General features: G+C 43.8%; 1 protein-coding gene and 1 long non-coding RNA gene across 7 annotated transcripts; one reads left to right on the top strand and one right to left on the bottom strand.

Moving 5' to 3' along the window:
* Positions 1-32,541: 32,541 nt before the first annotated feature.
* Positions 32,542-40,456, bottom strand: LOC311309906. 6 transcript variants are annotated; one of them, XR_014630477.1, is made up of 14 exons: positions 40,414-40,456; positions 40,250-40,316; positions 38,631-39,549; positions 38,302-38,423; positions 36,851-37,643; positions 36,337-36,707; positions 35,941-36,164; positions 34,962-35,034; positions 34,630-34,767; positions 34,212-34,324; positions 33,687-33,788; positions 33,455-33,567; positions 33,257-33,327; positions 32,542-32,726 (listed from the first exon to the last, which is right to left on the bottom strand). It is a non-coding gene; the product is annotated as an uncharacterized lncRNA (long non-coding RNA). The 6 variants fall into 6 exon arrangements; XR_014630474.1 differs by lacking the exon at positions 34,962-35,034 and adding an exon at positions 35,114-35,185 and having other exon boundaries at positions 35,941-36,707; XR_014630475.1 differs by having other exon boundaries at positions 35,941-36,707.
* Positions 40,457-45,619: 5,163 nt separating this feature from the next.
* LOC311310138 (uncharacterized protein) lies at positions 45,620-52,344 on the top strand. The gene is made up of 6 exons (XM_084439561.1): positions 45,620-45,807; positions 47,101-47,186; positions 47,668-47,799; positions 47,942-48,020; positions 50,465-50,562; positions 51,459-52,344. Exons 1-4 carry the CDS (start codon positions 45,702-45,704, stop codon positions 47,948-47,950), a joined length of 333 nt encoding a protein of 110 aa, XP_084295687.1. The 5' UTR covers positions 45,620-45,701; the 3' UTR covers positions 47,951-48,020; positions 50,465-50,562; positions 51,459-52,344.
* The last annotated feature ends 19,745 nt before the right edge of the window (positions 52,345-72,089 follow it).

Raw genomic sequence — 72,089 nt, 5'->3', positions numbered from 1 at the left:
AAGCGGGGAGAATAATAATAACTAGAAAGTACATTTCCTGGAGAAAATGTGAGGTGGGCTAGCTGCTGTAGTTGTATGTAACAGCTACTGCTAGAACTACTACGGACCAGGCAATCTCCATGCACCCACCGGCGAAGACCCTGCGTCTCTAGCCCAATCAGGGGCTGAGTTGTGGGGTCTGTGGTGTGGACAGTGGCATGGTGGTGAGACTCCGCCCCCTCAGGTCAGATCTGGTCGAGGACAGTGTACCCCTCTCCGGGCCACATACCCGCCCGCACCGGTGAAGACCATGTGTCTCTAGCCCAATCAGGGGCTGAGTTGTGGGGCCCGTGGCGTGGTGGTGAGACTCCGCCCCCTCAGGTCAGAGCTGGTCGAGGACAGTGTACCCCTCTCCGGGCCACCTATCCGCCCGCACCGGTGAAGACCATGTGTCTCTAGCCCACTCGGGCTGAGTTGTGGGGCCGTGGCGTGGATAGTGGTGTGGGGGTGAGACTCCGCCCCCTCAGGTCAGAGCCAGTCAGGGACAGTGTAGCCCTCTCCGGGCCACCTACCTGACTCAACCGGTGCAGACCGTGTGTCTCTAGCCCACTCAGGGGCTGAGTTGTGGGGCCCGTGGCGTGGATAGTGGCGTGCTGGTTAGGCCCCGCCCCCTTGGGTCACAGCTAGTCGCGGACAGTACAGTGACCTCTGGGCAATTTCAATGCATCCACCAATGAAGACTGTGTCTCTAGCCCACTCAAGAGTTGAGTTGTGGGGCCCGTGGCGTGGATAGTGGCGTGGTGATGAGACTCCACCCCCTCAGGTCAGAGCCAGTCGGGGACAGTGTACCCCTCTCCGGGCCACCTACCTGACTCCACCATGAAGACCTCCGGGCAGTCTCCTTGCACCCACTGGTGAAGACTGTGTGTCTCTAGCTCAATCAGGGGCTGAGTTGTGGGGACTGTGGCGTGGTGGCGAGACCACCACGCCACCATGAAGAGAAAGAAAGAAAGAAAGAAAGAAAGAAAGAAAGAAAGAAAGAAAGAAAGAAAGAAGGAAGGATGGAAGGAAGGATGGAAGGAAGGAAGAAAGGATGGAAGGAAGGAAGGAAGGATGGAAGGAAGGATGGATGGATGGAAGGATGGATGGAAGGAAGGATGGAAGCAAGGATGGAAGGAAGCAAGGATGGAAGGAAGGATGGAAGGATGGAAGGAAGGATGCAAGGAAGGAAGGAAGGATGGATGGATGAAAGAAAGATACAAAGTAAGAAAGATGGATGGATGGATGGATGAAAGAAAGAAAGAAAGATGGATGGATGGATGGATGGATGAAAGAAAGAAAGAAAGAAAGAAAGAAAGAAAGAAAGAAAGAAAGAAAGAAAGAAAGAAAGAGAAAGAAAGATAGAAAGAAGGATGGATGGATGGATGGATGAAAGAAAGAAAGAAAAAGAAGGAAGGAAGGAAGGAAGGAAGGAAGGAAGGAAAGAAGGAAGGATGGAAGGAAGGAAGGAAGGAAAGAAAGGAAGGATGGAAGGAAGGAAGGAAAGGAAGGAAGGATGGATGGATGGATGGAAGGAAGGATGGAAGGAAGGAAAGAAGGAAGGATGGAAGGATGGATGGAAAGGAAGGAAGGAAGGAAGGAAGGAAGGAAGGAAGGAAGGAAGGAAGGAAGGAAGGAAGGAAGGAAGGAAGGAAAGAAGGAAGGAAGGAAGGAAGGAAGGAAGGATGGAAGGAAGGATGGAAGGAAGGAAGGAAGGAAGGAAGGGAAGAAAGGAAGGATGGATGGAGGGAAGGAAGGAAAGAAGGATAGAAGGAAGGAAGTGAATGAATGAATATGAATGCTACCACAATAGTCATAAAAGGGTGCCTGTACAGAGAGCCTGCACGTGTCCCCAAATTCAAATCCCAACTGACACTGTGAGCATCCTCTCATTCACTTCAATGGAAAGGCATGTCCGATTCAGACAGCTCTCTCTCAAAAAGTATAAATGTCACAGCCTAGATATTGACACCGTAGGAATCCTGAGAAAATGCTGAACATTTTAGGATAAGATATGTCCGTGTAGCTTAAAAACTGTAGGCATGGCGACGAGTTAGAAAAAGGGTAAAAATGCAAAATTAGCAGCTCAAAAGGTAGTGTGTGGGCCCATACGTTTCAATGGAGAGCGCAGTTGCCGAACAAATCGTCATACAGCGAAAATTATAAGTCACACGGCTTAGATACTTACATTGTACGAATCAGCACAGTTATGGGAACGTTTCGATATATAATATGTGTATGAGCTGTTAAAACTGTAGGCATAGCGACAAGTTAGAAAAAGAGTAAAAATGCAAAATTAGCAGCTCAAAAGCTAGAGTGCGTTGCCATACGTTTCAATGAGGAGCGCAGTTGCCGAACAAATCGTCATACAGCGAAAACTATAAGTCACACTGCTTAGATACTTACATTGTACGAATCAGCACAGTTGTGTGAATGTTTTGATGTATAATATGTGTGTGAGCTTTCAAAACTGTAGGAGTGCCAGCAGTTTACAAAATGTGTGAATATTTTCAAAGCAACTGCTGCCACCACTCTAAAAACATAAAATTTCTGAACATTCCAAAAGCATTTCAAGCAGTTTCAATAGGACAAAAAAATGTTTTAAAAGTTAAATTTCTTAAAAACTATAAAAAATATCAAAAATCTGAATGGATCCGTTCAAGAGCTGAACGTCATGAACATTTTAAAGTTTGAATGAAGTTTCTAGCACAAAGTATGAAGAACTAGTTAACGTCCAAAAAAGCGGGGAGAATAATAAAGAAAGAAATAGTGGGAATATCACAAGTTGGGCTAGCTTCTGCAAGCTAGCCCACCTAATAAAGAAAGAAAGAAAGAAAGAAATAGTGGGAATATCACAAGTTGGGCTAGCTTCTGCAAGCTAGCCCACCTAATAACTAGAAAATTGCATTTCCTGCAGAAAATGCGTGTGAATGCTGAGCAGCTGAACGGAATAGCAAAAGCATTGCTGAAAATGCATGGATGTGAAAAATCTGAAATGTCAAATGCATCACACCTGAATGGTTGAAAATCCTGGAAGCTGAAAAGCCTGGAAGCTGAAAAACCTTGAAGCTTAGCTGAACTGTGAAACTGGCAGAATTGGAAGCTGAAGTGCATTACATAAAGAAGCTAAGAACTTAAATACATTGCTACAAAAGCTGGAAGATAAACTGTTACACTGTAATGATGGAATGTATTGCTAAAAAGATTGGAAGCTGAAAAACCTGGAAGCTGAAATGTGAAACTGGCAGAATTGGAAGCTGAATTGCATTGCCTAAAGAAGCTAAAAACTTAAATACATTGCTATAAAAGCTGGAAGATAAACGGTAATACTGTCAAAGCTGGAACATGGAATAAATGATGGAATATATTGCTAAAAAGCTTGTAGGTTGGAAAACCTGGAAGCTTAGCTGAAATGTGAAACTGGCAGAATTGGAACTGCATAACCTAAAGAAGCTAAGAACTTAAATACTTTTACACTTTTCAACCTGAGTAGTTTAAGCCTTGAACTGAGCCTTTAGCTTGAAAGATGAGCAATAGAGTAATACTGTCAAATCTGAAAGATGGAATAAATGATGGGATGTATAGCTTAAGAGCTTGGAAGCCTGTCGGTGACAGTACAGTGATCTCTGGGCAATCTCTATGCACCAGATGGTGAAGGCCGTGTGTCTCTAGCCCACATGGGCTGAGTTCTGTGGTCCATGGCGTGGATAGTGGCGTGGTGGAAAGACTCCGCCGCCTTGGTCACCGTTGGTCAGGGGCAGTGCTTTGACCTCCGGGCAATCTCCTTAGTGAAGGACGTGTGTCTCCAGCTCACTCAGGGGCCGAGTTGTGGGGTCTGTGGTGTAGATAGTGGCGTGGTGGCGAGACTCCCCCTCCTTGGGTCACAACATGTCGGGGACAGTACAGTGACCTCTTGGCAATCTCCATGCACCCACCCGTGAAGACCATGTGTCTCTAACCCGGTCTGAGTTGTGTTGTCCGTGGCATGTTCAGTGGTGTGGTGAAGAGACTCCGCCCCCTCGGGTCAGAGCCGGTAATGGCCAGTGTAGGCCGTGCCGACCTGTCTTCACCAGTGAAGACCGTGTGTCTCTAGCCACCTCAGAGGCTGTGTTGTGAGGTCCGTGGCGTGGTAGTGGCATGGTGGTGAGACTCCGCCCCCTTGGGTCAGAGCTGGTCATGGACAGTATAGGCCACACTGGGCTATCGACCTGCCTTCACCAGTGAAGACCGTGTGTCTCTAGCCACCTCAGAGGCTGTGTTGTGAGGTCCGAGGCGTGGTAGTGGCGTGGTGGCGAGACTCCGCCCCCTCGGGTCAGAGCCAGTCGTGGACAGTGTAGACCGCACCGGGTTACCCACCTGCCTTCACCAGTGAAGACCGTGTGTCTCTAGCTGCCTCAGAGGCTGTGTTGTGAGGTGCGTGGCGTATTAGTGGCATGATGGCGAGACTCTGCCCCCTTGTGTCCGAGCCGGTCTTGGACAGTGTACGCTGCTCTGGGCCTCCAACCTGCCCCCACCGGCAATGACCCTGTGTCCTTAGCCCACTCAGGGTCTGAGTTGTGGGGTGCGTGGCGTGGATAGTGGTGTGGTGGCGAGACTCCGCCCCCTTGGGTCAGAGCTGGTCGTGGACAGTGTAGGCCGTGCCGGGCTACCCACCTGCCTTCACCAGTGAGGACCGTGTGTCTCTATCCACCTCAGAGGCTGTGTTGTGAGGTCCGTGGCATGGATAGTGGCGTGATGGCGAGACTCCGCCCCCTCTGGTCAGAGCAGGTCGGGGGCAATGCACTGACATCCGGGGAATTGCCATGCACCCAACAGTGAAGCCGTGTCTGTAGCTCACTCAGGGGCTGAGATGTGGGGACAGTGGCGTGGATAGTGGCGTGGAGACGAGACTCCGCCCCCTCAGGTCAGAGCTGGTCGAGGAGAGTGTACTGCTCCCCGGGCCACCCACATGCACCCAACCGTGAAAACTGCATCTTTAGCCAACTCAGGGTCTGAGATGTTGGGACGGTGGCGTGGATAGTGGCGTGGTGGCAAGACTCCGCCCCCTCAGGTCAGAGGTTGTGGGGGGCAGGTCAGTGATTGCCAGGCCATCCCCATGCACCCCTCATCCCACCATGTGTCTATAGCCCACTCCGGGGCCGAGCAGTAGATGTGGAGGTGTTGTATGGAAGTTGAGGTTAGAAGCAGTAGTAGTGACAAGCAGTAGGTGTTTGTTATAAGTACTGCTAGTACTACACTCAAAAATCGATTAGACCACTCATCATAACTCATAGTTTTATTGAGTTCAATAGCTGAAAGAGGAGAAAATATATTAATATGAGTTTACAGCCTGAAAAAGTGTCATTCTGAATATTTCTTTGAATATAAGTAAGGAAGGAAGGAAGGAAGGAAAGAAGGATGGATGAAAGGAAGGAAGGATGGAAGGAAGGAAGGATGGAAGGATGGAAGAAAGGAATATGAATGCTGCCACAATAGTCATAAAAGGGTGCCTGTACAGAGAGCCTGCGCGTGTCCCCAAATTCAAATCTCAACTGACACTGTGAGCATCCTCTCATTCACTTCAATGGAAAGGCATGCCGGCTTCAGACAGCTCTCCCTCAAAAAGTATGAAGGTCACAGCCTAGATATTGACACCCTAGGAATCCTGAGAAAATGCTGAAGATTTAAGGCTATGATATGTCCATGTAGCTTAAAAACTGTAGGCATGGCGACGAGTTAGAAAAAGTGTAAAAATGCAAAATTAGCAGCTCAAAAGTTAGAGGGTGGGCCCATACGTTTCAATGGAGAGCGCAGTTGCCGAACAAATCGTCATACAGCCAAAACTATAAGTCACACGGCTTAGAGACTTACATTGTACGAATCAGCACAGTTGTGTGAATGTTTTAATGTAGAAAATGTGTATGAGCTGTTAAAACTGTAGGAGCAACAGCAGTTTACAAAACGTGCAGATGTTTTCAAAATACGAGCTGCTACACTGTAAAAACTGAACATTCCACACATCCACTTCAATGTTAAAAAGGGTCCCAAACAAACTTAAATTACATAAAAACTATAAGGAATTTCAAAAATCTGAATGGTTAGTTTACTCACATAAAGGTCCTGAACATTTTAAACTTTGACGGAGGTTTCTAGCACAAAAAATGAAGGAGGAGATAGGTTTCAAAGCTGATGAGGGGTTTCAAGGTCTGCCCATAGACTTCCATTATAAAAAAATGTTGAAAAAAGCTGAATATTTTAAAAATTATGAAAGTTATTAAAAATCAGAAATATATCCCATAAAGACCTTAACAAGCTGAACATTTTGATAGTTGAATGGTTTCTGTAGCTCAAAGTATGAAGGAGTTGAAGGCTGAAGAAGATTTCAAAACTCCCCCATTGACTTCCATTCAAAAAAATTGTTGAATAAGTTGAATATTTTAAAAAGTATAAAAGGTATAAAAAATCTGAAAGGATTCCGATAATGTCCTTAACAAGCTGAACATTTTGATACTTGAATGGTTTAAATAGCTCAAAGTATGAAGGAGCTACAGAGAGCCAAAAAACGTACGGAAGAAGAAGTAAGAATAACTAGAAAATTGCATTTCCTGCAGAAAATGCGTGTGAATGCTGAGCAGCTGAACGGAATAGCAAAAGCATTGCTGAAAATGCATGAATGTGAAAAATCTGAAATGTCAAATGCATCACACCTGAATGGTTGAAAATCCTGGAAGCTGAAAAGCCTGGAAGCTGAAAAACCTTGAAGCTTAGGTGAACTGTGAAACTGGCAGAATTGGAAGCTTAAGTGCATTACATAAAGAAGCTAAGAACTTAAATACATTGCTACAAAAGCTGGAAGATAAACTGTAATACTGTCAAAGCTGGAACATGGAATAAATGATGGAATATATTGCTAAAAAGCTTGTAGGCTGGAAAACCTGGAAGCTTAGCTGAAATGTGAAACTGGCAGCATTGGAACTGCATTACCTAAAGAAGCTAAGAACTTAAATACTTTTAAACTTTTCAACCTGAGTAGTTTAAGCCTTGAACTGAGCCTTTAGCTTGAAAGATGAGCAATAGAGTAATACTGTCAAAGCTGAAAGATGGAATAAATGATGGAATGTATAGCTTAAAAGCTTGGAAGCCTGTCGGGGACAGTACAGTGATCTCTGGGCAATCTCTATGCACCAGATGGTGTGTCTCTAGCCCACATGGGCTGAGTTCTGTGGTCCATGGCGTGGATAGTGGCGTGGTGGAAAGACTCCGCCCCCTCGAGTAAGAGCCGGTCGGGGGCAGTGCATTGACCTCTGGGAAATCTCCTTGCACCCACTGGTGAAGCCTGTTTGTCTCTAGCTCACTCAGGGGCTGAGTTGTGGGGTCTGTGGCGTGGTAGTGGCGAGGTGGCAAGACTCCGCCTCCTTGGGTCACAACCCATCGGGGACAGTACAGTGACCTCTTGGCAATCTCCATGCACCCTCCAGTGAAGACCGTGTGTCTCTAGCCACCTCAGAGGCTGTGTTGTGAGGTCCGTGGCGTGGTAGTGGCGTGGTGGCAAGACTCCGCCCCCTTGGGTCAGAGCCGGTCATGGACAGTATAGGCCGCACCGGGCTACCCACTTGCCTTCACCAGTGAAGACCGTGTGTCTCTAGCCACCTCAGAGGCTGTGTTGTGAGGTCCACGGCGTGGATAGTGGCGTGATGGCGAGACTCCACCCCCTCCAGTGAGAGCAGGTCGGGGGCAGTGCACTGACATCCGGGCAATCTCCATGCACCCAACAGTGAAGACCGTGTGTCTGTAGCTCACTCAGGGGCTGAGATGTGGGGACAGTGGCGTGGATAGTGGCGTGGTGGCGAAACTCCGCCCCCTTGGGTCATAGCCGGTCTTGGACAGTGAAGGCTGTGCTGGGCTACCCACCTGCCTTCACCAGTGAAGACCGTGTGTCTCTAGTCACCTCAGAGGCTGTATTGTGAGGTCCGCGGCGTGGATAGTGGCGTGATGGCGAGACTCCACCCCCTCCGGTGAGAGCAGGTCGGGGGCAGTGCACTGACATCCGGGCAATCTCCATGCACCCAACAGTGAAGACCGTGTGTCTGTAGCTCACTCAGGGGCTGAGATGTGGGGACAGTGGCGTGGATAGTGGCGCGGTGACGAGACTCCGCCCCATCGGGTCAGAGCCGGTCGAGGATAGTCTACTGCTCTCCGGGCCACCCACATGCACCCAACCGTGAAAACTGCATCTTTAGGCAACTCAGGGTCTGAGATGTGGGGACGGTGGCGTGGATAGTGGCGTGGTGGTGAGACTCCGCCCCCTCAGGTCAGAGGTTATGGGGGGCAGGTCAGTGATTGCCAGGCCATCCCAATGCACCCCTCATTGGAGACCATGTGTCTATAGCCCACTCCGGGGCCGAGCAGTAGCTGTAGAGGTGTTGTATGGAAGTCGAGGTTAGAAGAAGTAGCAGTGAAAAGCAGTAGGTGTTTGTTATAAGTACTGCTAGTATTACACTCAAAAATAGATTAGACCACTCATCATAACTGATAGTTTTATTGAGTTCAATAGCTGAAAGAGGAGAAAAGATATTAATATGAGTTTGCAGCCTGAAAAAGAGTGTCATTCTGAATATTTCTTTGAATAAGGAAGGAAGGAAGGATGGATGGATGGATGGATGGATGGATGGAAGAAAGGAAGGATGGAAGGAAGGAAGGAAGGAAGGAAGGAAGGAAGGAAGGAAGGAATATGAATGCTACCACAGTAGTCATAAAAGGGTGCCTGTACAGAGAGCCTGCGCGTGTCCCCAAATTCAAATCTTAACTGACACTGTGAGCATCCTCTCATTCACTTCAATGGAAAGGCATGCCGGCTTCAGACAGCTCTCTCTCAAAAAGTATAAAGGCTGCAGCTTAGCTATTGACACCGTAGGAATCCTGAGAATTTGCTGAACATTTCTATGTATAATTGTCCGTGTAGCTTAAAAACTGTAGGCATGGCGACGAGTTAGAAAAAGGGTAAAATTGCAAAATGAGCAGCTCAAAAGTCAGAGTGTGGGCCCATACGTTTCAATGGAGAGCGCAGTTGCCAAACAAATCGTCATACAGCGAAAACTATAAGTCACACGGCTCAGATACTTACATTGTACGAATCAGAACAGTTGTGTGAACGTTTTAATGTAGAATATGTGTATGAGCTGTTAAAACTGTAGGTGCGACAGCAGTTTACAAAACGTGTAGATGTTTTCAACACACAGGCTGCCACACTCTAAATACTGAACATTCCACACATCCACTTCAATGTTAAAAAAGGTCCAAAACAAACTTAAATTACATAAAAACTATAAGGAATTTCAAAAATCTGAATAGATCCTTTACTCAGCTAAAGGTCCTGAACATTTTAAACTTTGAAGGAGGTTTCTAGCACAAAAAATGAAGGAGGAGATAGGTTTCAAAGCTGACAAGGGGTTTCAAGGTCTGCCATAGACTTCCATTGTAATTTTTTTTTGAGAAAAGCTGAATATTTTGAAAAGTATAAAAGATATTAAAAATCTGAAAGATATCCCATAAAGACCTTAACAAGCTGGACATTTTGATAGTTGAATGGTTTCTGTAGCTCAAAGTATGAAGGAGTTGAAGGCTGAAGAAGGTTTCAAAACTCCCCCATAGACTTCCATTCAAAAAAATTGTTTAAAAAGTTGAATATTTTAAAAAGTATAAAAGGTATAAAACATCTGAAAGGATTCCGCGTATGTCCTTAACAAGCTGAACATTTTGATACTTGAATGGTTTAAGTGGCTCAAAGTATGAAGGAGCTACAGAGAGCCAAAAAACGTACGGAAGAAGAAGTAAAAAAAAATAAAAAAAAAATAAAGAACTGGATAACAATAGTGTGAATGCTTGCAGCATTCACACTAACAAGCTGAACATTTTGATACTTGAATGGTTTAAATAGCTCAAAGTATGAAGGAGCTACAGAGAGCCAAAAAACGTACGGAAGAAGAAGTAAGAATAATAATAATAACTAGAAAATTGTTATTATTATTATTATTCTATTATTCATTGTTATTAATTATATTCCTATAATTGAGGATATAACTCAACCCTTATTAGTTAAGGAGAGCCAAAGTATGTACGGAAGGAAAAAAGAGAGGTGTCAATTCTAATACTAGAAAATTGCATTTCCTGCAGAAAATGCGTGTGAATGCTGAGCAGCTGAACGGAATAGCAAAAGCATTGCTGAAAATGCATGAATGTGAGAAATCTGAAATGTCAAATGCATCACACCTGAATGGTTGAAAATCCTGGAAGCTGAAAAGCCTGGAAGCTGAAAAACCTTGAAGCTTAGCTGAACTGTGAAACTGGCAGAATTGGAAGCTGAATTGCATTACATAAAGAAGCTAAGAACTTATACACATTGCTACAAAAGCTGGAAGATAAACTGTTACACTGTAATGATGGAATGTATTGCTAAAAAGATTGGAAGCTGAAAAACCTGGAAGCTGAAATGTGAAACTGGCAGAATTGGAGGCTGAAAAAAAGCATTGCCTAAAAAAGCTAAAAACTTAAATACATTGCTACAAAAGCTGGAAGATAAACTGTAATACTGTCAAAGCTGGAACATGGAATAAATGATGGAATATATTGCTAAAAAGCTTGTACACTGGAAAACCTGGAAGCTTAGCTGAAATGTGAAACTGGCTGAATTGGAACTGCATTACCTAAAGAAGCTAAGAACTTAAATACTTTTAAACTTTTCAACCTGAGTAGTTTAAGCCTTGAACTGAGCCTTTAACTTGAAAGATGAGCAATAGAGTAATACTGTCAAAGCTGAAAGATGGAATAAATTATGGAATGTATAGCTTAAACGATTGGAAGCCTGTCGGGGACAGTACAGTGATCTCTGGGCAATCTCTATGCACCAGATATTGAAGAACGTGTCTCTAGCTCACTCAGGGACTGAGTTGTGGGGTCTGTGGCGTGGATAGTGGCGAGGTGGCAAGACTCCTTGGGTCAAAACCCGTCGGGGACAGTACAGTGACCTCTTGGCAAATTCCATGCACCCTCCAGCGAAGACCATGTGTCTCTAGCCGCCTCAGAGGCTGTGTTGTGAGGACCGTGGCGTGATAGTGGTGTGGTGGCGAAACTCCGCCCCCTTGGGTCAGAGCCAATCGTGAACAGTGTAGGCCGTGCCGGGCTACCCACCTGCCTTCACCAGTGAAGACCGTGTGTCTCTAGCCACCTCAGAGGCTGTGTTGTGAGGTCCGTGGCGTGGTAGTGGCATGGTGGTGAGACTCCGCCCCCTTGGGTCAGAGCTGGTCATGGACAGTATAGGCCGCACTAGGCTACCCACCTGCCTTCACCAGTGAAGACCGTGTGTCTCTAGCCACCTCAGAGGCTGTGTTGTGAGGTCCGTGGCGTGGATAGTGGCGTGATTGCGAGACTCCGCCCCCTCGGGTCAGAGCCGGTTGTGGACAGTGTAGGCCGCACCGGACTACCCACCTGCCTTCACCAGTGACGACCGTGTGTCTCTAGCCACCTCAGAGGCTGTGTTGTGAGGTCCGAGGCGTGGTAGTGGCGTGGTGGCGAGACTCCGCCCCCTCGGGTCAGAGCCGGTTGTGGACAGTGTAGGCCGCACCGGACTACCCACCTGCCTTCACCAGTGAAGACCATGTGTCTCTAGCCACCTCAGAGGCTGTTTTGTGAGGTGCGTGGCATATTAGTGGCATGATGGCGAGACTCCGCCCCCTTGGGTCCGAGCCGGTCTTGGACAGTGTACCCTGCTCTGGGCCTCCCACCTGCCCCCACCGGCAATGACCCTGTGTCCTTAGCCCACTCAGGGTCTGAGTTGTGGGGTGCGTGGCGTGGATAGTGGCGTGGTGGCGAGACTCCGCCCCCTTGGGTCAGAGCTGGTCGTGGACAGTGTAGGCCGTGCCGGGCTACCCACCTGCCTTCACCAGTGAGGACCGTGTGTCTCTATCGACCTCAGAGGCTGTGTTGTGAGGTCCGTGGCGTGGATAGTGGCGTGATGGCGAGACACGCCCCCTCTGGTCAGAGGTTGTGGGGGGAGGTCAGTGATTGCCAGGCCATCCCCATGCACCCCTCATTGGAGACCATGTGTATATAGCCCACTCCGGGGCCGAGCAGTAGCTGTGGAGGTGTTGTATTTAAGTTGAGGTTAGAAGCAGTAGCAGTGAAAAGCAGTACGTGTTTGTTATAAGTACTGCTAGTACTAAACTCAAAAATAGATTAGACCACTCATCATAACTCATAGTTTTATTGAGTTCAATAGCTGAAAGTGGAGAAAAGATATTAATATGAGTTTGCAGCCTGAAAAAGAGTGTCATTCTAAATATTTCTTTGAATATAAGGAAGGATGGATGGATGGAAGAAAGGAAGGAAGGAAGGAAGGAAGGAAGGAAGGAAGGAAGGAAGGAAGGAAGGAAAGAAGGAAGGAAGGAAGGAAGGAATATGAATGCTACCACAGTAGTCATAAAAGGGTGCCTGTACAGAGAGCCTGCGCGTGTCCCCAAATTCAAATCTCAACTGACACTGAGCATCCTCTCATTCACTTCAATGGAAAGGCATGCCGGCTTCAGACAGCTCTCTCTCAAAAAGTATAAAGGCTGCAGCTTAGCTATTGACACCGTGGGAATCCTGAGAACTTGCTGAACATTTCTATGTATAATTGTCCGTGTAGGTTAAAAACTGTAGGCATGGCGACGAGTTAGAAAAAGTGTAAAAATGCAAAATGAGCAGCTCAAAAGTCAGAGTGTGGGCCAATACGTTTCAATGAAGAGCGCAGTTGCCGAACGAAACGTCATAGAGCGAAAACTATAAGTCACGCGGCTTATAGACTTAGATTGTACGAATCAGCACAGTTGTGTGAACGTTTAAATGTAGAATATGTGTATAAGCTGTTAAAACTGTAGGAGCGACAGCAGTTTACAAAACATGTAGATGTTTTCAAAATACGAGCTGCTACACTCTAGAAACTGAACATTCCACACATCCACTTCAATGTTAAAAAGGGTCCCAAACAAACTTAAATTACATAAAAACTATAAGGAATTTCAAAAATCTGAATGGTTAGTTTACTCACCTAAAGGTCCTGAACATTTTAAACTTTGAAGGAGGTTTCTAGCACAAAAAATGAAGGAGGAGATAGGTTTCAAAGCTGATGAGGGGTTTCAAGGTCTGCCATAGACTTCCATTGTAATTTTTTTTTGAGAAAAGCTGAATATTTTGAAAAGTATAAAATATATTAAAAATCTGAAATATATCCCATAAAGACCTTAACAAGCTGAACATTTTGATAGTTGAATGGTTTCTGTAGCTCAAAGTATGAAGGAGTTGAAGGCTGAAGAAGGTTTCAAAACGCCCCCATAGACTTCCATTCAAAAAAATTGTTGAAAAAGTTGAATATTTTAAAAAGTATAAAAGGTATAAAAAATCTGAAAGGATTCCGCGCATGTCCTTAACAAGCTGAACATTTTGATACTTGAATGGTTTAAGTGGCTCAAAGTATGAAGGAGCTACAGAGAGCCAAAAAACGTACGGAAGAAGAAGTAAGAATAACTAGAAAATTGCATTTCCTGCAGAAAATGCGTGTGAATGCTGAGCAGCTGAACGGAATAGCAAAAGCATTGCTGAAAATGCATGAATGTGAAAAATCTGAAATGTTAAATGCATCACACCTGAACGGCTGAAAATCCTGAAAGCTGAAAAGCCTGGAAGCTGAAAAACCTTGAAGCTTATTTGAACTGTGAAACTGCCAGAATTGGTAGCCGAAGTGCATTACATGAAGCCGCTAAGAACTTAAATACATAGCTACAAAAGCTGGAAGATACACTTTCATGATGGAATGTATAGCTAAAAAGATTGGAAGCTGAAGAACCTGGAAGCTTAGCTGAAATATGAAACTGGGAGAGTTGGAATCTGAAGTGCATTGCCTAAATAAGCTAAAAGCTTAAATACATTGCTACAAAAGCTGGAAGATAAACTGTAATACTGTCAAAGCTGAAACATGGAATAAATGATGGAATTTATTGATAAAAAGCTTGTAGGCTGGAAAACCTGGAAGCCTAGCTGAAATGTGAAACTGGCAGAATTAGAACTGCATTACCTAAAGAAGCTAAGAACTTAAATACTTTCAAACTTTTCAACCTGAGTAGTTTAAGCCTTGAACTGAGCCTTTAGCTTGAAAGATGAGCAATAGAGTAATACTGTCAAAGCTGAAAGATGGAATAAATGATGGAATGTATAGCTTAAAAGCTTGGAAGCCTGTCGGGACATTACAGTGACCACTGGGCAATCTCTATGCACCAGACGGTGAAGAGCGTGTGTCTCTAGACCACATGGGCTGAGTTCTGTGGTCCATGGCGTGGATAGTGGCGTAGTGGAGAGACTCCGCCCCCTTGGGTCACAACTCATCGGGGACAGTACAGTGACCTCTTGGCAATCTCCATGCACCCACCCGTGAAGATCATGTGTCTCTAGCCCACTCAAGGGCTGAGTTGTGGTGTCCGTGGCTTGGTGGCGTGACTCGCCCCCTCGAGTCAGAGCCAGTCGGGGACACTGTAGGCCGTGCCGGGCTACCCACCTGCCTTCACCAGTGAAGATTGTGTGTCTCTAGCCACCTCAGAGGCTGTGTTGTGAGGTCCGTGGCGTGGTAGTGGCGTGATGGCGAGACTCCGCCCCCTCGGGGCAGAGCAGGTCGCGGGCAGTGCAGTGACGTCCGGGCAATCTCCCTGTACCCACCAGTGAAGACCGTGTGTCTGTAGCTGACTCAGGGTCTTAGTTGTGGTGTCTTTGGCGTGGAAAGTGGCGTGGTGGCGAGACTCCGCCCCCTTGGGTCATAGCCGGTCTTGGACAGTGTAGGCTGTGCCGGGCTACCCACCTGCCTTCACCAGTGAAGATCGTGTGTCTCTAGCCACCTCAGAGGCTGTGTTGTGTGGTCCGTGGCGTGGATAGTGGCATGATGGTGAGACTCCGCCCCCTCCAGTCAGAGTAGGTCGGGGGCAGTGCCCTGACATCCGGGCCATCTCCATGCACCCACCAGTGAAGACCGTGTGTCTGTAGCTCACTCAGGGTCTTAGTTGTGGTGTCTGTGGCGTGGATAGAGGCGTGGTGGCGAAACTCCGCCCCCTAGGGTCAGAGCCGGTCGAGGACAGTGTACTGCTCCCCGGGCCACCCACATGCACCCAACCGTGAAAACTGCATCTTTAGCCAACTCAGGGTCTGAGATGTGGGGACGGTGGTGTGGATAGTGGCGTGGTGGTGTTGTATTTAAGTTGAGGTTAGAAGCAGTAGCAGTGAAAAGCAGTACGTGTTTGTTATAAGTACTGCTAGTACTAAACTCAAAAATAGATTAGACCACTCATCATAACTCATAGTTTTATTGAGTTCAATAGCTGAAAGAGGAGAAAATACATTAATATGAGTTTGCAGCCTGAAAAAGATTGTCATTCTAAATATTTCTTTGAATATAAGGAAGGAAGGAAGGAAGGAAGGAAGGATGGATGGATGGATGGATGGAAGAAAGGAAGGAAGGAAGGAAGGAAGGAAGGAAGGAAGGAAGGAAGGAAGGAAGGAAGGAAGGAAGGAAGGAAGGATGGAAGGAAGGAATATGAATGCTACCACAGTAGTCATAAAAGGGTGCCTGTACAGAGAGCCTGCGCGTGTCCCCAAATTCAAATCTTAACTGACACTGAGCTTCCTCTCATTCACTTCAATGGAAAGGCATGCCGGCTTCAGACAGCTCTCTCTCAAAAAGTATAAAGGCTGCAGCTTAGCTATTGACACCGTGGGAATCCTGAGAACTTGCTGAACATTTCTATGTATAATTGTCCGTGTAGGTTAAAAACTGTAGGCATGGCGACGAGTTAGAAAAAGTGTAAAAATGCAAAATGAGCAGCTCAAAAGTCAGAGTGTGGGCCAATACGTTTCAATGAAGAGCGCAGTTGCCGAACGAAACGTCATAGAGCGAAAACTATAAGTCACACGGCTTAGAGACTTAGATTGTACGAATCAGCACAGTTGTGTGAACGTTTTAATGTAGAATATGTGTATGAGCTGTTAAAACTGTAGGAGCGACAGCAGTTTACAAAACGTGTAGATGTTTTCAAAATATGAGCTGCTACACTCTAGAAACTGAACATTCCACACATCCACTTCAATGTTAAAAAGGGTCCAAAACAAACTTAAATTACATAAAAACTATAAAGAATTTAAAAAATCTGAATAGATCGTTTACTCAGCTAAAGGTCCTGAACATTTTAAACTTTGAAGGAGGTTTCTAGCACAAAAAATGAAGGAGGAGATAGGTTTCAAAGCTGAAGAGGATTTCAAGGTCCGCCCATAGACTTCCATTGTAAAAAAAATATTGAAAAAGCTGAATATTTTAAAAAGTATAAAATATATTAAAAATCTGAAAGAAGTCCCATCGTGTCCATAAAAATACAAACATTATGATATGTGAATGGTTTCTGTAGCTCAAAGTATGAGGGAGTTGAGGAGAGCCAAAGTATGTACGGAAGGAAAAAAGAGAGGTATCAATTCTAATACTAGAAAATTGCATTTCCTGCAGAAAATGCGTGTGAATGCTGAGCAGCTGAACGGAATAGCAAAAGCATTGCTGAAAATGCATGAATGTCAAAAATCTGAAATGTCAAATGCATCACACCTGAACGGCTGAAAATCCTGAAAGCTGAAAAGCCTGAAAGCTGAAAAACCTTGAAGCTTATTTGAACTGTGAAACTGGTAGAATTGGATGCTGAAGTGCATTACATAAAGCAGCTAAGAACTTAAATACATTGCTACAAAAGCTGGAAGATAAACTGTTACACTGTAATGATGGAATGTATAGCTAAAAAGATTGGAAGCTGAAGAACCTGGAAGTTTAGCTGAAATATGAAACTGGGAGAGTTGGAATCTGAACTGCATTGCCTTAATAAGCTAAAACTTTAATACAGTGCTACAAAAGCTGGAAGATCAACTGTAATACTGTCAAAGCTGAAACATGGAATAAATGATGGATTTTATTGATAAAAAGCTTGTAGGCTGGAAAACCTGGAAGCTTGGATGAAAATAAAAAAAACAAAGTGAAACTTGTTGGAAAGTTGAAACTTGGTTTTGTGAAACCTCCAATGCATCTGTATCTCCACTGTGTCAGGAAGCTGAAAAATCGGGAAGCTTAGCTGAAATTTCAAACTGTCAGAATTGGAAGCTTAACTGCATTACCTAAAGAAGAACTTATATACGTATAGAGTAGTTTAAGCTTTGAACTGAGCCTTTAGCTTGCAAGTTGTTTAAATTCTGTTTATTGACCCCTCTGAAGAAAATGTGTCCTTGCGGTGTGAAAACAGGCATAATAGTACTATTAATGAGAAAAAATATTTATATATATATATATATACACAAAATAATTTTTAAACGGTTTGAATAATATCTAAATGAGTATAAAGCATGAAAAGTATTTTTATACATAAGCATAAGTCATCATTGAGCAGCCTACCAGTTGTGTCTTACATTTTGTTCATGATGACCTGAACATAGAAAGTAGTTTTTCTAAGAATTAGCTACATCAGAAGAAAATGTCACATATAATATCTAATGATCTAAAATAAAATACAATAAAAAAGAAGAAAAAAAGATTATACAGTAGATTATAAAATGTATTAGACCACTATGGTGACTTATAGTTTCATAAATTGAAAAGCTTTACAAAAAGTAAAAATAAATAAATAAAAGGTATTAATGAGTTTACAGCCTAAAGATTGTCATTCTGAATATTTCATGGTGTGAAAAGATTAAGCCTGTTTTAACTGCTCTAATATTAACGCAAAATCCATAACTCATCACCACATTTTGTTTAATGCCTTTTTAACGTGTGAAACAATGTGGTGGTGATTTATGGTTTGTTATGTTAATAAGAGCAGTTAAAACAGACCAGTCAAATTTGGCCTGAAACACTATAATAAGAAGGTAGCCACAAGCAAAATCTTAAAAGAACCTTAAAATCAATTCTAAAAGAAACAGGTGGCCAGTGCAGTTCAGCTAAAACAGGAGAGATGTGTTCATTCTTCTAGTCAGTTAAAAGAGATCAAGAGAGACCAGTAAATAGTGCATTGCAAAAACTAATAAATAATAATAATAATAAATAATAATAATAATAAAGGAAAATGCAAAAAAAGAAAACAACATAAATAACAAAACAAGATATGATATATAAATTGATAAGATAAAGTGGTTGTTTAAAATAAAATATTAACTTAGAAATGTTTTCATATTTAAATGTGTAATTTAGTGAAATTAAATGAATAATCATTATAACAAAAAACTGTATATAAATAATTTAAAATGATCATGAATGTTTGGTTTATAAATTAAAAAATAATATTAAATATAACACAATTTAAAAATTATTAAGACACTGTATGCCCCTGATTGGTCCGGTCACAAAGCAATTTCTGGAAATTGTTCTAGATAGGGGGAAAGCCAGACTAATCTGTGGAGAGAAACGGAATGTGGGCTTGTGAGGTCAGGATAGTCTCACCAGTCTAGAGTAATCGTGATCATGTTTTAGGCTATCCTGAGGCTGAGTAATCATGACTGTGTCTGCCTTAGGTTGTGGCTAACTCACCTATTGCAGGATACCAGTTTCACTTTTTGGCTGAGTAATCGTGACTGTGCCTGCCTTAGGTTGTCCCAAAAGTTTGCAGGTGGGATCTTACCCGTCTTTGGCTATCCAGCCTTCCATACCCGCCTAGTGTAGGATACCAGTTTCACTTTTTGGCTGAGTAATTGTGACTGTGCCTGCCTTAGGTTGTCCCAAAAGTTTGCAGGTGGGATCTTACCCGTCTTTTGCTATCCAGCCTTCCATACCCGCCTAGTGTAGGATACCAGTTTCACTTTTTGGCTGAGTAATTGTGACTGTGCCTGCCTTAGGTTGTCCCAAAAGTTTGAAGGTGGGATCTTACCCGTCATTGGCTATTCAGCCTTCCATACTCGCCTATTGTAGGATACCAGTTTCACTTTTTGGCTGAGTAATTGTGACTGTGCCTGCCTTAGGTTGTCCCAAAAGTTTGAGTGGGATTTTACCTGTCATTGGCTAACCAGCATTCCATACTCGCCTATTGTAGGAAACTGACTTGGTATGAATGTCATAATCACCATAGTTGGCTGTGTCCATCAGCAATGGCATGAATGCCATCATTAGCAGTTTCTGGTTTGTTTTGTTTGCTTCAAACCTGTGTCAATAGCCAGGCAATGAATGAGGCTAGTAATCTTTGCATTGGTTCAGCTAATATTTGTGTCTCGTCAACACTGTAAATGAGGGAAACCTCAGTGCTTTACAAGTATAAAGATTTGAAATGAAAAAGAAAAAATTACTTCCAGAAATTACATTGTGACCGGACCAGTCAGGGACTGATTATACCCTCAAAGGATTACTCCACTAACCAAACTACAAACTACAAAGCATTGCAAGTGCATTTAGCTTCCAGTGGTGTTCAGTGTTTTGTCAAGTTCATATGAGGACGTGCAGCGGGGGTGTGGTAACCTGTCCATTTTGCTTGCAATTCCAGTGTTGTGTTTTGTCAATGTTGTTCTGTCAGGAATAAAGTCATAACAGTCTGAAGATTGAGGAGGGCCAGCATGTCCTGGTGTCCTGGTGTGGCAACCTCTCTGCAGCAGGAGAGCAGTAGAAGAGCTTAAACTGTCTGGTAGGCAGGAGGGCAGTGGTGTTGTGAATCCTTTTACAGTCTTGTGTGGCTCCTGGGCCCGCCCCCTCCTGGCTGGGGCTGGGGAAGCAGGGGACACCACAGCCCCCATGTCCTTGGAAGAGGAGTAGGACCGAGCCAGCAGGGTTCTCATTGTGCCCCTGGCGGGCCTCCTGGCCTTCTCTGCAGGGGGCTCTGGGGAAGGCTTGGGGGATGCAGGCTGCCCTGATGGAGGTAGGGCGCCTCTTTGACACCAACACAATTTCTCTTGGTGTTCCACCTGGGCCTCTGGTCCTCTCTCATCACTGACCTCCACCTGCAACAAGACACATTGTTCTAGAGTGCATCCCAAGGACAACAATCAAGAACATACACAAATTTGGTGGCAATGATATAAAACACAATTTTCTATTTTGATTCCATACTGTACCTTGAAACGAATTCTTGATCGTCTGGGGGCTGCTGGTACATATGTGGGTTTGTACTGGGCTGGGGACAGTTCCACCTCGAATGGTAGCTTGGGAAGAGGCTTAGCAGCCCCTCTGTGCTGAGGTGGGTGACCGAGTCAACCTCTGCTGTGAGGTGGGATCCTCCGTCCATCCCTCCCAGCCTCTATGTCTCTCACTCTCTGCGAGGCTGGGGCAGCAGGCCAGGTGGTGAGGCCTGCTGCAACGGAGGATCCACCTACTTTGCTTGCAGAGAATAGTATTACATTTCTGATAATTTGTGATCTATTAAAATATGCGATGCCAAAGTACTCTTTTACAAAATGTCTGTTAAACTATGCTCTTACATTCTATGCTTTGTTAAACTGGTAATCTATACTTAAATCAGAATATTTTAATACTTTAATCCAATATTTTAAACTATGCCTTGTTAGAGAAAATTCCACAAAGTTTTGCTTGAAACAATTGTTGTCAAATATGTCTTGCTTTATATTAGTTAGATCCTCCATCCGTCCCTCCCTCCCTCCCAGCCTCTATGTCCCTCACTCTGCGAGGCTGGGGCAGCAGGCCAGGTAGTGAGGCCTGCTGCAATGGAGGATCTATCTACTTTGGATGCATTGAGAATATTGTACTACATTTCTGATAAATTGTGATCTAATGTGCTATGTCAAAGTACTCTTTTAAACAATATCTGTTAAACTATGCTCTTTCATTCTATGCCTTGTTAAACTGCTAATCTACATTTTAATCTGAATATTTTAATACTTTAATACTTTAAACTATGCTTTGTTAGAGAAAATTCCACAAAGTTTTGCTTGAAGCAATTGTTGTCAAATATGTCTTGCTTTATATAAGTTAGCCTTCATTTTTATTGAATTGTAAAATATCACATACTGAGTAGACCAGCTAAACAAGCTAATATTGAAAATGTTTAAGTTTACTCGCAAGTCATTTGCATTTTCTCTTTATCTCTAAAACTCAGCTGACTTCTTTATGAACTGTTGGAGGACATTACACAGTATACAGGGTCGTGGTAGCTATAATAGGTTTTCATTACACCAGAATGGAGACAACGCTGTGGTTGGGAAATGAAAATGAGGTCTAGCAGTGTGTTCTTCTCTGTAGTTGCAGCAGTGATGAGTTGTGCATATCCCCTGGACTGAAACAGCTCAAGTATTGGTTTACGTGCGTTGGAGAAGAGATTCTCGTTGAAATCGCCACAGACAAGGATGGGGTGACAATCCATGATCTCCAATGAGTCCAAAAGGCTTCCCAGGTTAGACAGGAATGATCTCACACTGTAGTCTGGAGGTCTGTATACGGCTGCAATCAATGCGCTCACTGGGGCCTCAACCTTCAAAGCCAAAAACTCAAGGTCAGTTACGTTATCTATGTACCGCTTTTCACACACTCTAATGTGCTTTTTAACATAAACAGCAACTCCACCACCACCTATGTTGTTTATTTGTGGAAAATTGGTGTAGGACAGGTGTCTATTGCGTTTGAACATGTTGTAGCCCTCTAAATGGAGACTCTGTGCAACGAAGGAGCCTTGTAGGTGGGTTTCTGTGAGACACAAAAGATCTGCAAGACACAGTTCATAGTGGCTCTTGATGTCACTGACATGAGATGGCAATCCTTCTGTGTTATGGTGAACGATGGTCAGAGTGTCGTGTCTGTTTAATGTTTGTTTGATGTGAAGAAGAGGCATCATGTGGTCCAAGCTGACTTGTCTCATGGTCTCTAGGGCTGCAGTGATTTCTCGGTTGGCATATATTTTTCTCTCATCCATATCCAGGATGTGCAGTCCACTGAGAGAGGTCACTCTGCTGACAGCTACATAGGCCATGCCGGGTTCAAAAATGTGTTTAAGCGAGACTACAGCTGATGTCCTTGTCATACCTTGAACCTTATGTATTGTACAAGCAAAGGCAAGCTTTATAGGGAACTGTCTGCGTACCACTCCTTTCTGTTTCAGATTATCCTCTGCTCTCTCAATGTACACTAGATTGTCGGGTCCTCCTGGTACTCTGTTACAGTAATTCCTTCCAGCCGTTTCATCATCCATTTTGAGCCCAAGCATAGTGACGTGTGAAAAACCATTTCGTTCAGAGGTTACTACCCTGACTAGTGTAGCGAACGATCCATTCACCAATCCCTGAGACACGTCTATGTTTCTGGTGAGCATGACACGAGCACCCTCAGCAACGTTGAGTGTATCTGGTAAATCATCTTTGCCTCCTTTAAATGGTTTGACTTGTCGTGCCATTCTGCCGGTGTGTGGGTCCTTTTTATAGTCATCTGCATCAATGATGGTGATATGAGAATGGAGCACAGCCAATGTTGCAGAGTTGTGTGAATCAACTTGTTTATTAGTTGCAAAAATGTGCAGGACGTCAGTTGGACAAAGTGCTGGTTCGGTGATGGTCTGTGACAGTAAAGCTCTGTCTGCTTCAGACAACGCATGTGACTTGTCTTTCACGCGGATGCGGTTCAGCATTTCTGCAAAGGCGACATCATCCTTCTGACGCATAATCTCAGTGAGAGTTATCATCTGAAAGTGTTCCTGCCAGAGGTCAAGCTCACGTGGGTCATATACACAGAGGGTCTTGGACTGTCTCACAGGTGGTAGCTGATAAAAGTCTCCAACAGCTATGACTGACATACCTCCAAAGGGACTCTGGCTGCCTTTGATCTGCTTGAGTCTGACATCCACATAGGCAAAAAGGGGTTTTGACACCATGGACACTTCATCAATGACAAGGATTTCAGCATTTAAAAGTTCACATCTGACTTCATCCAATTTGTTACCAAGTCCTTGAAATGGAGGTTTTAGACTTCGCGGCAGCTTGAGAAGAGAGTGCAGTGTTGTACCTGATATATTAAAGGCTGCAGTTCCAGTGAAAGCAGTCAACAGGACAGTGGGGTTTGATATGTCAGCCTCCTCAGCACGTCTCGGCAGCTTGCACAGTATCTTAGATGCCTCTGAATAGATGCACTTGATGAGATGTGACTTTCCTGTTCCAGCACCACCATTTATGTAATAAAAAAACGGCTCTGGATTTAGGCAACAGACGCGCTTTATGCACCAGTCTCTAACTGCATAGAATACACATGCTTGTTTCTGATTGAGATTCTGATACATGTGGCGTAACAGTGTGGGGTCTATTGCAGGGGGCTCTCTGATGGCTCTGACTTCTGTTGCTGCAGCAGCCTGATTACTGTACTCTGGGACATTATCTTGTACATGTTCATGATCTGGCTCTCTTGCCTCCAGTTCTTCAATACACTCCAACCTCACTGCTTCGGATTCTGGCGCCAGATTACACCATTCATCAATCGCGCCTCTGTTCTGTTCAAACTCCTCCATTGCATTCTCAATTTCTTCACTGTTTTTCTCATATTTGTCTCTGTTTCGTTTGACAACGTGTGGGACATACTCTCCATAGTTAGAACCTGGTAGTTGAACCCAGCCACCATTGTAGAATGACTCATACGTGGGTAAAGACGGTCTTTTCAGTTCCTGGTCTGATCGGTGAGGAATGTACAGTTTCAGTAATGTGCCATAATACTTCTCGGGATATTTCTCCTGTGATGTGCGATAATATCTGATGATAGCGGGCTTGTCTGTGTTTCTCCTTTGAACAAATCCCATGTCATTCAGCAGGGGCAAAACATTTTTACCTTTTGTCTGTCGGCCATAGACAATTCTGCAAGTAGAGGCAAAATCAGCCAAGCACATCTCCTCAAACTCTGGTGTTTCAGGTCTGGCTTTGTATTTGTCTGTCAAAGACGTCGCCCACACATTGTCACTTTCTGATGTTGTGCTCTCTAGGTATGCCATGGGGCGACTCATTCTCAGTGGGTTGTCATCTGTTGGTATGAATATGACACCGCGCGAGCACTTCTTCATGCTGATTCCACATGCACGAGTCACACACTCCTGAGCACTGACCTCTCTCTTTTTGGAATAAGCCTGCATAATCTCCCTCATTTCATCACATTCATTGGCATACTCCCGGTTTCCTGAGTTCAGAATCAGTGTTTTAAGATACTCACTTACAGCGTTCTCACTTTTGCATATATATGTGCAAATATAATGTATTAAACTGAAATAATTGAGTACAAACTGCACGTCAATGTTAGCGTCCCAAGCATCGAGTAGATAGGGGTTGTATCCATTTACCCAGCAGTCTTTTGGATCACGTTTCAGTACCAGTACGCTGGATTTGTTCATCATCTGCAGGTATCCCTCATAATCACAGAGTGTTAAGTTACATTGAGTCAGTAGCTGCTCTAAACTCAGGGAGGCGGCGGCAGGTTGATTCAACAGCAGGTTCAGTGGTCTAAGCTTGTCCTTAGCTGTTTCCAGTTCGACTGGATCATCTCCAGGTCTTGTTATCATTGTCTCTTTGGAGGGTGGTTTGGGAAATCCAAAACGGCATCCAGAGCCTAGACTTTTGAAACATGTCCTTGTGTGGTTTTTGCTGTGTATTTGCACTTCTGTTACTTTCTTATACAGTTCAGGTTGTGTATGTGGATCGGGTAGCTGGGCTGTGATGTATTTGGACACAAAATTACATACAGTCTGATCATCATCTTGCTCAAACACAGGTGCACCTTCTACCCATATGAGACAGTGTATGTGCGGGCTTCCTCTGTGTTGAAATTCCACGCGGTAAAAGAAGTCAACAACTTTGCCAAGGGGCTGCGCAGGAGACAAGATTAAATCTCTGTATAAGGCCTCAACACGTTTATCAAACATGCGCATTGTTGTCACAGGATTGCTTCTCAGTATGTCACACTTTGTGGACCAGTCAAGATCCTCAAAATTAACCTCCTCACCCTGCTGAGTTTTTATTGCCTCAATCACCTCAGGCCAACGCATTTCTGCTGCTGAAAATGTACAAAAGAATGTAGGACTTCCCAATTGTCTGATCATGGCAAAAAGATCTTTTGTTGTTTTTTCCCAGTAGGCTGGCGTCCCTCTCAATGGCTGCATGAATCTGACTGCATCTTTATTTCTCACCAGTCTCTCAACCTCGCGTCGGTCTTGCAACATTCCTGAGGTTATTCTGCGTCCATCTCTGGTGAAAGGTTTTCCTTTACGTAACTGTATTGTCATGCTGGAAGTGGCCAAATGTATTTCAGTCACAAACTGTGCAAAGAACAAATAGTTTGTATCTCTGGCAAACCGATTGTCGACACCGAAAAGCCTTGTTTTGAAATAACTACTGGGTGTTAATCTAATGGGTCTCTTTTCATCCAGTGTGTTTTGACCAGTGGGAAACTGAACAGGGAAAGACATGGCTTCCAGCTTAGGCGTTCTGAAAAAGCTGACTGGAGTATTCCTTTCTGCAGGGGCAACAGAGTAGATTCCTTCACTAAAACATAATATCTCCTCTGAAACATCACGCGGCTGAAGGCATGATTCTAGAGCAAGACCTCCATTAGGCATGTCACCCTCCTGTCCTGGATCATCTCTCTGCTCCTGAGGTTGACCGTCATCACTAGGCAGCACGTCATTGTTTTGTTGCTCATTTTCAGGATCCTTTTCTGCCTCACGCAGTGCATTGCTCTCACACCTGTCAATTTCCATCAAAGCAGCTTCATCATAATCATCGTCATCATCATCCTCATCATCATCATCATCAGGAAGTGTTGGATCACATAACTCAGCCTCATCTCTGATAGTTACATCCTCATACTGTGGGTGAATGTGTTTGAGTTTATGCAGCGCCTGCACTAGCTTAGACCAGGTAACAGTCTGGAACAGCTGATGACCTCTGTAACACAACCGTCTCTTCAGTTTTACTCTCATGACTTGAGACTCACTTCTCAGTCTGGGCAGAGCATTGACTGTCTCCTGTACCTCCGATGGGACACAAACAACGTTACCACGGATTGCTCTCTGTCGGCCTTTGGGAAGAGGAATAATTTTTGCAAATGTAATGCATTTGGCTATGAGATGTCTCTCCAGTATGTTGAGATCAGACAGTTCGGGAGGGATGTCGGCGAGCTCTAACTTGTTTGCCACAGCGAGGGTTGGCATGGTTCCATTCTTTAGATGATTATGGCAGGTGTAACAAATCCACTCTCTCCTTCTCTCATCAGGCACCTTGCACTGTTGTTCATTCCTGCAGTCATCCTGACACACATGGACATAATTTCCTGTCAGGCATGCTGCAACCACGGCTGGATTTTTGATGTAATATGACCTTGTGCAGGGTCGTACCTGGTTTGGAAATGATGCCTTATGACAGACAGTGCACACATAAGTGGGGCCGGCCTTTATTTTTGATCTGAAAAGAGATATGGCCTCTTTGATCACAGGGTTGTCACTCTCACGTGTTTGTCCACAGTTTATCCATCTGTATTTCCTTCTTATTTTCTCTGCACATTTCATGTTGCTCCTAAATGCAAGGTTGTTCTTATACTTGTCTCGCATTCGCTGTCTCATTAGTTGTCTGTGTCTCACCCTGAATGCTTGGTCATGTACATAACGCTGAGTGATATAAGATCGCCGCATCTGCCTAAAATCAACATGGTCTCTGTATTTGTTGTTAAGGTGCTCTTTTATTCTCTGGCTAAAATCAACATGGTCTCTGTATTTGTTGTTAAGAAGCCGTTTTCGTTTCTGTCTGAAATCAAAATTTTCTTTATAACGTGCTGCTATATTATTTATTTTCTTTTGTCGTAATTCTGAATTGATACGATAGCGGTTGGTAACGTACTCTCTCTTTCGTTGTCTGAGTTCTTCATTACAATATTTCCTGCTTGAGTTAATTTTTTTCTTTGCTTTATATGTTTCATTTGAAGCATACTTTGCCCTTTCATTCCTTTTTTGATTCTCCTTTCTTTGTGATGCCTTTTCAGTGAGCAATAGTCTCCTGTTAAATTTTCTTCTTTGCTGTTTAGTATATTTTGACAGTTTACGGGAGGTGTCATATAAGACATTATCACTGGCAAGAGTATGTATCAGTGGAGCAGATGAGTTTGATTTGTGTCTCACAGAAGTGATGTTACTGGACATTCCCTGTAATATGTTATCAGAGACATCAGTGTTTATCCTTGCTGCAGTTGAGTTTGACTCACTTTGTGGAGCATCATGTGATGTGACAGAATTCAAGCTTGATGGCTCTGGTTCAGTTTCCATATCAGTGGATAGTACTTCACGTACATCAATGACAACAGTATTTACCTTTGGAGCACTCAGGCTTGACTCATTTCGAAGAGCATCATTCACATTGTAAAACTCCACAGGCTTCAACTCATAGTTAGAGGAGGACTGTGTGCCCAAAATCCTGTGATACTTTATGAGCCTGTCAATCATATCACTGAGATGTGTGAATGTCAGCATGACAGCAGTAGGCCTACCACTAGTGCGTGAACCCGGGAGGAGGGGCAAACCATCAGCTGTTCTAGAGTGTGGGTCAAAGAAGCCATATCTGCCTGTCCTGGTTCTGAATACAGCAATACATAACCCTGTCATCAACAGCAACGCATACTGCACATCTGATAACAAGCAGCTCAATCCTGCCTCTAGGTCCAGAAAGCCATCTACAGCTCCGGGTAGCGGATCTCCTAATGTGCCATATCTGGAAAGGTGTTCCATGTTCACATGGTGTGTAAACCTGCGTGCAGGGGCTTCATGGGGTAGCTCGTCAGTAGTCAAAAAGATGTGTTGAGGAAACCTTTTCCTGGCCTGTTGATACATAACGTCACCCTTATCCAAAACGAGGTTGAGGTCTGCTGTGGTGATGTTTTCATTCTCATGAAGGAATGCAAGGAAAGTTAGTGAATTACATGTACACTGGGTATTTCTGAATGGGCCGTATCTAGGAGAATCCTGGCTGCGGGATGCACAGACATGTTTCACAGAAGGCTGATCTCCCAGGTTTATAGAGTCTGCATGGGAAGGTCCTGCTACACATGGATCATCACGTCCCCTTGTTACACTGTCTGCGTGGGATACCTGTGGTCGACATGACATATCACTTTGACTGTGGTTCACCTGGTAAGCATGAGATGGCCCTGGTACACAAAGATCATCACTCTGATGTCCTCTCTTTACAATGTCTGCATAAGATACCTGTGGTACACACAATGAATCACGTTGACCTCCCTGTGTTACACTGTGAGCACGAGACGCTGCAGACACCTTGACCTCTCCAGGGCTCTGAGGACCAGCACATTCTTCCTGTTCAGTTGTTGCACGGTGAATCTCAGTCGACCCTTGCCAGCGCTGTCTTAGAACTTGGGACCTTTTACTCTTCTTTGGCATTGTTGTTGTGCTCCAAAACCACAAATCTGAATGTTTTACTTTTATTGTGCGCAACCAATATATTAAACACAATACTTTGTAATCTAGCAAAGCAACAACAGTATTATTACTTATATAATTGAATTTTAATTAGATGTCTTGCACTTTGTATTGTACACCCTGTTTATCGTTCAATGGAACCAGTTATGTTGATCTGCTGACAGGATCACTTCAGATGAATCCTCCTTGTGTACTTCAGATGAGTAGAGTTCCTCCTTTGTGTATTTTTATTAGTGTCTCAAGAACAAAAACTTTGGTAAGGCTACACAAATTAGACTACTTCTACTTAGTAAATGTACTGTATATGTAGATAGGTACAATGAGTAATGAAATGCACTTTTCAAATATATCAAAGCAACAGTTTGTATTATTTTAACTTCACACACGGCTATATGAATACATGCAAATACAATTCAGTGCAAAAAAAGTCCAAAGAAGTAATGTTTAACTACTTCAATGTAGATGTCTAAACAATGTAGATGTAAATCTGTGGATAATAAATTCTACTCTTGACACTTTGCTTCAGTATAGAACAGAACAGGATAGGGGACAGAAAGATGGCTTGTAAATGGAAATGCTTGTAATTAGAAATGCTTTATAAATAGATGCTGGTAAAAGAGATGCATGTAATTAAGAGGCTGGTAAAAGAGATGCTTGTAAATGAAATGCTGGTAAAGGAGAGGCTTTGTAGTAATCAGGCGCTGTGAAAATAGGGCAAAGTTTGGGCGCTGTAAAATTGCTTGTAATTGCTGTTAATGCTTGGAATTGCTGTTAATGCTTGGAATTGCTGTTAATGCTTGTAAAAAAGAGAGAGCGGGACAGAGAGAGAGATAAAGATAGAATGCTTGTTATGTAGATTGCTTGTAAAAAGAGAGAGCGGGACAGAGAGAGAGATAAAGATAGAATGCTTGTTATGTAGATTGCTTGTAAAAAGAGAGAGCGGGACAGAGAGAGAGATAAAGATAGAATGCTTGTTATGTAGATTGCTTGTAAAAAAGAGAGAGCGGGATAGAGAGAGAGAGATAAAGATAGAATGCTTGTTAAGTAGAAAGCTTTGATAAAAGCTGTTTTGGTGGCAGTATCGGTGGAACACCTGTAAGACAAAGAAAAAAGGGTGTTAAAATAGTCTATATAATTCAGAAGCGTTTAAGTTTCAGCAATCTTCCCATTTAAATACATGTGCTGGTAAGATAGCAAATATTATGCCAACCTGCTTGTATATTATGTTTTTAAAAATATATATTTTATTTCTACATCCATGTTGAATCACAAATATCAAGTGTTATCATTCCAGCTTTAGGAGTGGTGCAAATATGGGTTGCCTTAGGTACAGAATAACATGTAAATTCTTAAAATCAGTGGCATCCCCATATACCTCTTTATGTTAGTGTTTTCAAATAAAACTATTTCAACAATTAAAATTATATTTAACTTGGGTAGAACTTGTTGAACAGGAGAGACAGAGTGTATATCTTATTAGTCTCGCAAAGCCAGACCTAAACATTGTTTATGCTGTGCCAGCGCTGGAGAAAGGTCTGGCTGGACACTGTCTGGGGAAAAACACTTTCTTTAAACCACTCAATCACAATTGTTAGGGCGTAGCTAAGCCCCAGATGCAACGACGGTTGAAAACAGTAACACGCAGCAGAAGGGAAGGACTCTGGATGATTGGTGCAAGGAGAATCTCCCAATAATAATTATATCCAAAATCTACATCCGGCGAGTCAGACTAGTCTCTTATTATTATTACAGGGTTGAGTTGGACATAGTCTAACTCAACAGATGTAGGTCTTGAAGATGAACCCTACATCCGGCGAGTCAGACTAGTCTCTTATTATTATTACAGGGTTGAGTTGGACATAGTCTAACTCAACAGATGTAGGTCTTGAAGATGAGCCATGTCATTGGCGATCAGCGGCCACCACTGCAGGCCTGCTTGGTTCTTTCGGTAGATGATTTTAAGGACAGGCGATAGAAAGAATATGTTTACAAAACTTGCTGTCTGACAGCTTGGCGTCTGCATCAATCATCAACTATCAGACGCTAAAGAAATGAATCCATTGTAATTAATGACAGCGGCGTGGTGTTCGATGCCTGCGTCCGACGTTCATTTCTTGATTTTTGATGGACACATTGGGGCCAAGGGGTAATAGGGACGTTCCTACATGTTTGTCTACTTCTTATGGAAGAATTGTTATATTTCAAGCATGGTCTATTGTCTGCATTGAGCTGACAACTGTCATTGCATCCAGGGCTTAGCTCCACCCTAGACGATTGTGATTGGTTTAAAGCATGCCCCCCACCCTCCCATCTCAGATGGTAATAGTAATGAGTGCAGTGTGACTTACTGATAAGGGTAGACTATCCAACAAGTTGAACCAACAAGTTGCTCTGTGAAGAGAGATTAACAATTAGTAAATACACAATATGTAGCCCAGAGGTTTTCAAAGTGTAAGGCTATATAAATTACTAGACATTAGATCAATAAACTGGTGAAGTCTGATGTCATTATGTGTTTAACAGAAACTTCCAGACTGCAGTTAAAAGTTAAAACACATCATTAAAGCCATCTAGAAAAATGCATTTCCAAAATGACGACATCACATCACCACTCTCCAGGTCCTACCCACAACTATATAATCAAAATATATCTCACACAATGGTTGACTTACCTGAGTCACTATCAAATCTATGGAGAAAAAGAAAAGAGGGAACAAAAAAGTACACCAGTTAGTACGATTAGTACATTGAAATGCCAAATCTAATCCATGAATATCTTATTTTATAATTAGGTAGTGTTTTATTCTGTCCACGAGGAGGCGCTAGCCTTTATGTTCATTGTGGTTCTATGGGAAGCTATAATAAACTTCATAGTTTAGCCCTAATGTGCATGCATATAGGACTGCACATGTATCGACCCACACTGTCTCACACATGCATGCACGCACACACACACACACACACACACACACAGGTCACACTAATCACAAATAGCTAGGATAAATTCAACGTGCATACCAAACAGCAGTTTGAGTTTGGGCCTCATTCAGGAGGCTAGACCGTTAACTAGCTAACAGAGCAAACTGACGGTGCCAAGATTATCAAGATAGCTAATCCTGTCCAATTTAGGTGTTCGCCAACGTCTCTTGCTTCATGAATATGGAGGTTTACAATAACATTTCGTCTTTTATTTATTCTTGTTAAACCTGTCGCTATGTCAATAAACATCAAATGTTGGACTTAAATATTCTCATTCACCCTACAGCTCGCTAGCTAACGTTCGTGCTATCATTTGCGTTAGCATTACTAGCTAGCGTTCAAACACTGGTCGACAAAAACATTTTAACTTAAGCAGAATTAACTGGAAAAAGTGCGTTAACTGTATTTTAGTAATACTTTGCATAGTAATAACATTGACATGGTTTAGCTATGATATATTAGCTAGCCAACTGTCTTAACATTGCCAACGTCAACTTACCTTCGATTCAAAGGTGACGGAATGAGCTGTTGCCAGGGCCCCTTGACAACACAGCGTGCACACGCGCGTCTCAGTACTTCATTCAAATCTGGTCTACAAGGTTAGTCCACATTTTATATTCAACTGTTGCAGCAGTAGACACCTGGATATGTATATCGAACTTGATGTCTTCCGTTCTCCGTTATGGTGAATGGTGCACAGCATATGAAATTGTGCATTGTGCACAATATGTACTACAGTATAGCATGGTGCAAAGACACCATTATGCACAGGCAATATTGACCTCAGGCTATTGCAAACCCTGCATGAGATGGATTCAGACGGTGAAGATCCTGGTCTTGAAATGCTTAGTGTAAAGTGATTTTGAAAACTCACATCTTTATTCTCTCCCAAAACGTTTTTGCCATTAACAAATGAGAACATATAGATAGATAGGAATCCTGTGTGGGGAAATTGGGTGTTTTAGCAGCAGAAAAGTACAGCAGCAGTGCAGGGGGAAAATGTGTCAAAATCAAACTAGGCTACTGTACTTGGGAGGACATCACAGCTGAATAATGCCAAAGACAACTCAAACACAAGTCTCAATAGGTTTGTAACTTTAATGCGCACTGGCACACACACAGCCCAGGGCCGCAATCATCTCCATGGCGTAAGACAGGACCATGTGACTGGAGCTGACTGTAGCACCGGCCGGTCTGCTTCCTCCCTTATGTGCAGGTCTGGTTTGACCGGGACCAGCCTTCAGCCACACACTGGGTCTATGGAGACCTCCTCATAGACTGGAGGGAGGGAGGAAGGTGAGAGACAGAAAAATATTTTTAAATAAGAACACAAACACACAGACATACAAAACACACACACTAACACAAAGACAACCCCTTCCAGACACTCTAATAAGGCTGTCGTATGCCAAGCTCATACTACAGGATATTTGGGCTGATTCATCCCCGATTCACCACTCCCGACAATCGGAGGAGAAATCTGGTCTGGAACGTTGGTCATTACTGATGTTCGACACAGATTATCTTGTGAAATGTGAGGGGTTTATAGGCCAAATCTTAAACCTCCCGATCGGCTCACAGACCCAGATGTGTGATTATATGCCTTATTCACAAATCTTGTGGTGGGTGCATGTTTGAGATTCACAAGAAGAATATCTGTTAAGATTTCCTTGTGTAATGCAACCCGATTTAGAAATTGATTTTTAAAATCCTGTAGTGTGAGCCCAGGATGACTGTGATGAATCGAGAGTCAGACATGCAGATCAGACCATCATGGACGTAATGAGGATATGCCAGCCAGGACCTACATGCACACATGGCATCTTCAGATCCCTCTCTCAGTTCAGCTGCAGGTACAGTAAGACTCCAGATCAAAATACTGCAGGTGAAGAGGGAGAGAGAAGGAGCGGGCATTAAAGGAAGAAGTGTGACTTGTTCTGTGTATGAGTGAATGTGGGTTGTGCGCCTTTACATGTATGTGTATTTGTACATTTCACTGTTCTCACCTGTATGTATCTGCAGTCATGCCCTTGTCTCAGCAGCTGCATGTCTGAATGTGATTTGGACATTTCAGGGACTTTGATGGCCGTCTCTTCCAAACCATCCTCACCATTCAGTCCTGAGAGAGAGAGAGAGAGAGAGAGAAGACCACCAAGCTTGTACACCTATCTCATATCAACCCTAGCCCACCTCGGCTCACACCTTGTTTGTGTGTGTGTGCCAGCATGACTCACTCACTCTGATACAGTGATCAGAAATCAGCAGTCTCTTTTTAATCAAACCCGGTAGAACTGGTCTCACTAACAGCCTATAGACAAGCTGCAACACGAACAGATGAGCCTTCAGAGAGACAGAGAAAGAAAGAAAGAAAGAAAGAAAGAAAGAAAGAAAGAAAGAAAGAAAGAAAGAGGTTAATCTAGGCATTTAACCTGCATTATAAACACACACACACACTAGTGTGGCGGTGTGTGGGATATTCACGCAGCAGCAGTAAGCCGTTAAGTGCTGAATTTCACATATTGCTATAATCACAGCAAAACATAAACGCATCATATAGCAGAGTGGGAGGTGTGTCTCTTTGGGGTGACGGGTCCACAGCTCCTCCTTCACAGACTACACAGCCACCCTTCAAGAAGAGTGTGTGTGTGTGTGTGTGTGTGTGTGTGTGTGTGTATGTGTGTGTGTGTGCATACGGGTCCTCCCCCTCATAATGTGCAGGTATACATTTATTATTAAAGATTTTGGGTCGCTTTCTGAACTCACCCTCGTCGTCGTCGTCATCATCCTCTTCATCTTCCTCTTCCGACTCTTCCATGGCTTGACCATTCCTGCCCTGTAGCTGAAGGGCCATGCACTGTCCAGCTCTTCTTCTGAGTCTGTAAAGCACAGCAGTTGCAGAGTAAGGTATAAAGAGTAACGCTCTGCTTCTCTGTCCCTCTGCTACTCACTTTCTCAGAGTGACAGTCTCAATCATCAAACTCTGATAGGCAGAGGCCTGACAGCAGGCTGTTAGTTCATGCAGTAGTCCTCTCTCCTCCTCCTCTACGCTTGAGCTATAGGACAGGCTTGAGTAACAGAAGGAGGCTGAGAGTCACAGGTTCGACCTCAAGGTCTGTCTCACTTCTCCCCCATTTGCTGTCCTGGCTTACCTGTGTGGTTGAGACTGTGTGTGTGGAGTTACCTGCATGCGGTTCATGGACTCTCTGAGCTGGTCCAGCTGGTGGGCAGAGCCAAGCGCCTGAAAGCGGATGTTGTCAGCTTCATGTCCTTCTCCCTGAGCTCATTGGTCTCTGCTTTCTTATCCAAACAGTCTGACAGCCTGTGTAGACAGACAGACAGACACACACAAAGTTAGAACATACTCATCATGTAGATACACTATCAAACATGAATACACCAGCTATTAGAGGGAGAGTGAATGAAAAGAGCTGTGAATTGCAAGTCAGTCACTAAGAGAGAAGCACAGGTTGTGTTTGAGAGATGACAAATTCCTGGTATGTGTAAACCATATACCTGGCTAATAAACTGATCTTGTATCTTGACGATTCAGTCACGTTGCAAAAGGCAGCAGGTGAAAACAACACTACTGGAGAAGTAGAGCAATACAGAGTGAAAATAGTGAAGAGGAGAGGAAGCAGAAGTGAAAATAAATGAAAAGGAACCACCTGCGGAACCGAACCGAGGGATCTGCATGGGAGCCTTTTGTGTCTGCAGAGGTTTTACGACTGTACACCGATCTGTGGTGATAACGTAGTATATATATATTAAGTATAGTAATAGTAACAAAACAAAAAAAATATTACGATTTTAATATTTTAAAATGTTTGATCCAGAGTGAAGCGTCCAATGAAAGTCAAGTTTGCTTGATGAAAAGGTATATAAGGCACTGACACAGTGAACTGTCATCGTTTCCCTTGAAGAGAAGTGCCATAACTAGCTAGTTAACATTCTTCTGTTAAGTATCTAGTTACAAACCATATGACATCTTAATGTCTGGGCCCAAAACATATGACAATCAAATACACTATATGGACGAAGGTATTGGGGCCACCTAGACATTACACCTACAGGAGATTTTATGACATCCCATTCTGAATTCATAAGCATTAATATGGAGTTGGTCCCCCCTTTGCAGCTATAACAGCTTCCACTCTTTTTAAAGTGCGTCTGTGGGAATTTTTGCCCATTCATCCAGAAGAGCATTTGTGACGTCAGACACTGATGTTGAACGAGAGGGCCTAGCTCGCAATCTCCATTCTAGTTCATCCCAAAGGTGTTCGATGGGGTTGAAGTCAGGGCTCTGAACGGGCCAGTCAAGTTCTTCTGCACCAACCTCACCTAACCAAGCCTTTATGGACCTTGCTTTGTGTCCATACTATTGTCTATGAATTTAGAATGGGATGTCATAAAGGCTGTAGGTGTAATGTGTAGGTGTCCCAACTTTTGTCAATATAGTGTACATTCTGTGAACTATGAGAATACCAGAACTTGCCGTTGGAGACTCTGCTTGCCAGGGATATGAGACATCCCCTTCGTTGCCTTGAGCCAGATGCACCGCGAACAGAGGGATCTACATAGGAGCCACTTCTGTCCACAGGACAGAGGTTTTAGGGTTGCACACCTCATTGAAAAATACAAATCACATTACCAATATTTTCAGCACACCCGCTTCATACCCATACACACAGGTTTTAGGGTTGTACACCGCACATGGATCTGAGGAGGTCAAAGGGTATGCTTTCAGTATTGTGGGTTTGACATTGAAATATCATACCATTCAGAGAGATCCAATTACCTGCACACCAAATGGAGTGTCCGATAACTTCAAAACTATATAGCCAAATAACCATCAACAGTACATCAGCCCATTCCCAGCAGCCCTTCTCACCCTGCCAGCACGTTGATTTTGCCGCCCACCACCGCCACACCTGGCTGGATGTGGTGCTCCTTCATGGTTGTAAACTAGCCTGCAGAACCGAACCGAGGGATCTGCATGGGAGCCTTTTGTGTCTACACTGAGGTTTTGCGGCTGTACACCGATCTGTGGTGATAGAACCATTGTCATACTGTATATGACCTGGATCAGCTGTAGTCACAAGGAGATCAAATGGGGCCCTTATCCTCCCTTCCCTATGTGGGAATTCAGAGATACATCATTCAGGAACTCCACCTTCGGTGCACAGACTTTTGTCCTGATCCCCTTGCAGGCAGGGTCCTGACACCACTGAAGAGAGAAGTCTGCCATGCTGGGACCGGGCGCTGCAGGGGTCGAAGAGAGCATCCATTCAGTAAGGTGGCCCACTAATAACCAGGCTCCTGTGGCCCCCCAGGTCATCCTGTTGGATGGATGGATCACACACACACACACACACACACACACACACACACACACACACACACACCTGGACATGAAAAGTCGAGAGACTGGACGGCTCATGTCCTTGGAGGGGCGAGTAGTCGAGGTTAGTTCAAATTCTGAGTTTGAGGGGTGGGACTCAATACTTGTTGCACACTTGGACATTTAAGAATGGAGTTCCAGGCATGCATGGATTTTTATGTCTTCTTTATCTCTGCAAAATACAAAACGTGGCACACATCATTCACGCAGCAGTCTCGCATTCTCTACGCTGCATCTGGGAGAACTGAACGTCCGCTCGTGCGCGATACAGAAATCTTGCTGAACATGCGCAACCTAGAATGTTCACTAAACAATATAATGTCACATCTAGAGCACGGAATTCACAGTATCCGCTAAATAATCAAAGGGATTCTCTACACACACACACACTGATAACATTCTACACACATTCATCATTGATCCATTACTGGCTAACGTGACATTAACCACTCAGCTAGCTAACGCCACATGGCTAATCTGTATTGCTAGGCGGAGCTCCGTACTTTTATGCAACTAGCAAAACTCCGGTAGATTACAACATAACGAACGTCTACATTGCAGATCCTCCATACATTACATATTCATCATACAGTGGCGTTGCATACACTTTGTCACATTATCTCACCTGCAAAATACAAAACGTGGCACACATCATTCACGCAGCAGTCTCGCATTCTCTACGCTGCCTCTGGGAGAACTGAACGTCCGCACGCACTGACGTCCTGACCTGTACCCAAGGCCCACTGCTGCCCTCTACTGTGCCCTTGGGAGCATAACTCGTTCTAGCCATAATGAATCTATTGAAATCACAAGTGATGAATGCACATGAATATCTCAATTGCAAGTGAATAAAACAATACAGTATCGCAGTACATAAACAATGCAAAAACAAAACAAGTTGATGGGGGGTGCCTCAGAATGTCCCTAACTTGACTATAGTCCCACATACTTCATAAATGGCTTTTCAAATTCTGACCCAAAGACATGAATATACAAACACTTCACTCTGGCTTACTAGAAGTCTCTTCAACTACTGGTAATAGACCAGTTGGAGTAGGCGGGATGGTATATATGCTAATAAGATACAATTTGTTATATTTTTGTCCATGCCTGAATATAGACCTGTGTATTTAACACTGTGGTTAATTTATTTTAGGCCCAATCTTAATGCATTATATATTTTCCTGCTATTGTTGTAGATCTCTTCCATCCGGAAGTGTTGTGAGAGATCGGGAGACTAGGTGACTATGTTTTTAGAACAAAATCTGACTTTATTGTATGTAGACTACTGCATGTGCCCAGCACCTTGCAGGGCATTGTGGGAATATCCTCCACGCCGAACACACTTTCCCACAAAGATGTGGCCACATTGAGGGTTTCACCATTGGTGAGCAGCACGGTGGTCTGGAATAAAGCGCAACAAAACATGGGCATAGGGGCAGAGCCAGTGCCTACCTTTCAAATCGAGAGCTTCTAGGTATTCAGATTAGGATCAAACTGACCTCCTCACACCCCTCAGACCCCTCTGTGAAGCCGTCAATCTCAAGTATCTGACTTGTTGCAGTTTCAGCGAGGTACTACAGGAGGACAATCAAACATAGCCATAGGGTTCAGCGTACTCAGCGTACAGAGTCCTAAACACATTTAATTTGAGGCACTTTTTCTCCATATTTCATATATGTGTAGTGTACAGTTAATTCAGGACTGGTAATATGAAGCTTGTGGACATAACCCAAGAAATTTGTAAAATCCTGTTTTCCCACATTTAGCATAACACACTTTACCTCTATGTCGGTGAAATTTGTGCTCTGCACAATGTAGCCATAAGGCCCTGTGCTCCCTTTGACATGAGTCAATTTTATGTCCTTATTCAGGATGAGCTCCAGGAGGGTGGCCTCCCTCCAGAGGGTTACTGCCACCCTTTCGCCATTCTGAAAATAGACAGATATTTATAGTAGTGGCTCTTCTTGCTGTTGTTCATGCTGTGCACATGCAGTAGTCTACATACAATAAAGTCAGATTTTCAGCACACCCGCTTCATACCCATACACACAGGTTTTAGGGTTGTACACCGCACATGGATCTGAGGAGGTCAAAGGGTATGCTTTCAGTATTGTGGGTTTGACATTGAAATATCATACCATTCAGAGAGATCCAATTACCTGCACACCAAATGGAGTGTCCGATAACTTCAAAGCTATATAGCCAAATAACCATCAACAGTACATCAGCCCATTCCCAGCAGCCCTTCTCACCCTGCCAGCACGTTGATTTTGCCGCCCACCACCGCCACACCTGGCTGGATGTGGTGCTCCTTCATGGTTGTAAACTAGCCTGCAGAACCGAACCGAGGGATCTGCATGGGAGCCTTTTGTGTCTACACAGAGGTTTTACGACTGTACACCGATCTGTGGTGATAGAACCATTGTCATACTGTATATGACCTGGATCAGCTGTAGTCACAAGGAGATCAAATGGGGCCCTTATCCTCCCTTCCCTATGTGGGAATTCAGAGATACATCATTCAGGAACTCCACCTTCGGTGCACATACTTTTGTCCTGATCCCCTTGCAGGCAGGGTCCTGACACCACTGAAGAGAGAAGTCTGCCATGCTGGGACCGGGCGCTGCAGGGGTCGAAGAGAGCATCCATTCAGTAAGGTGGCCCATTAATAACCAGGCTCCTGTGGCCCCCCAGGTCATCCTGTTGGATGGATGGATCACACACACATACACACACACACACACACACACACACACACACACACACACACACACACACACACACACACACACACGGTCAACATCCTTCTAACTATGATCAGCCAAGGTGATGAGGCTTCAGTAAGTAACTTTTTTTTAACCTTTATTGAATAAAGCAGATTGTTAGCTTGTTATTCCAGCCAGCCAACCAGTTAGTCAGTCAGTCAGTCAAGTCAGCCAACAAACTGATGTAGGATCAGTATTTGTGATCCTACACACCACACATTTACATTATGCTCATTAGCTAGGCAACCTCTGATGGCCACAGGATTGCCAAAGGTGAAACAAATAAATAATAAGTACACAATATTTTACGTATAGTAATAGTAAGAGTTAACGTTACTTAACGTTTGGTATAATTACAGCAACTATATATGCAATTATTAGTGTGAGGGAGATTATTATTACTTGATCTGCGTCGAAACTAATTTATACGAGTATTTCACGGTAACGTTGGCTAACTAGCTTCTCGTTAGCTAACCTGAAGTGAAGCTACACAGCGCGGCTGGCTAGCTAATCTTTGAACAGACTAACACATAACCAAATGAACGACTTCATAATGCGTTTGAATGTCAAAATTAACGGGCACTTATTTATAGTCAATTAATCCTTCTTCACCACGAGACAAAGCTGCAATTTACTTGTTACTGTGCGGCCAACGTCCTACAGAGGAAAGTGGTAATCCAGAGCACCAAGTCCCTCCCCTTCCTGTGGAAAGAATTACAAATATAATAATCCAAACCGAGAACGTAATTTGCAGTTGGTTTGTATACTTAATATAATCAAATAATGATATGTATCTCACCTAAATCCCTTATCCTTCCGGTTTACCTCATGGGACCTTATTCTGAAAAAAAAAAAAGTCAATGTCGAAATATATATGATTATTTGATCCAGGTTGAATTGTGCCAAATCATAAATATGTGATGTGGGTCAATTAAAAATATAATTATGCAAGCCAAAAAAGTCGTAGTTTGTCAACTGTTTAAGTAAGCTAGAATTGTTGGTTTACAGTTCATCATACAAAAATACATACAAATCATACAAGCACCCCCCTAGACATGGTAAAGGCTAGTTGCCACACAGTCACAAAGGTGACACTGATGGAGGAACACCGGGGGAAGATGGAGGTTTTTACTCTTTCATTATCATACCCATTTGTAACTTACAGTATGTAAATGTTTGAATTTAAATATGATACGCATTTGCTCTTCAGCACAGCCACTGATATCTGTAGAAATCGGTGTCTTTGTCATGTGAATAGATTTGCTATTGTAGACTATTCTGGTTTGCTTTATGCATAACTCTTACCTCATAGCTCTTACCTCTTTTTTCCATGTGTATTCCTTGCATGTCATTAGGCAGGGAGGACCTACATCCTGAAAAATATGGCCTGTCAGATGGAAGGGAGGGGACCTGAAGATGCCTGATTATTAGAAGGGAGACGCTGGTATTTCGAACTACCCCTATCCAGGTGCCCCCTCATGTGGCACAGGAGGCTGCCCACATAATCAATCCTCCATCACCCACCCTGGACATGAAAAGTCGAGAGACTGGACGGCTCATGTCCTTGGAGGGGCGAGTAGTCGAGGTTAGTTCAAATTCTGAGTTTGAGGGGTGGGACTCAATACTTGTTGCACACTTGGACATTTAAGAATGGAGTTCCAGGCATGCATGGATTTTTATGTCTTCTTTATCTCTGCAAAATACAAAACGTGGCACACATCATTCACGCAGCAGTCTCGCATTCTCTACGCTGCATCTGGGAGAACTGAACGTCCGCTCGTGCGCGATACAGAAATCTTGCTGAACATGCGCAACCTAGAATGTTCACTAAACAATATAATGTCACATCTAGAGCACGGAATTCACAGTATCCGCTAAATAATCAAAGGGATTCTCTACACACACACACACTGATAACATTCTACACACATTCATCATTGATCCATTACTGGCTAACGTGACATTAACCACTCAGCTAGCTAACGCCACATGGCTAATCTGTATTGCTAGGCGGAGCTCCGTACTTTTATGCAACTAGCAAAACTCCGGTAGATTACAACATAACGAACGTCTACATTGCAGATCCTCCATACATTACATATTCATCATACAGTGGCGTTGCATACACTTTGTCACATTATCTCACCTGCAAAATACAAAACGTGGCACACATCATTCACGCAGCAGTCTCGCATTCTCTACGCTGCCTCTGGGAGAACTGAACGTCCGCACGCACTGACGTCCTGACCTGTACCCAACGCCCACTGCTGCCCTCTACTGTGCCCTTGGGAGCATAACTCGTTCTAGCCATAATGAATCTATTGAAATCACAAGTGATGAATGCACATGAATATCTCAATTGCAAGTGAATAAAACAATACAGTATCGCAGTACATAAACAATGCAAAAACAAAACAAGTTGATGGGGGGTGCCTCAGAATGTCCCTAACTTGACTATAGTCCCACATACTTCATAAATGGCTTTTCAAATTCTGACCCAAAGACATGAATATACAAACACTTCACTCTGGCTTACCAGAAGTCTCTTCAACTACTGGTAATAGACCAGTTGGAGTAGGCGGGATGGTATATATGCTAATAAGATACAATTTGTTATATTTTTGTCCATGCCTGAATATAGACCTGTGTATTTAACACTGTGGTTAATTTATTTTAGGCCCAATCTTAATGCATTATATATTTTCCTGCTATTGTTGTAGATCTCTTCCATCCGGAAGTGTTGTGAGAGATCGGGAGACTAGGTGACTATGTTTTTAGAACAAAATCTGACTTTATTGTATGTAGACTACTGCATGTGCCCAGCATGAACAACAGCAAGAAGAGCCACGACTATAAATATCTGTCTATTTTGAAGTGGCGTGATGGCGAGACTCTGCCCCCTCGGGTCAGAGCCGGTTGTGGACAGTGTAGGCCGCACCGGGTGACCCACCTGCCTTCACCAGTGAAGGCCGTGTGTCTCTAGCCACCTCAGAGGCTGTGTTGTGAGGTCCGTGGCGTGGTGGCGAGACTCCGCCCCCTCGGGTCAGAGCCGGTTGGGGGCAGTGCAATGATATCCGGGCAATCGCCATGCACCCACCTGTGAAGATCATGTGTCTCTAGCCCACTCAAGGGCTGAGTTGTGGTGTCTGTGGCGTGTTCAGTGGCGTGGTGGCGAGACTCCGCCCCCTTGGGTCAGAGCCGGTATTGAACAGTGTAGGCCGCGCCGGGCTACCCACCTGCCTTCACCAGTGAAGACCGTGTGTCTCTAGCCGCCTCAGAGGCTGTGTTGTAACATTGTTAAATATGTTTATGTACATGATAAAATATAACTGTTACTATATTACTGTTAATGTACCAGGGATGAAACCTGTATCTGCTTTTAGTAATCAAAAGTACTTATGAGAGCCTTATTAGAATTGGAAAACAGCTGAAATGAACACAACTTTGATAGGTCTTCAACTGTCCAAATATTTATTTATTTAATACAAAACTAAACTAAATTTAAACTCAAAACAATAAACTCGCCCCCCCCCCCCCCCCCCCCACAAAAAACATCATCATCCCAAAAAAACTAACAAAAGAAAAAAAAAAAATATTTTCCCGCCTCTCCCTCCTTCTCCATGCAGGTGATGACGTTGCCTTCAATGGTCCCTCTCACCTTGCAGGGCATTGTGGGAATATCCTCCACGCCGAACACACTTTCCCACAAAGATGTGGCCACATTGAGGGTTTCACCGTTGGTGAGCAGCACGGTGGTCTGGAATAAAGCGCAACAAAACATGGGCATAGGGGCAGAGCCAGTGCCTACCTTTCAAATCGAGAGCTTCTAGGTATTCAGATTAGGATCAAACTGACCTCCTCACACCCCTCAGACCCCTCTGTGAAGCCGTCGATCTCAAGTATCTGACTTGTTGCAGTTTCAGCGAGGTACTACAGGAGGACAATCAAACATAGCCATAGGGTTCAGCGTACAGAGTCCTAAACACATTTAATTTGAGGCACTTTTTCTCCATATTTCATATATGTGTAGTGTACAGTTAATTCAGGACTGGTAATATGAAGCTTGTGGACATAACCCAAGAAATTTGTAAAATCCTGTTTTCCCACATTTAGCATAACACACTTTACCTCTATGTCGGTGAAATTTGTGCTCTGCACAATGTAGCCATAAGGCCCTGTGCTCCCTTTGACATGAGTCAATTTTATGTCCTTATTCAGGATGAGCTCCAGGAGGGTGGCCTCCCTCCAGAGGGTTACTGCCACCCTTTCGCCATTCTGAAAATAGACAGATATTTATAGTAGTGGCTCTTCTTGCTGTTGTTCATGCTGTGCACATGCAGTAGTCTACATACAATAAAGTCAGATTTTGTTCAAAAAACATAGTCACCTTCTCCAAGGTTACCCTCCTGAGGGGGTAGTCTCCCGATCTCTCACTACACTTCCGGATGGAAGAGATCTACAACAATAGCAGGAAAATATATAATGCATTAAGATTGGGCCTAAAATAAATTAACCACAGTGTTAAATACACAGGTCTATATTCAGGCATGGACAAAAATATAACAAATTGTATCTTATTAGCATATATACCATCCCGCCTACTCCAACTGGTCTATTACCAGTAGTTGAAGAGACTTCTAGTAAGCCAGAGTGAAGTGTTTGTATATTCATGTCTTTGGGTCAGAATTTGAAAAGCCATTTATGAAGTATTAAGTCCCACCCCTCAAACTCAGAATTTGAACTAACCTCGACTACTCGCCCCTCCAAGGACATGAGCCGTCCGGTCTCTCGACTTTTGATGTCCAGGGTGGGTGATGGAGGATTTATTATGTGGGCAGCCTCCTGTGCCACATGAGGGGGCACCTGGATAGGAGTAGTTCTAAATACCTGCGTCTCCCTTCTAATAATCAGGCAACGTCTGGTCCCCTCCCTTCCATCTGACAGGCCATAATTTTTTAGGATGTAGGTCCTCCCTGCCTAATGACATGCAAGGAATACACATGGAAAAAAGAGGTAAGAGCTATGAGGTAAGAGTTATGCATAAAGCAAACCAGAATAGTCTACAATAGCAAATCTATTCACATGACAAAGACCGATTTCTACAGATATCAGTGGCTGTGCTGAAGAGCAAATGCGTATCATATTTAAATTCAAACATTTACATACTGTAAGTTACAAATGGGTATGATAATGAAAGAGTAAAAACCTCCATCTTCCCCCGGTGTTCCTCCATGAGTGTCACCTTTGTGACTGTGTGGCCATCCGTCACTGCACACATTTTATTTATTTTTGTCACCTCTGGGGTGCACTCTCCCTCTCCATCGAACTTCCACCTGAGGACTTTTTTTGTCTCCGTTTCAGCAACCACAGCCACCGTCACAGTGGGTGGCCGGCTAAACGGATTGCTGCTGCTGCTGCTACTTAGTATAGTAGAAAGTTCCATTCTGAAAAATAAAAGTGAAAAAGATATTGTCCAATAATCCTTAGTCATTCACAGTCATTGATTGTAATCAATTTGAGAAAAACGGGGCTGGCACACAAATGTTTTTATTTCATCCACTTTCATGTCTCAATAGGCACACAATCCTTTTGTAAGTCTCTATCCACAATTCACACATTCTGAAAAATAGATAAAAGTGAAAAATATATTATTCCCAAATTCCCTAATGAATTTTAGAAACATTTTACAAAAAGTTAAGAAAATAATGCTTATGGTAGGCTTATGTGTTAAGCATGTTGCGTTAAAAAAAGAAAACGTGTATTTATGCAGACATGGACTGAAACCATGGAGGTACACTATTAATATAATGATCAAGTGAATATAATGAAAGCTACAGTATAGGCACAGAGTTCAGTTTGTCTACCGCCTAGTGCTTGTGTCGACAGTGGGGACTAGTTCCCATCAATATAGAGACCGGAAACACCCTTGTGTGGTGTAACGGAACTTCGTTCACACGGTCACGTGTTTTGCTTTGGATTTCAGATTGAGTAGGCAGTATGCGGCGACACGTGTCAGGACTTTACTGCTGTTTGAAGCGTAACACTAGCTAGTTATTTTTGTATTAATAGTTTTTTGCTTTGTTTAACATGCTGGTGAAGAGGCACGTGTTTGTGACAATTTTCTCCGTTTTGATCATGCATTGTGAATGCCAGCGACATTGGAGAGTTGGAAGCAGACAAGAATACTCCTCAAGTAAGTAATGTTAACGTGACCTGGACCAGAGCTAGGTCTGGACGAATATTAGCCCCTTCCGAGGGTTTTCACGGCTGGCTACTTTGGAGGTTTAAGAATAGCTTAGCTTTTGAATTGAATTGAATTTATTGAGGATAGTCCCTTGAGATGTATAATCTCATATTCGAGGGGGTCCTGGAGGGTTAAACTTGGGTTTTGGCTAACTAGCTAGAGATCAATAGACAGGTAGATAGACCTATTAACTAGCCTAAAACCTCCAGCATGGGCGACTGCTGACGGGCCGTCTCACAGTCTCGAGAGGGCTAAACGAGCACATCTGACATGACTCGCGAGCTTAGGGTTTGCAAGCCCGGGAAATTTAAATGGCTCGAGGAGTTGTGAAGTCTTGTTCTAGCATTAGCTTGCTATATCTAGCATTTTTGTAGCTAGCTAATGCTAACGTTAAAAATGATTTTTTTTGTTTAAAAATAAACTAAACATCTAAAGCAGTAATTATACCCAGTAGCAACCACCCATATTATATTATTAACAAGATAACTTTGATTACATAATGTTACTTGAACAACAACCCTAGCTAGCTAGACGAATTTAAAGGTCCATCAGCTTTAAATCATTCCTTGAAACAGCTAAAGGTCTATAACATTTTAAACTTTGAATGAGAGTTGAAGAGTTAGGTTGTTGATTGAGTTAGGTTTCCAAGTTGAAGGGGGTTTCATGTTGACTACCATAGTTGAATTTTTAAACTAGCCAACGTTAAATACTTACTTCTTAGTCTTTAGTTACTAACTCGTTCAGTGTCGACGGCAGCTGTGGTCTCTCACACTTGTACATCTCAGTTTTGTTGTGACCCTCGAATGTGATTGGATGGTATTTGTGTTTTTTTATTGAGAATATTTATTACAATTTCACAACATACATTTTCATATTGTACTATTACCATACATTATATAAATCATTTTAAAATTATTATTTATTAGTTTCAGTAGGCTATAGCCATAATTTAGAAACCCTGTGGCTACCTGAGGTGTCTCTAGTTTCCCAGGTGGGAACCTAGCTATATATCATTGGTAAAACAATATCAGTGGATGAATGATTAAAATAATACAGAATAAATGAATAACTTAAGTAGAGTTAGATTGTAGTACAGCCAGACAAAATCAATCATTCTATTCATGTAAATAATTGTACTGTCTGTTTGAATCTGATTAGTGTAACCAGATACAAAGATGACCGGACATTGTCTCTGTGGAAGATGTATGTTCTTGCTGTTGATGGAGTGACATGTTCTTGCAGTTGGAGTGATTTATGTGGAGGGCCAGTTTATGGAGATGACAGATGAAGACAGTGACGCAGACGTGAGCTTTAATCTTACAGCCAACGTAAGTCTTGAATACAAGCTGCCGACTCCTATGATTATTAAGATTATGCTCAATAACAGATACACTCCAATACTCAATTTACAAATTACAAACTACACAATAAGTACAATTTCTATATAGTATAAAATACGGGTAAGAAGAAGCATATCGGCCTGGATGCTATATATGGATATGAATAAATAAATCACTGGGGGGTGGGGGGCATAGGCCTATCTGCATGCTATATGTGAGGTATATTGACATTTGCTTCTGGTTATGTTATGTACAGTAGATATTCTATCAGAGGTATTCTCCCGAGCATGGAGTGGAGAATACCTCATTGATCTCAGCTTTGTGTAGTTTCTGAAGAGAAGGGAAAGCTGTACTCTGCAGATACATCTTCTCACTCACTCACTCACTCACTTACACACACACTCTGACACCGACTCCAGTTAGATACGGATGTACTGTAGTAATGATTTGGTGTGATGTGTTTGTGCAGTTTGAGGCTGCATGGTTCCAGACCAACATTGCATCAGGGACATCCCACCAGACTGACGAGGTGATCCAGGCAGGTGCTGTCCCCATCTTCATAGAGATACTCAGCTGTGACTTCCAGGACGTCCAGAAACAGGTACAGTGGGAATGAAATGAAGAATTTCAATGCTCGCTTATTCTAACTGCTATACATAAAATACATCTTAAGCTCTGTGACCCTTTTTGATTTATATTGAGTTTCTGATGGCGCTTCGTACTGTGTGCTCCTGAACCTGCAGGCAGTCTGAGCCCTCGGGAACAAGGTCTTTGGACTCTGTGCCATGTAGTGGACTGCAACATCCTACCCTCCCTAGTGCAGTAAGTGTCATTTTCCTCTAACTCTCCTGTTGTAAGCAGACAAAATGGACCCCCCTCATGGTAAGAAATGGGGCAGATTGTATTCGCACACAAACTTGTACATGCCATCTGTTACATAACACGTGTGCGCCTTTGTAAAGCATAGAACATACTACACAGTAATCACTTACTGTGACCGTGCAACATTGACTTGCATAACATTAGTGTAGGTACCCAAGATGGCACTTATGACTCTTGTAATGACAATGGAGTTGAATCTGTAATTAAAATATCAATCTTGCCAGCGCTTAATTTGACAAGAAATATCTTTGGTCACTACTAGTACATACCGTGAGGGAAATAATTATTTGAACCCCTGCTGATTTTGTCAGTTTGCCCACTGACAAAGAAATGATCAGTCTATGATTTTAATGGTAGGTTTATTTTAACAGTGAGAGACAGAATAACAACAAAAAGTCGCAAAACATGACTTGGTACGTAATTGCAAAACCCTTGTTGGCAATCACTGAGGTCAGACGTGTCTTGTAGTTGGCCACCAGGTTTTCACACATCTCAGGAGGGATTCTGTACCACTCCTCTTTGCAGATCCTCTCCAAGTCATTAAGGTTTCGAGGCTGATGTTTGGCAACTTGAATCGTAAGCTCCCTCCACAGAGTTTATATGGGATTAAGGTCTGTAGTCTGGCTAGGTCACTCCAGGACCTTAATGTGCTTCTAATTGAGCCACTCCTTTGTTGTCTTGGCTGTGTGTTTTGGGTCATTGTCATGCTGGTATACCCATCCACGACCCATTTTCAGTGTCCTGGCTGAGGGAAGGAGGTTCTCACCCAAGATTTGATGGTACATGGCCCCATCCATCTTCCCTTTGATGTGGTGAAGTTGTCCTGTCCCCTTAGCAGAAAAACACCCCCAAAGCATAATGTTTCCACCTCCATGTTTGACGGTGAGGATGGTGTTCATGGGGTCATAGTCAGCGTTCCTCCTCCTCCAAACACGGCGAGTTGAGTTGATGCCAAAGAGCTAGATTTTTGACCACAACACTTTTACCCAGTCCTCCTCTGAATCATTCAGATGTTCATTGGCAAACTTCAGACGGGCCTGTACATGTGCTTTCTTCAGCAGTGGGACCTTGCGGGTGCTGCAGGATTTCAGTCCATTACGGTGTAGTGTGTTACCAATTGTTTTCTTGGTGACTGTGGTCCCAGCTGCCTTGAGATCAGACAAGATCGTCCCATGTAGTTCTGGGCTGATTCCTCACTGTTCTCATGATCATTGAAGCTCCACGAGGCGAGATTTTGCGTGGAGCCCCAGACCGAGGGAGATTGTTTTTTTGTGTTTTTTCCATTTGCTAATAATCGTACCAACTGTTGTCACCTTCTCACCAAGCTGCTTGGCGATGGTCGTGTAGCCCATTCCAGCCTTGTGCAGGCCTACAATCTTGTCCCTGACATGCTTAGACAGCTCTTTGGTCTTGGCCATGGTGGAGAGTTTGGAATCTGATTGATTGATTGCTTCTGTGGACATGTGTCTTTTATACAGGTAACAAGCTGAGATTAGGAGCACTCTCTTAAAGGGAGAGGACTCATTTGTGTGCCTCATGGACATAACCAGTCTGTGGGAGCCAGAAATCTTGCTGGTTGATAGGGGATCAAATACTTATTTCACTCAATCAAATGCAAATCAATTTATACCTTTTTTGAAATGTGTTTTTCTGGATTTTTTTCGTTGTTATTCTGTCTCTCACTGTTAAAATAAACCTACCATTAAAATGATAGACTCATCATTTCTTTGTCAGTGGGCAAACGTGCAAAATCAACAGGAGATCAAATAATTATTTTCCTCACTGTATTTTCTCTGTATTATATAAGTCTGAGCTCGCAATCTGATTGGTTAAGAGCTGTTGTATATACATGATATATGGAGTCTCTTTACAATTCTACTTAAGATATTACTGTGCCACTTGTTACTGCCTAATTGATGCTATGTTATATTATGATCGTACTATAACCAATGCCTATTTGTTGTGAGAATAGGTCGGTTGATATGTTATAAAATAATGTTAATAAATAAATGTATTTTATTCAAATATTGAAATGTATTATTATAATTAGAATAAATGTATTCAAATTATTCAAATAAACAAAGACACCAATTTGCATTCATCAAAACATTTTATTTCATAATATGTCCAGGTAGAGTTTAAATGGTCCAGTCTATTCCCCCACCCATGTAACTTGGCATGGCCATCCTGAGAATTTGAGATCACGTGATCTAAGCTACCACCCATTGTCATCACTCCTGTTGTTGGTAGTGCTCAATCCGGGCCTTGCTATCACGACTGCCACTCAGAAACCTGAACACACGCACACAGACACCGACGTGTGATAGTGATTGATGGAGGAATGACACCTTTAAAAAGGCAATAAAACTATTGTTTTGCTACAGGCTGCCTCAGGAGATGGTGATTCCTCCCCCTGTCATCAGAACCCTTCAAACAAGAACCAGGAGTGTTAGGGGAGGTGTTTGACATGCTGAACCTCAAGGTAACTGTACTGCTGAATACCAAACAGTTCATTTTGATAGCCTATGTTTAAAAAGTGCAATGCAGTAAGGTAATTAAACATCACAATTGCTCAACCATGTTACTACAGACCTCTTCATGGATCTACTTACTGCCACTGATTAAACACCTACAATGCCTGTTGTCTCACATCTGTCCTGTTTACTACTGCTTTATAATTACATCCTTCACTGGATCAATATTGAATATGAGTCTGAGGTTTGTTTGTCTGATTACATCAGGCCTAGTGCAGAGGACATCAACTGGGCTTTGTGTCAGACAAAAAACATTACTGCCACCAGCATTGAGGGTTAATCAAAGTCATTGACCACATTCAGTTTCCTCAGAAGACAGACATCTGGTGACTGATAACATACTCTTAACACGAATGCATAGATGCCATACACAAGACTAGTTGGATAGAATAGAATATAGTATTTTGTGTCATGTTATTATATCTTCACTCTGTTGTATAGAATTGCATGGCTATGCCCATAACTTTAAGACCTTTTTTGAAATAACAAGTGTAGGTCTTTAATTACCTGATATTGATGCATGTACTTCATTCTATAGGGCACAGATGGCAAAGTCTATTGGCTGATGGTAGGTAGTATGGTGGCACCCGGTGTCCGGGTTGAGTTAAATGATGTTTATCATCCTCATTCCAGCCGAGCAACACAATCATCTCAGCCCTGCCCAGTGCCTTTTACAGAGATACAGTAGATTTACGCAACTACTACTACTAGAACACACAGTTTGAGTTAAAAGGCTTCACAAGAGCTAAATACTGTTTTTCTCTGATCATAAAGCCATTCCCCTAACACAGAACTGAATCAAGAAGCGATATTGTTGCAAGTGACCTCTGTGTTCTGGTCCTAGATGAGTCCACCAACATCCCCATGACCTGGAACCTCCCGGCCTCCAGGACCAGGGGACGGCACTCCTTACAGTCCAGGACCAGCGAGCCTGAATTATTTATTTTTAAGTATAAAAGATATTACAAATCTGAAATAACTTGTACATGAAATCTGTCACATAACATGTGTGGGCATTTGTAAAGCATAGAACATACAATTCACTTACTGTGGCCGTGCAACATTGACTTAAATAACATTATTGTACATGTAGGTACCCCATATGGTACTTATGAGTCTTGCAATGACAATTAAGTTGAATCTGTAATTTAAATATCAATCTTGCCAGCAGCTGCTTAAATTCAAGCCAAGAAATATGTTTGGTCACTACTAGTACATATTTACAATGGGTCTGAAATGTGATTAAAGGAGAACTTACTGATACTTCAATGGTTTTAAGTAGCTCAGAGTATGAAGGAGTTGACTGCTAAAAACGTACGGAAGATGTATAAAGACATTCAACATCAGTATACAGCCTTGTATACTGATGTGTGATACACAACAAGCAGCATTCATTTAGCAATGCTATTTAATGTAAGGGAGGAGGATGGCATATCTGCACATTTATAGCCCTTAACTCTCCATGGTCAATGTCCATAGACTCCAAGTCATCGTCCATCTTGGAAATTAATGAGTTTACAGCCTGAAAATGATTAAACATTATAATTTGTTCTAATGATGATTCCTATAATGGTGTGTGCTCTTCTACATGATAGGGTCATTCATTTTGTTCCAAACAGATCAGTGCATGTACAGTCAAAATGTTCATAACACACTTCTCTCGCTGAGAAAAGCGTTTTCCAGGCATGGAAACACAAAATGTCAATAGGTGAATAAAAGCATTTCTACCACAAGAATACATGTTCTAATGATGATTCCTATAATGGTGCGTGCTCTTCTAGCCTTAGATGATGTCAGACGGTCAAATCCAGGAACTGGGCATGAGAGAGGAGGAGGGAGGGAGAGAAGGGGCATCAACAAGGATGAATGGGGTTTTCTGAAATATCCTTCGAATTTCCTTATTTGTTCTCTGCAATTGTTGCATATAGGCTCCGACATTTTTAGAGCTTCACATAACAGACATCTCACAAAATCTTGTGACAAGCATGTAATAATAATCATCACGTGTTTATTGTTACACTCAAATCTCCTACGAGCGATGGCGCTAGGGAGTGCAGGCAACATTTATTTATTATAAGCTTCACATAATGACTGACATCTCACGAAATCTTGTGACAAGCATGTAATAATAATCATCACGTGTTGTTGCACACAATCCTCCTACCAGCGATGGCGCTAGGGAGTGCAGAGATTGCGTGGCGCACCACCAATAACAAACGAGACGAAGACAGACCTTTTTTCAGAAGGCAGTTTTACAGAGGTCACATAAGATATATTAAACATGTTTATTAGCAATTCCGAGCGTTCTAAACCCACCGTCGTATGCTGAAACCCTCCCGAGTGAGTCAGTATCTTTGAAATTTCTCTGCAACACTTGTTAGAAGAGCGGAGATATTTTTAAGGACAGCTGGTCTACGATGGGACAATTGTAGATACGGAGAGCTAGCTCTTCCAACGGCCGTATACCTACAGTCCAGAAAGAGGCTAGCTAATAAGGTGAGACGTTTCAGACGTTCATTCTTTAACGTTAACGTAAACAGGACTGAACTAGATCAATATAGCTTACCCCATCGAACTGGATGTAAACAAATGCTGCGTGTTGTTGTCATGTATGGTAGGTGTCGGCTGAAACTTCGCAGTTCGCTGTGACAGCACGCTGGGAGACTCCCCCGGCTACACCCCTTGCTGCAGGTACGACACAAATCCCAACTGACCATCATTCACTTCAATGGAAAGGCATGCCGGCTTCAGACAGCTCTCTCTCAAAAAGTATAAAGGTCACAGCTTAGATATTGACACCCTAGGAATCCTGAGAAAATGCTGAACATTTAAGGCTATGATATGTCCGTGTAGCTTAAAAACTGTAGCCATGGCGACGAGTTAGAAAAAGGGTAAAAATGCAAAATGAGCAGCTCAAAAGGTAGAGTGTGGCCCATACGTTTCAATGGAGAGCGTAGTTACCGAACAAATCGTCATACAGCTAAAACTATAAGTCACACGGCTTAGATACTTACATTGTACGAATCAGCACAGTTGTGTGAACATTTTAATTTAGAATATGTGTATGAGCTGTTAAAACTGTAGGAGCGACAGCAGTTTACAAAACATGCAGATGTTTTCAAAATACGAGCTGCTACACTGTAAAAACTGAACATTCCACACATCCACTTCAATGTTAAAAAGGGTCCCAAACAAACTTAAATTACATAAAAACTATAAGGAATTTCAAAAATCTGAATGGTTAGTTTACTCACCGAAAGGTCCTGAACATTTTAAACTTTGAAGGAGGTTTCTAGCACAAAAAATGAAGGAGGAGATAGGTTTCAAAGCTGATGAGGGGTTTCAAGGTCTGCCATAGACTTCCATTGTAATTTTTTTTGGAGAAAAGCTGAATATTTTGAAAAGTATAAAATATATTAAAAATCTGAAAGATATCCCATAAAGACCTTAACAAGCTGAACATTTTGATAGTTGAATGGTTTCTGTAGCTCAAAGTATGAAGGAGTTGAAGGCTGAAGAAGGTTTCAAAACTCCCCCATAGACTTCCATTCAAAAAAATTGTTGAAAAAGTTGAATATTTTAAAAAGTATAAAAGGTATAAAAAATCTGAAAGTATTCCGCGCATGTCCTTAACAAGCTGAACATTTTGATACTTGAATGGTTTAAGTGGCTCAAAGTATGAAGGAGCTACAGAGAGCCAAAAAACGTACGGAAGAAGAAGTAAAAAAAATAAAGAACTGGATAACAATAGTGTGAATGCTCTAAAGCATTCACACTAACTAGAAAATTGCATTTCCTGCAGAAAATGCGTGTGAATGCTGAGCAGCTGAACGGAATAGCAAAAGCATTGCTGAAAATGCATGAATGTGAAAAAATCTGAAATGTCAAATGCATCACACCTGAATGGTTGAAAATCCTGGAAGCTGAAAAGCCTGGAAGCTGAAAAACCCTGAAGCTTAGCTGAACTGTGAAACTGGCAGAATTGGAAGCTGAAGTGCATTACATCAAGAAGCTAAGAACTTAAATACATTGCTACAAAAGCTGGAAGATAAACTGTTACACTGTAATGATGGAATGTATAGCTAAAAGGATTGGAAGCTGAAAAACCTGGAAACTTAGCTGAAATATAAAACTGGCAGAGTTGGAATCTGAACTGCATTGCATAAAGAAGCTCAACATTTAAATACATTGCTACAAAAGCTGGAAGATGAACTGTAATACTGTCAAAACTGAAACATGGAATAAATGATGGAATGTATTGCTAAAAAAGCTTGTAAGCTGGAACACTGGAAGCTTAGCTGACATGTGAAACTGGCAGAATTGGAACTGCATTACCTAAAGAAGCTAAGAACTTAAATACTTTTAAACTTTTCAACCTGAGTAGTTTAAACCTTGAACTGAATCTTTAGCTTGAAAGATGAGCAATAGAGTAATACTGTCAAAGCTGAAAGATGGAATGAATGATGGAATGTATGGCTTAAAAGCTTGGAAGCCTGTCGGGACAGTACAGTGACCACTGGGCAATCTCTATGTACCAGACGGTGAAGAGCGTGTGTCTCTAGACCATATGGGCTGAGTTCTGTGGTCCATGGCGTGGATAGTGGCGTGGTGAAAAGACTCCGCCCCCTTGGGTCAGAGCTGGTCGGGGGCAGTGCAATGACCTCTGGGCAGTGTCCTTGCATCCACTGGTGAAGACCGTGTGTCTCTAGCTCACTCAGGGGCTTAGTTGTGGGGTCTGAGGCGTGGTGGCAAGACTCCGCCCCCTTGGGTCAGAGCCAGTAGTGAACAGTGTAGGTCACACCGGGCTACCCACCTGCCTTCACCAATGAAGACCGTGTGTCTCCGGCCCACTCAAGGATTGAGTTATGGTGTCCATAGCATGTTCAGTGGCGTGGTGACGAGACTCCGACCCCTCGGGTCAGAGCCGGTCGTGGACAGTGTAGGCCGCACCGGGTTACCCACCTGCCTTCACCAGTGAAGATCGTGTGTCTCTAGCCACCTCAGAGACTGTGTTGTGTGGTCCGTGGCGTGGATAGTGGCATGATGGTGAGACTCCGCCCCCTCCAGTCAGAGTAGGTCGGGGGCAGTGCCCTGACATCCGGGCCATCTCCATGCACCCACCAGTGAAGACCGTGTGTCTGTAGCTCACTCAGGGTCTTAGTTGTGGTGTCTGTGGCGTGGATAGAGGCGTGGTGGCGAAACTCCGCCCCCTAGGGTCAGAGCCGGTCGAGGACAGTGTACTGCTCCCCGGGCCACCCACATGCACCCAACCGTGAAAACTGCATCTTTAGCCAACTCAGGGTCTGAGATGTGGGGACGGTGGTGTGGATAGTGGCGTGGTGGTGTTGTATTTAAGTTGAGGTTAGAAGCAGTAGCAGTGAAAAGCAGTACGTGTTTGTTATAAGTACTGCTAGTACTAAACTCAAAAATAGATTAGACCACTCATCATAACTCATAGTTTTATTGAGTTCAATAGCTGAAAGAGGAGAAAATACATTAATATGAGTTTGCAGCCTGAAAAAGATTGTCATTCTAAATATTTCTTTGAATATAAGGAAGGAAGGAAGGAAGGAAGGAAGGAAGGAAGGATGGATGGATGGATGGAAGGAAGAAAGGAAGGAAGGATGGAAGGAAGGAAGGAAGGAAGGAAGGATGGAAGGAAGGAATATGAATGCTACCACAGTAGTCATAAAAGGGTGCCTGTACAGAGAGCCTGCGCGTGTCCCCAAATTCAAATCTTAACTGACACTGAGCTTCCTCTCATTCACTTCAATGGAAAGGCATGCCGGCTTCAGACAGCTCTCTCTCAAAAAGTATAAAGGCTACAGCTTAGCTATTGACACCGTGGGAATCCTGAGAACTTGCTGAACATTTCTATGTATAATTGTCCGTGTAGGTTAAAAACTGTAGGCATGGCGACGAGTTAGAAAAAGTGTAAAAATGCAAAATGAGCAGCTCAAAAGTCAGAGTGTGGGCCAATACGTTTCAATGAAGAGCGCAGTTGCCGAACGAAACGTCATAGAGCGAAAACTATAAGTCACACGGCTTAGAGACTTAGATTATACGAATCAGCACAGTTGTGTGAACGTTTTAATGTAGAATATGTGTATGAGCTGTTAAAACTGTAGGAGCGACAGCAGTTTACAAAACGTGTAGATGTTTTCAAAATATGAGCTGCTACACTCTAGAACATGGGTCTCAAACTCGCGGCCCGCGGGCCATTTGTGGCCCGCCACACCACTCCATCCGGCCCGCGACATGATGTCAGAAATATAATGTAATCCGGCCCGCAAAATACTTTCTTGTAAACGGCGCCGGCAGGCAGGCCTACAATGCGAAATTCAAGTCGCTCAAACGTGGGGCGAAATTCTGTTATTGTGCGCAGCGCGTGAGGTGAACGATGCAGTCACAGGTGCAATCGATCCACAAGCGACTATGAACGGAATGCAGCTCGCCACCGAGGGGCTGTTTTCATGGTTAACTAACGTTAGGAACACAGACAGTTTCGAGAAAGATGGACATTGCAGTATTTTTTGTAGAGTTCAAAGGAAATGCTACCTGCCTGATATGCAAGAACAAAGTGGCCGTTCTGAAGGAATATAATGAGCTATTCATTAGGCTACTAAACATGGAAAGTGTCGGGAGACGAGAGGAAAAAATGAGCCACACAGCTGAGAGGGCTAACGTCTCAGTCTTTCAAGATAAGTGTCTAGCCAGAAATAGAGTAGTAGCCTACACATGTATTCAAGTGTCTGGTAAGAAATGGAAACAAACTTGAACTTTAATAAATGCAAGTAGCTACAGGTCCAGGGCAGGCTTACAGTCGTGATGCATCTTGCAGCTAAAACAGAATAGTAGGTAGTACAAATGTAGGCTATTCAAGATCAAATAAAAGTAAGGAAAAAAGATTTGTAGCACTAAATGTTAAAATATATTAAAATTTATGGAAACCGGTTTGAATTTGTATGATGAAAATGTTAGTTAGGGAATAGTCTTGCAACATTTAGAGACTGAGTTGTGAGTCTAGTTATGGAAATAAAAAATGACATTTTCTGAAATATTGCACTTTCTTATAGTTAGTAGTAGTAGTAGTTGAAGTGGCCCTCCTATGAGTTGACGATACCAGCATTGGCTCCAAGCCAGTTTGAGTTTGAGACCCCTGCTCTAGAAACTGAACATTCCACACATCCACTTCAATGTTAAAAAGGGTCCAAAACAAACTTAAATTACATAAAAACTATAAAGAATTTAAAAAATCTGAATAGATCGTTTACTCAGCTAAAGGTCCTGAATATTTTAAACTTCGAAGGAGGTTTCTAGCACAAAAAATGAAGGAGGAGATAGGTTTCAAAGCTGAAGAGGATTTCAAGGTCCGCCCATAGACTTCCATTGTAAAAAAAATATTGAAAAAGCTGAATATTTTAAAAAGTATAAAATATATTAAAAATCTGAAAGAAGTCCCATCGTGTCCATAAAAATACAAACATTATGATATGTGAATGGTTTCTGTAGCTCAAAGTATGAGGGAGTTGAGGAGAGCCAAAGTATGTACGGAAGGAAAAAAGAGAGGTATCAATTCTAATACTAGAAAATTGCATTTCCTGCAGAAAATGCGTGTGAATGCTGAGCAGCTGAACGGAATAGCAAAAGCATTGCTGAAAATGCATGAATATGAAAAATCTGAAATGTCAAATGCATCACACCTGAACGGCTGAAAATCCTGAAAGCTAAAAAGCCTGGAAGCTGAAAAACCTTGAAGCTCATTTGAACTGTGAAACTGGCAGAATTGGAAGCTGAAGTGCATTACATAAAGCAGCTAAGAACTTAAATACATTGCTACAAAAGCTGGAAGATACACTGTAATGATGGAATGTATAGCTAAAAAGATTGGAAGCTGAAGAACCTGGAAGCTTAGCTGAAATATGAAACTGGGAGAGTTGGAATCTGAAGTGCATTGCCTAAATATGCTAAAAGCTTAAATACATTGCTACAAAAGCTGGAAGATAAACTGTAATACTGTCAAAGCTGAAACATGGAATAAATTATGGAAATTATTGATAAAAAGCTTGTAGGCTGGAAAACCTGGAAGCCTAGCTGGAATGTGAAACTGGCAGAATTGGAACTGCATTACCTAAAGAAGCTAAGAACTTAAATACTTTCAAACTTTTCAACCTGAGTAGTTTAAGCCTTGAACTGAGCCTTTAGCTTGAAATATGAGCAATAGAGTAACACTGTCAAAGCTGAAAGATGGAATGATTGATGGAATGTATAGCTTAAAAGCTTGGAAGCCTGTCGGGACAGTACAGTGACCACTGGGCAATCTCTATGCACCAGACGGTGAAGTGCGTGTGTCTCTAGACCACATGGGCTGAGTTCTGTGGTCCATGGCGTGGATAGTGGCGTGGTGGAAAGACTCCGCCCCCTTGGGTCACAACCCATCGGGGACAGTACAGTGACCTCTTGGCAATCTCCATGCACCCACCCGTGAAGATCATGTGTCTCTAGCCCACTCAAGGGCTGAGTTGTGGTGTCCGTGGCATGGTGGCGAGACTCCGCCCCCTCGAGTCAGAGCCAGTCGTGGACACTGTAGGCCGTGCCGGGCTACCCACCTGCCTTCCCCAGTGATGACCGTGTGTCTCCAGCTGCCTCAGAGGGTGTGTTGTGAGGTCCGTGGCGTGTTACAGGCGTGATGGCGAGACTCCGCCCCCTTGGTTCAGAGCCGGTCTTGGACAGTGTACGCCGCTCTGGGACTCCCACCTGCCCCCACCGCCGATGACCCTGTGTCCTTAGCCCACTCAGGGTCTGAGTTGTAGGGTGCGTGGCGTGGTGGCGAGACTCCGCCCCCTTGGGTCAGAGCCAATAGTCAACAGTGTAGGTTGCGCCAAGCTACCCACCTGCCTTCACCAGTGAAGACCGTGTGTCTCTAGCTGCCTCAGAGGCTGTGTTGTGAGGTCCGTGGCATGTTAGTGGCGTGATGGCGAGACTCCGCCCTCTTGGGTCAGAGCTGGTCTTGGACAGTGTACGCCGCTCTGGGCCTCCCACCTGCCCCCACCAGCGTTGACCCTGTGTCCTTAGCCCACTCAGGGTGTTAGTTGTGGGGTGCATGGCGTGGATAGTGGCGTGGTGGCGAGACTCCAATAGTGAACAGTGTAGGTCGCGCCAAGCTACCCACCTGCCTTCACCAGTGAAGACTGTGTGTCTCTAGCCACCTCAGAGGCTGTGTTGAGAGATCCGAGGCGTGGTAGTGGCGAGACTCTGTCCCCTCGGGTCAGAGCCAGTCAGGGGCAGTGCACTGAAATCCGGGCAATCTCCCTGCTCCCACCAGTGAAGACTGTGTGTCTGTAGCTCACTCAGGGTCGTAGTTGTGGTGTCTGTGGCGTGGATAGTGGAGTGGGGACGAGACTCCGCCCCCTCGGGTCAGAGCTAGTCCTGGACAGTGTAGGCCGTGCCCAGCTACCCACCTGTCTTCACCAGTGAAAACCGTGTGTGTCTAGCTGCCTCAGAGGCTGTGTTGTGAGGTCCGTGGCGTAGTAGTGGCGTGATGTTGAGACTCCGCCCCCTAGGGTCAGAGCCAGTCAGGGGCAGTGCACTGAAATCCGGGCAATCTCCCTGCACCCACCAGTGAAGACCGTGTGTCTGTAGCTCACTCAGGGTCTTTGTTGTGGTGTCTGTGGTGTGGATAGTGGCATGGTGGCGAGACTCCACCCCCTCGGGTCAGAGCCGGTTGTGGACAGTGTAGGCCGCACCGGTCTACCCACCTGCATTCACCAGTGAAGACCGTGTGTCTCTAGCCACCTCAGAGGCAGTGTTGTGAGGTCCGTGGCGTGGATAGTGGCGTGTTGGTGAGACTCCGCCTCCTGGGGTCAGAGCCGGTGTACTGCTCTCTGGGCCACCCATATTCTCCAGGCCACCCACACACATGCAACTGTGAAAACTGTGTCTTTAGCCAACTCAGGGGCTGAGATGTGAGGACCGTGGCGTGGATAATGGCGTGATGGTGAGACTCCATCCCCTTGGGTCAGAGCCAGTCAGGAGCAGGTCAGTGACCGCCAGGCCATCCCCATGCACCCCTCATTGGAGACCGTGTGTCTATAGCCCGCTCCGTGGCTGAGCAGTAGCTGTGGAGGTTTTGTATGGAAGTTGAAGTGAGAAGCAGTTGCAGTGAGAAGCAGTGTATTTGTTATAAGTGCAGCTACTATAGTACTACACTGAAAATTGATTTAACCACGCATCATAACTCATAGTTTTATTGAGTGCAATAGCTGAAAGAGTAGAAAAGGTATTAATATGAGTTTACAGCCTGAAAAAGAGTGTCATTCTGAATATTTATTTGAATATAAGGAAGGTAGGAGGGAAGGAAGGAAGGAAGGAAGGAAGGAAGGAAGGAAGGAAGGAAGGAAGGAAGGAAGGAAGGAAGGAAGGAAGGAAGGATGGAATGAAGGAATATGAATGCTACTACAGTAGTCATAAAAGGGTGCCTGTACAGAGAGCGTGCATGTCCCCAAATTCAAATCCCAACTGACACTGAGCATCCTCTCATTCACTTCAATGGAAAGGCATGCCGGCTTCAAACAGCTCTCTCATAAAAAGTATAAAGGTCACAGCCTAGATATTGACACCGTAGGAATCCTGAGAAAATGTTGAATATTTAAGGCTATGATATGTCCGTGTAGCTTAAAAACTGTAGGCATGGCGACGAGTTAGAAAAAGGGTAAACATGCAAAATTAGCAGCTCAAAAGTTACAGTGTGGGCCCATACGTTTCAATGGAGAGCGCAGTTGCCGAACAAATCGCCATACAGCGAAAACTATGAGTCACACGGCTTAGATACTTACATTGTACGAATCAGCACAGTTGTGTGAACGTTTTCATGTACAAAATGTGTATGAGCTGTTAAAACTGTAGGAGCGACAGCAGTTTACAAAAGGTGTAGATGTTTTCAAAAAACAGGCTGCCACACTCTATAAACTGAACATTCCACACATCCACTTCAATGTTAAAAAAGGTCAAAATGAAACTTAAATTACATAAAAACTATAAGGAATTTTAAAGATCTGAATAGATCGTTTACTCAGCTAAAGGTCCTGAACATTTTAAATTTCGAAGGAGGTTTCTAGCACAAAAAATGAAGGAGGAGATAGGTTTCAAAGCTGAAGAGGATTTCAAGGTCCGCCCATAGACTTCCATTGTAAAAAAAATATTGAAAAAGCTGAATATTTTAAAAAGTATGAAAGATATAAAAAATCTGAAAGAAGTCCCATCGTGTTCATAAAAAGACAAACATTTTGATATTTGAATGGTTTCTGTAGCTCAAAGTATGAGGGAGTTAAGGAGAGCCAAAGTATGTACGGAAGGAAAAAAGAGAGGTGTCAATTCTAATACTAGAAAATTGCATTTCCTGCAGAAAATGCGTGTGAATGCTGAGCAGCTGAACGGAATAGCAAAAGCATTGCTGAAAATGCATGAATGTGAAAAATCTGAAATGTCAAATGCATCACACCTGAATGGTTGAAAATCCTGGAAGCTGAAAAGCCTGGAAGCTGAAAAACCTTGAAGCTTAGCTGAACTGTGAAACTGGCAGAATTGGAAGCTGAAGTGCATTACATAAAGAAGCTAAGAACTTAAATACATTGCTACAAAAGCTGGAAGATAAACTGTTACACTGTAATGATGGAATGTATTGCTAAAAAGATTGGAAGCTGAAAAACCTGGAAGCTGAAATGTGAAACTGGCAGAATTGGAAGCTGAATTGCATTGCCTAAAGAAGCTAAAAACTTAAATACATTGCTATAAAAGCTGGAAGATAAACGGTAATACTGTCAAAGCTGGAACATGGAATAAATGATGGAATATATTGCTAAAAAGCTTGTAGGCTGGAAAACCTGGAAGCTTAGCTGAAATGTGAAACTGGCAGAATTGGAACTGCATAACCTAAAGAAGCTAAGAACTTAAATACTTTTAAACTTTTCAACCTGAGTAGTGTAAGCCTTGAACTGAGCCTTTAGCTTGAAAGATGAGCAATAGAGTAATACTGTCAAATCTGAAAGATGGAATAAATGATGGAATGTATAGCTTAAGAGCTTGGAAGCCTGTCGGTGACAGTACAGTGATCTCTGGGCAATCTCTATGCACCAGATGGTGAAGGCCGTGTGTCTCTAGCCCACATGGGCTGAGTTCTGTGGTCTATGGCGTGGATAGTGGCATGGTGGAAAGACTCCGCCGCCTTGGTCACCGTTGGTCAGGGGCAGTGCATTGACCTCCGGGCAATCTCCTTAGTGAAGGCCGTGTGTCTCTAGCTCACTCAGGGGCCGAGTTGTGGGGTCTGTGGTGTAGATAGTGGCGTGGTGGCGAGACTCCCCCTCCTTGGGTCACAACATGTCGGGGACAGTACAGTGACCTCTTGGCAATCTCCATGCACCCACCCGTGAAGACCATGTGTCTCTAACCCGGTCTGAGTTGTGTTGTCCGTGGCATGTTCAGTGGTGTGGTGAAGAGACTCCGCCCCCTCGGGTCAGAGCCGGTAATGGCCAGTGTAGACCGTGTGTCTCTAGCCACCTCAGAGGCTGTGTTGTGAGGTCCGTGGCGTGGTAGTGGCATGGTGGTGAGACTCCGCCCCCTTGGGTCAGAGCTGGTCATGGACAGTATAGGCCACACTGGGCTATCGACCTGCCTTCACCAGTGAAGACCGTGTGTCTCTAGCCACCTCAGAGGCTGTGTTGTGAGGTCCGAGGCGTGGTAGTGGCGTGGTGGCGAGACTCCGCCCCCTCGGGTCAGAGCCAGTCGTGGACAGTGTAGACCGCACCGGGTTACCCACCTGCCTTCACCAGTGAAGACCGTGTGTCTCTAGCCACCTCAGAGGCAGTGTTGTGAGGTGCGTGGCGTATTAGTGGCATGATGGCGAGACTCCGCCCCCTTGGGTCCGAGCCGGTCTTGGACAGTGTACGCTGCTCTGGGCCTCCAACCTGCCCCCACCGGCAATGACCCTGTGTCCTTAGCCCACTCAGGGTCTGAGTTGTGGGGTGCGTGGCGTGGATAGTGGTGTGGTGGCGAGACTCCGCCCCCTTGGGTCAGAGCTGGTCGTGGACAGTGTAGGCCGTGCCGGGCTACCCACCTGCCTTCACCAGTGAGGACCGTGTGTCTCTATCCACCTCAGAGGCTGTGTTGTGAGGTCCGTGGCATGGATAGTGGCGTGATGGCGAGACTCCGCCCCCTCTGGTCAGAGCAGGTCGGGGGCAATGCACTGACATCCGGGGAATTGCCATGCACCCAACAGTGAAGCCGTGTCTGTAGCTCACTCAGGGGCTGAGATGTGGGGACAGTGGCGTGGAGACGAGACTCCGCCCCCTCAGGTCAGAGCTGGTCGAGGAGAGTGTACTGCTCCCCGGGCCACCCACATGCACCCAACCGTGAAAACTGCATCTTTAGCCAACTCAGGGTCTGAGATGTTGGGACGGTGGCGTGGATAGTGGCGTGGTGGCAAGACTCCGCCCCCTCAGGTCAGAGGTTGTGGGGGGCAGGTCAGTGATTGCCAGGCCATCCCCATGCACCCCTCATCCCACCATGTGTCTATAGCCCACTCCGGGGCCGAGCAGTAGATGTGGAGGTGTTGTATGGAAGTTGAGGTTAGAAGCAGTAGTAGTGAAAAGCAGTAGGTGTTTGTTATGAGTACTGCTAGTACTACACTCAAAAATAGATTAGACCACTCATCATAACTCATAGTTTTATTGAGTTCAATAGCTGAAAGAGGAGAAAATATATTAATATGAGTTTACAGCCTGAAAAAGTGTCATTCTGAATATTTCTTTGAATATAAGTAAGGAAGGAAGGAAGGAAGGAAAGAAGGATGGATGAAAGGAAGGAAGGATGGAAGGAAGGAAGGATGGAAGGATGGAAGAAAGGAATATGAATGCTGCCACAATAGTAATAAAAGGGTGCCTGTACAGAGAGCCTGCGCGTGTCCCCAAATTCAAATCTCAACTGACACTGTGAGCATCCTCTCATTCACTTCAATGGAAAGGCATGCCGGCTTCAGACAGCTCTCCCTCAAAAAGTATGAAGGTCACAGCCTAGATATTGACACCCTAGGAATCCTGAGAAAATGCTGAAGATTTAAGGCTATGATATGTCCATGTAGCTTAAAAACTGTAGGCATGGCGACGAGTTAGAAAAAGTGTAAAAATGCAAAATTAACAGCTCAAAAGTTAGAGGGTGGGCCCATACGTTTCAATGGAGAGCGCAGTTGCCGAACAAATCGTCATACAGCCAAAACTATAAGTCACACGGCTTAGAGACTTACATTGTACGAATCAGCACAGTTGTGTGAATGTTTTAATGTAGAAAATGTGTATGAGCTGTTAAAACTGTAGGAGCAACAGCAGTTTACAAAACGTGCAGATGTTTTCAAAATACGAGCTGCTACACTGTAAAAACTGAACATTCCACACATCCACTTCAATGTTAAAAAGGGTCCCAAACAAACTTAAATTACATAAAAACTATAAGGAATTTCAAAAATCTGAATGGTTAGTTTACTCACATAAAGGTCCTGAACATTTTAAACTTTGAAGGAGGTTTCTAGCACAAAAAATGAAGGAGGAGATAGGTTTCAAAGCTGACGAGGGATTTCAAGGTCTGCCATAGACTTCCATTGTAAAAAAAAAAATGAAAAAGCTGAATATTTTAAAAAGTATAAAAGATATTAAAAATCTGAAAGATATCCCATAAAGACCTTAACAAGCTGAACATTTTGATAGTTGAATGGTTTCTGTAGCTCAAAGTATGAAGGAGGTGAAGGCTGAAGAAGGTTTCAAAACTCCCCCATAGACTTCCATTCAAAAAAATTGTTGAAAAAGTTGAATATTTTAAAAAGTATAAAAGGTATAAAAAATCTGAAAGTATTCCGCGCATGTCCTTAACAAGCTGAACATTTTGATACTTGAATGGTTTAAGTGGCTCAAAGTATGAAGGAGCTACAGAGAGCCAAAAAACGTACGGAAGAAGAAGTAAAAAAAATAAAGAACTGGATAACAATAGTGTGAATGCTCTAAAGCATTCACACTAACTAGAAAATTGCATTTCCTGCAGAAAATGCGTGTGAATGCTGAGCAGCTGAACGGAATAGCAAAAGCATTGCTGAAAATGCATGAATATGAAAAATCTGAAATGTCAAATGCATCACACCTGAACGGCTGAAAATCCTGAAAGCTAAAAAGCCTGGAAGCTGAAAAACCTTGAAGCTCATTTGAACTGTGAAACTGGCAGAATTGGAAGCTGAAGTGCATTACATAAAGCAGCTAAGAACTTAAATACATTGCTACATAAGCTGGAAGATACACTGTAATGATGGAATGTATAGCTAAAAAGATTGGAAGCTGAAGAACCTGGAAGCTTAGCTGAAATATGACACTGGGAGAGTTGGAATCTGAACTGCATTGCCTAAATAAGCTAAAAGCTTAAATACATTGCTACAAAAGCTGGAATATAAACTGTAATACTGTCAAAGCTGAAACATGGAATAAATGATGGAATGTATTGATAAAAAGCTTGTAGGCTGGAAAACCTGTAAGCTTAGCTGAAATGTGAAACTGGCAGAATTGGAACTGCATTACCTAATGAAGCTAAGAACTTAAATACTTTAAAACTTTTCAACCTGAGTAGTTTAAGCCTTGAACTGAGCCTTTAGCTTGAAAGATGAGCAATAGAGTAATACTGTCAAAGCTGAAAGATGGAATGAATGATGGAATGTATAGCTTAAAAGCCTGTCGGGACATTACAGTGACCACTGGGCAATCTCTATGCACCAGACGGTGAAGAGCGTGTGTCTCTAGACCACATGGGCTGAGTTCTGTGGTCCATGGCGTGGATAGTGGCGTGGTGGAAAGACTCCGCCCCCTTGGGTCACAACCCATAGGGGACAGTACAGTGACCTCTTGGCAATCTCCATGCACCCACCCATGAAGATCATGTGTCTCTAGCCCACTCAAGGGCTGAGTTGTGGTGTTCGTGGCGTGGTGGCGAGACTCCACCCCCTTGAGTCAGAGCCAGTCGTGGACACTGTAGGCCGTGCCGGGCTACCCACCTGCCTTCACCAGTGAAGACCGTGTGTCTCTAGCCACCTCAGAGGCTGTGTTGTGAGGTCCGAGGCGTGGTAGTGGCGTGGTGGCGAGACTCCGCCCCCTCGGGTCAGAGCAGGTCGGGGGCAGTGCACTGAAATCCGGGCAATCTCCATGCACCCACCAGTGTAGACTGTGTGTCTGTAGCTCACTCAGGGTCTTAGTTGTGGTGTCTGTGGCGTGGATAGTGGCGTGGTGGCGAGACTCCGCCCACTTGGGTGATAGCCGGTCTTGGACAGTATAGGCCGTGCCGGGCTACCCACCTGCCTTCAGCAGTGAAGACCGTGTGTCTCTAGCCACCTCAGAGGCTGTGTTGTGAGGTCCGTGGCGTGGATTGTGGCATGATGGCGAGACTCCGCCCCCTCCGGACAGAGCAGGTCGGGGGCAGTGCACTGACATCCGGGCAATCTCCATGCACCCTACAGTGAAGACCGTGTGTCTGTAGCTCACTCAGGGGTTGAGATGTGGGGACAGTGGCGTGAATAGTGGCGTGGTGACGAGACTCCGCCCCATCGGGTCAGAGCCGATCGAGGACAATCTACTGCTCCCCGGGCCACACAAATGCACCCAACCGTGAAAACTGCATCTTAAGCCAACTCAGGGTCTGAGATGTGGGGACGGTGGCGTGGATAGTGGCGTGGTGGCGAGACTCCACCCCCTCAGATCAGAGGTTGTGGGGGGCAGGTCAGTGATTGCCAGGCCATCCCCATGCACCCCTCATTGGAGACCATGTGTCTATAGCCCACTCCGGGGCGGAGCAGTAGCTGTAGAGGTGTTGTATGGAAGTCGAGATTAGAAGAAGTAGCAGTGAAAAGCAGTAGGTGTTTGTTATAAGTACTGCTAGTACTACACTCAAAAATAGATTAGACCACTCATCATAACTCATAGTTTTATTGAGTTCAATAGCTGAAAGAGGAGAAAAGATATTAATATGAGTTTGCAGCCTGAAAAAGAGTGTCATTCTAAATATTTCTTTGAATATAAGGAAGGAAGGAAGGAAGGAAGGAAGGAAGGCAGGAAGGAAAGAAAGAAGGAAGGAAATAAGGAAGGATGGATGGATGGAAGAAAGGAAGGAAGGAAGGAAGGAAGGAAGGAAGGAAGGAAGGAAGGAAGGAAGGAAGGAAGGAAGGAAAGAAGGAAGGATGGATGGATGGAAGGAAGGAAGAAAGGAAGGAAGGAAGGAAGGAAGGAAGGAAGGAAGGAAGGAAGGAAGGAAGGAAGGAAGGAAGGAAGGAAAGAAGGAAGGATGAATGGAAGGAAGGAAGGAAGGAAGGAAGGATGGAAGGAAGGAATATGAATGCTACCACAGTAGTCATAAAAGGGTGCCTGTACAGAGAGCCTGCGCGTGTCCCCAAATTCAAATCCTAACTGACACTGAGCTTCCTCTCATTCACTTCAATGGAAAGGCATGCCGGCTTCAGACAGCTCTCTCTCAAAAAGTATAAAGGCTGCAGCTTAGCTATTGACACCGTGGGAATCCTGAGAACTTGCAGAACATTTCTATGTATAATTGTCCGTGTAGGTTAAAAACTGTAGGCATGGCGACGAGTTAGAAAAAGTGTAAAAATGCAAAATTAGCAGCTCAAAAGTCAGAGTGTGGGCCAATACGTTTCAATGAAGAGCGCAGTTGCCGAACGAAACGTCATAGAGCAAAAACTATAAGTCACACGGCTTAGAGACTTAGATTGTACGAATCAGCACAGTTGTGTGAACGTTTTAATGTAGAATATGTGTATGAGCTGTTAAAACTGTAGGAGCAACAGCAGTTTACAAAACGTGTAGATGTTTTCAAAATACGAGCTGCTACACTCTAGAAACTGAACATTCCACACATCCACTTCAATGTTAAAAAGGGTCCCAAACAAACTTAAATTACATAAAAACTATAAGGAATTTCAAAAATCTGAATGGTTAGTTTACTCACATAAAGGTCCTGAACATTTTAAACTTTGAAGGAGGTTTCTAGCACAAAAAATGAAGGAGGAGATAGGTTTCAAAGCTGATGAGGGGTTTCAAGGTCTGCCATAGACTTCCATTGTAATTATTTTTTGAGAAAAGCTGAATATTTTGAAAAGTATAAAATATATTAAAAATCTGAAATATATCCCATAAAGACCTTAACAAGCTGAACATTTTGATAGTTGAATGGTTTCTGTAGCTCAAAGTATGAAGGAGTTGAAGGCTGAAGAAGGTTTCAAAACTCCCCCATAGACTTCCATTCAAAAAAATTGTTGAAAAAGTTGAATATTTTAAAAAGTATAAAAGGTATAAAAAATCTGAAAGTATTCCGCGCATGTCCTTAACAAGCTGAACATTTTGATACTTGAATGGTTTAAGTGGCTCAAAGTATGAAGGAGCTACAGAGAGCCAAAAAACGTACGGAAGAAGAAGTAAAAAAAATAAAGAACTGGATAACAATAGTGTGAATGCTCTAAAGCATTCACACTAACTAGAAAATTGCATTTCCTGCAGAAAATGCGTGTGAATGCTGAGCAGCTGAACGGAATAGCACAAGCATTGCTGAAAATGCATGAATGTGAAAAATCTGAAATGTCAAATGCATCACACCTGAATGGTTGAAAATCCTGTAAGCTGAAAAGCCTGTAAGCTGAAAAACCTTGAAGCTTAGCTGAACTGTGAAACTGGCAGAATTGGAAGCTGAAGTGCATTACATAAAGAAGCTAAGAACTTAAATACATTGCTACAAAAGCTGGAAGATAAACTGTTAAACTGTAATGATGGAATGTATTGCTAAAAAGATTGGAAGCTGAAAAACCTGGAAGCTGAAATGTGAAACTGGCAGAATTGGAAGCTGAATTGCATTGCCTAAAGAAGCTAAAAACTTAAATACATTGCTTCAAAAGCTGGAAGATAAACTGTAATACTGTCAAAGCTGGAACATGGAATAAATGATGGAATATATTGCTAAAAAGCTTGTAGGCTGGAAAACCTGGAAGCTTAGCTGAAATGTGAAACTGGCAAAATTGGAACTGCATTACCTAAAGAGGTGAAGAACTTAAATACTTTTAAACTTTTCAACCTGAGTAGTTTAAGCCTTGAACTGAGCCTTTAGCTTGAAAGATGAGCAATAGAGTAATACTGTCAAAGCTGAAAGATGGAATAAATGATGGAATGTATAGCTTAAAAGCATGTCGGGGACAGTACAGTGATCTCTGGGCAATCTCTATGCACCAGATGGTGAAGACCGTGTGTCTCTAGCCCACATGGGCTGAGTTCTGTGGTTCATGGCGTGGATAGTGGCGTGGTGGAAAGACTCCGCCCCCTCGAGTGAGAGCCGGTCGGGGCCAGTGCATTGACCTCTGGGCAATCTCCTTGCACCCAGTGGTGAAGCCCGTTTGTCTCTAGCTCACTCAGTGGCTGAGTTGTGGGGTCTGTGGCATGGATAGTGGCGAAGTGGCAAGACTCCGCCTCCTTGGGTCACAACCCGTCGGGGACAGTACAGTGACCTCTTGGCAATCTCCATGCACCCTCCAGCGAAGACCATGTGTTTCTAGCCACCTCAGAGGCTATGTTGTGAGGTCCGTGGCGTGATAGTGGTGTGGTGGCGAGACTCCGCCCCCTTGGGTCAGAGCCAGTTGTGAACAGTGAAGGCCGTGCCGTGCTACCCACCTGCCTTCACCAGTGAGGACCGTGTGTCTCTAGCCACCTCAGAGGCTGTGTTGTGAGGTCCGTGGCGTGGTAGTGGCGTGGTGGCGAGACTCCGCCCCCTTGGGTCAGAGCAGGTCGGGGGCAGTGCAATGACATCCGGGCAATCTCAATGCACCCACCAGTGAAGACTGTGTGTCTGTAGCTCACTCAAGGTCTTAGTTGTAGTGTCTGTGGCGTGAATAGTGGCGAGACTCTGCCCCCTCGAGTCAGAGCCTGTCGTGGACAGTGTAGGCCACACCGGGTTACCCACCTGCCCTTACCAGTGAAGATCGTTTGTCTCTAGCCATCTCAGAGGCTGTGTTGTGAGGTCCTTGGCGTGGTAGTGGCGTGATGGCGAGACTCCGCCCCCTCGGGTCAGAGCAGGTCGCGGGCAGTGCAGTGACGTCCGGGCAATCTCCTTGCACCCACCAGTGAAGACCGTGTGTCACTCAGGGTCTTAGTTGTGGTGTCTGTGGCGTGGATAGTGGCGTGGTGGCGAGACTCCGCCCCCTCAGGTCATAGCCGGTTTCTGACAGTGTAGGCCGCACCGGGCTAGCCACCTGCCTTCACCAGTGAAGACCGTGTGTCTCTAGCCACCTCAGAGGCTGTGTTGTGAGGTCCGAGGCGTGGTAGTGGCGTGGTGGCGAGACTCCGCCCCCTCAGGTCAGAGCCGGTTGTGGACAGTGTAGGCGGCACTGGGCTAGCCACCTGCCTTCACCAGTGAAGACCGTGTGTCTCTAGCCACCTCAGAGGCAGTGTTGTGAGGTCCGTGGCGTGGATAGTGGCGTGATGGTGAGACTCCGCCCCCTGGGTTCAGAGCCGGTCGAGGACAGTGTACTGCTCTCTGGGCCACCCACATTCTCCAGGCCACCCACATACATGCAACTGTGAAAACTGTGTCTTTAGCCAACTCAGGGGCTGAGATGTGGGGACCGTGGCGTGGATAATGGCGTGATGGTGAGACTCCATCCCCTTGGGTCAGAGCCAGTCAGGAGCAGGTCAGTGACCGCCAGGCCATCCCCATGCACCCCTCATTGGAGACCGTGTGTCTATAGCCCACTCCGTGGCCGAGCAGTAGCAGTGGAGGGTTTGTATGGAAGTTGAAGTGAGAAGCAGTTGCAGTGAGAAGCAGTGTGTTTGTTATAAGTACAGCTACTGTAGTACTACACTGAAAATTGATTTAACCACTCATCATAACTCATAGTTTTATTGAGTGCAATAGCTGAAAGAGTAGAAAAGGTATTAATATGAGTTTACAGCCTGAAAAAGAGTGTCATTCTGAATATTTCTTTGAATATAAGGAAGGTAGGAAGGAAGGAATAAAGGAAGTAAGGAAAGAAGGAAGGATGGATGGCAGAAAGGAAGGATGGAAGGAAGGATGGAAGGAAGGAATATGAATGCTACCACAGTAGTCATAAAAGGGTGCCCGTACAGAGAGCCTGCGCGTGTCCCCAAATTCAAATCTTAACTGACACTGAGCTTCCTCTCATTCACTTCAATGGAAAGGCATGCCGGCTTCAGACAGCTCTCTCTCAAAAAGTATAAAGGCTGCAGCTTAGCTATTGACACCGTGGGAATCCTGAGAACTTGCTGAACATTTCTATGTATAATTGTCCGTGTAGGTTAAAAACTGTAGGCATGGCGACGAGTTAGAAAAAGTGTAAAAATGCAAAATGAGAAGTTTAAAAGTCAGAGTGTGGGCCAATACGTTTCAA

Source organism: Borostomias antarcticus (genome assembly GCF_949987555.1).
Source record: "Borostomias antarcticus genome assembly, chromosome: 6".
NCBI lineage: Eukaryota > Metazoa > Chordata > Actinopteri > Stomiiformes > Stomiidae > Borostomias > Borostomias antarcticus.
This window is presented reverse-complemented; position numbering and strand designations above follow the sequence as displayed.

What these genes read in the sequence shown, in the direction of transcription:
- LOC311310138 (XM_084439561.1), top strand. Translation starts at nt 45,702, where the DNA reads ATGCTGGTGAAGAGGCACGTGTTTGTGACAATTTTCTCCGTTTTGATC. An exon ending in CAGACAAGAATACTCCTCAA is followed by an intron (nt 45,808 to 47,100) that starts GTAAGTAATGTT and finishes ATGTTCTTGCAG; the next exon opens with TTGGAGTGATTTATGTGGAG. An exon ending in GCTTTAATCTTACAGCCAAC is followed by an intron (nt 47,187 to 47,667) that starts GTAAGTCTTGAA and finishes GTGTTTGTGCAG; the next exon opens with TTTGAGGCTGCATGGTTCCA.